The sequence below is a fragment of the Neomonachus schauinslandi genome, chromosome 5 (genome assembly GCF_002201575.2).
Source record: "Neomonachus schauinslandi chromosome 5, ASM220157v2, whole genome shotgun sequence".
NCBI lineage: Eukaryota > Metazoa > Chordata > Mammalia > Carnivora > Phocidae > Neomonachus > Neomonachus schauinslandi.
In genome coordinates, this window is record NC_058407.1 from 29118329 (window position 1) to 29190417 (window position 72089).

General features: G+C 37.6%; 2 protein-coding genes across 2 annotated transcripts; both read left to right on the forward strand.

Annotated features, from left to right (window-relative positions):
* The first annotated feature begins 16135 nt into the window (after window positions 1-16135).
* On the forward strand, window positions 16136-47646 carry EPYC (epiphycan). Its single transcript, XM_021687523.1, has 6 exons — window positions 16136-16300; window positions 35236-35407; window positions 40344-40502; window positions 41346-41548; window positions 42807-42902; window positions 47476-47646. Exons 1-6 carry the CDS (start codon window positions 16136-16138, stop codon window positions 47644-47646), a joined length of 966 nt encoding a protein of 321 aa, XP_021543198.1.
* An 8249-nt stretch (window positions 47647-55895) lies between these two features.
* Window positions 55896-57125, forward strand: CCER1 (coiled-coil glutamate rich protein 1). Its single transcript, XM_021687854.1, has one exon. It carries the CDS (start codon window positions 55896-55898, stop codon window positions 57123-57125), a length of 1230 nt encoding a protein of 409 aa, XP_021543529.1.
* The last annotated feature ends 14964 nt before the right edge of the window (window positions 57126-72089 follow it).

Here is a 72089-nt window from a genome sequence, read left to right on the forward strand (position 1 = left end):
TTTGAGACTATATTTTCTTTACTTATATATTGACTGGAGCCCTCCTTTGTTCTGGAAAAAGAGCTAGACAGTGGACATCCAAAGATAGGAAAATAAAGTGTGATTTTTGCCCTTCTGGAATTTAGCTTTGTGGAAATTAAATCTGATAATAAATAAACACAAAATATTCAATGAGAAAAAATGTGGAAAAATAAAGCAAGAGGCTTTGGGAAAAAAACAACAACAACAATAAGAATTCTAGCTTGGAGGAATCAGGAAGGCCTCTCTGAGCCATAAGTGACTGGTGGTGGTGTTTTGAGAGGGCGAGGAAAGTACATATGAGACGAAAGGAAACAACAGGGGTGAAGGACTTGAAATGGAAAGAACTTGGTACAGTGGAAGAACTGAAAGACTAATGTGACTGAATCTTTGGTGAGCAAGGACCATGGCGGGACAAGGTAAGGTTGGAAAAGCACTAAGCCACAACAGAAAACATATTTCAGCTACGTTAATGATTTTTTATTTAATTCCAAGCATAAGAAAGGATCATTGCTTTCTTGTAGCTATCAGTGATGTTATCAGAAGATTTTTAAAAATAACAACAGTATAAAATGACACATTTAGACAATTTTGAAGAAACTCAGACCATTTCCTTAAGTAGAAAGATAAATTCTATAGTCCTTTAAGTTGAAAAGTTCCCTAGTTGTATTTAACAGGTTGTCTATATTTTCTCTTGCAAAAGAGAAGCATTTCTGATTTCTTGAGGCATTTACTTAGTATTAAATAATTTTAAATAATAATATTTTAAAATAATAATAAATATTTTAGTATTTTTAAATAATAATATTTAGTATTTTAAATAATAATAAAAAGACTAGGAAATGCAAATCAAAACTACAATGTGATATCACATGTTCAATGGCTAAAATCAATAACACAAGAAACAGCAGGTGTTGGGAGGATGTGGAGAAAAAGAAACCCTCTTGCACTGTTTGTGGGAATGCAACTGGTGCAGTCACTGTGCAAAACCGTGTGGAGGTTGCTCAAAAAGCTAAAAATAGAACTACCCTATGATCAGCAATCTCACTACTGGGTATTTATCCCCAAAATACAAAAACACTAATTCAAAGGGAAACGTGCACCCCCATGTTTGTAGAAGCATTATCTACAAGAACCAAATTATGGAAACAGCTCAAGTGTCCATCGACTGATGAATGGATAAAGAAGATGTGGTATATATATACAACGGAAGATTATTCAGCCATCAAAAAGAAGGAAATCTTGCCATTTGCAATGACACGGATGGAGCTAGAGAGTATAATGCTAAGTGAAAAAGTCAGTCAGAGAAAGACAAACACCATATGATCTCACTCTTATGTAGAATTTAAGAAACAAAACAAATGAGCAAAGGGGGGGAAAAAAGAGAGAGAGGCAAAGCAAGAAACAGACTCTTAACTCTAGAGAACAAACTGTTGGTTACCAGAGGGGAGGGGGGTGGGGGGATGGGTGAAATAGGTGTCGGGGATTTGGAGTACAGGTGTGATGAGCACAGAGTGCCGTATGGAAGTGTTGAATCACTATATTGTGCTTCTGAAACTAATATTACCCTGTATGTTAACTACCTGGAATTTAAATAAAAACTTTAAAAAATAATTTAAAAAAGGCTAAATAGAATTAAATCTTTATGTTTGGGATCCGTATTACCCAATATACCACATAGTTGCTTTTATAAACATTTCACCAATTATTAATAAACTTATTAAAATTCCATTTTAACTCTTTCTTAGGTGTATATTTTTCCTTTTATCATCTATCATTTTATTAATGGCTTCGGCAAAGATATATGAAAAAAACTGAAGTCTAAAATTAAACAACAATAAGAAACCGATGAGGGGAACCGATGAGAGAAAAACAGTGGCAACTTATAAAAGCTGCATTGAGTGCTATCTCAAGCTGCAAACATCAGAGTCAAATGAATGTTTGAGGCATAGAAAGAGTCAAAGTTGGATGATGTTTTGGGATGAGAATCAAGGTTGGAGCAAAAAGCCAATTCACCTACACCAGCTGTAAAGTCCAAGGCGAAAAACGCATCATCTTGTAAACAAGCACATGAATTAACTTATTCAGCTCGGGACGAGTGATTTAACCAAGTTAGACAACATAAAGTAAATTCAGCCAAGAGAACACTGGATGTTAACTGTAACAGAGCCAACAAACATCAGAGTCAGAAAACGAGGGAGCAAAGTGTTAAGACTGCTGGCATTTATATATTTATGCAGACATAAAGTTAGAAGTGAGGCAATATTCTGTAGTAGGAACACCATAAACATACTGTGTGCCTCGGTTCTCAGCTCTGATAAAAGCCTCTTTTGATTTCAAATGTTTTTCTTTAGAAGAAAACATTTGCTGAAGGAGACAAAATTTCTCAAATATATATATATATATAATTATATATTTTATATGTGTATATAAAATATATAAACACACACTGTTTTATACACACACACATATATAAATAATATAATGTGCCCAGTGTGTGGGTTTTCCCTGCAGATGAATGCAGGGACCCATCCGTAACCAGAGGCAGTAGTAGTAGAGGGGGTTGTAGCCATAGTAATATTTACCTCATTTTAAAACGTGGTCTATCCTTAATCCAGTATGATACTATATTTTTCATTTAGGTTCTCACTACACCAGGAGAATTCCATAAAAGTGTATACCCCAAGTACAGTGCCTGGGATCCACAGGCACACCTCATTTTACTGCCCTTTGCTTTATTGAGTTTCACAAATACTGTTTGGTTTTTTTCCCCTCAAATTAAAGGTCTGTGGCCACCCTGCATTGAGTAACTCTATTGGCACCATTTTTTTCCAGCAGCATATTTTCTCACTTACTGTCTCTGTGTCACATTTTGCTAATTCTCACAATATTTCAAACTTGTTCATTATTGTATTTGTTACGGTGATCTGTGATCAGCAATGACTAGTCACTGAAAGCTCAGATGATGGTTAGCAGTGTTTAGCAGTGAAGTGTTTTTTTGATTAAGGTATGCACATTGTTTTTTAAACCTAATGCTATTGCACACTTGGTAGACTACAGTACAGCGGAAACATAACTTTCACATGCGTTGGGAAACAAAAAAAATTTGTTTGCCGTGCTTTATTGCAGTGGTCTGGAACCAACCCTGCAATATGTATGAGGTATGTCTGTAGTAGGTACTCCAGAAATAAGGGAAATTAGTGAGGAAATTAATATATTAATCTTTTTTTGTGTGTATGTGAAATGAAAAGGCTGGATTTTTTTTAAAAGACTGAATTTTTGAAGAACAGTTTTAGACTTAGAGGAAAATTGAACAGATGGAGCAGAGATTCCCAGATTATCAACCTTGTATTCCTTTATTATAATATCTTACATTAGTATGGGACATTCATTATAATTAATGAACCAATATCAATACACTTGTTATTAACTAAAGTCCAAAATTGACATTAAGGTTCGTTCACTCTTGGTGCTGTACAGTTCTATGGGTTTTGACAAATGCATAATGTCATGTATCAATCACTATAGTATACAGAATAGTTTCCCCGCCCCAAAAAACCCCTGTGCTTCACCTACTCACCCCTATACATGCCCTCTAAACACCTGGCAACCACTGATCTTTTTACTGTTTTTGTAGTTTTGCCTTTCCCAGAATGTCATATGGTTGGAGTCATACAATATGTCGACTTTAAAGATTGGCTTCTTTCATTTAGCGTATTCAATTTTAATCCAAGTCTTGTTATGACTTGATAACTCATTTAAAAAAAAAAAATATTTCAATAATATTCCATTGCATGGGTGTACCACAGTTCATCCACTCACCTTTGAAGGATATTTTGAATGCCTCCAGTTTTTGGAGAGTATGAATGAAACTGCTATAAACATAGTGCTCCCAGCTCCTTCCTCCCATCCTTTTCAGCATTGTTATCTTTCATTTTTCTTGTCCCTACACTACATTATCCATTGTCCATGCACATTGTCTACTTCTTCCAATAGAGTCCTTAACATATTAACTATATTTATTTGAGATTCTCCATCTGATCATTTCAAATTCTATGTCATATCTGAGTCATGTTCTGATACTTGCTTTGTCTCTTCGGACTGTGTTTTTCTTGTCTTTTAGCATACCTTGTAATTTTTGGTTGAAAGTTGGGCATGATGTATGGGGTAATAGGCACTGATTAGTAATTAGGCTTTTATTGTGAGGTTTTCTGTTAATCTGGCCAAGAGTTGGGTTGTGTTCAGTGTTTTCCATGGCTGTAGGTGCCAGAAGCTTTAGTTTTCTCTAGTTTCCTCATTGGATGTTTTCCCCAGCCCCTGTTGCCTTTGGGTTTCCCCTAAGAATTCTTTCTTAAGTACAGTCTGTGTTTTGAAGTTTCTCAGTTCTAACCTGTTGTTTTTATGTCGAAGCCCTGTTAATATGCCGATAAGGTATTGGGGGGGTATGCATTTTGTATTTCTATAGTTAAATCTCAGAGATTTTTAGTAGACTTTAGTCCCTGGGAATTATACCTTAGTGCTTTTTTTCTCTTTCTCTTTATGTGGGACAAAGAGGCTAGCAGGAGCTAGAGTTGACTGATTGTCCTTCTGTTAAGCCAGAGGGGCCTCTGGTAGAGTAGCCTCCCATGGAGAACAGGCCTTTGTTAATATTCCTTTGGGCATACTTCAAAATATTTACTAAAAACAATAGAAGAGTGGCCAGTTTAAGGACATATACAGGAAAGAGAAAAATAATAACATTGACTAGAGTGAAAAGAAATGGTGATAGAAAAAAAAACAAAATGAGTTTCAATATGATGTAATTGTTATTTTAGAAAAAATGATTACAATGAATTAAATGGAAATCAAAATTAGGCAAGCTAGTAGAGATTTGTGCTGAAATTAAGAATAGTAACTAATCTGCAAGTGAAAACGCATTCTTCTCTTGGAAAGACTGATACAGAAGCATAATTGTCAAGCCATCATTTGATGATGTTACCAAGGCTCAAGGTGTAGAAAACATCTTATAAGTCTCCAGAGGAAAAAAGAAAATGACCTAAACAGTGGAAAATAATTGGTGTGGCTTCAGACTTCTCCACTGCAAACTTTTAGAGCCAGAATACAATGAAGCAATGTCTCAGTGTCCTAAGAAAAATGTGACCTAAGAATATCCTACCAAACAATTTGTCCTCAGAGTAAAAAGTTCACAGACATTTTTCAAACATGCAAGGTCTCAGGGAATTTGGCACATATGAAATGTTTTTGGGGAAAAAAAAATCTGGAAACAGATATAGCTAAAAGCATTGTTATCTGTAGATACACAGAGATAACATTTTGGGTGGTGAGCATTTGGATAGTTATTTTCCCTTTTTCTCAACATGTATTTAGTACTTGAATTTTTATAATGACAAAAATGTATAATTAATGCCAAAATGATAAGCTTTTTAAAAAGATGCAACATAAAAAAGGCAAATACAATGTAATAATTCAGAGTCCAAATTATGATTAAAAAGCATTAACAGTGTCTATAAATATTATTATAATTATTATTGATTAAGCATGAGTAATGTGAAAATTATACAAAAACATAGTATTCCATAAGCTATACATGAATCAGAGATTTAATGGTACTACTATAACATCTTGTTTGTCAATGACTTGTTGACACGTTATGTCAATTCTTTGAGAAAACAGATAAAAATAATAAATTTAGGAAAACCCCTCAGCTCATACAAAATAGGTTTCAGGAAGTCCCGCACTAAAGTTCAAAGACTTTCACCACTCATGATTCATTTGCTCTTCTTTTACTAGTCCTTGCTGGAAACCACTCCTTACCCAGTTCACTGCAGGCTCAGGGGTAAAGCATTCGGCCTGAGATCTAAGTTAGTTCTTTAATTTATTCAACAAATATTTAGTGACTGCTTTCTATGTGCTTATGGACTAGAAATGCAGCCATAAACAAAACAGATGTATCATGTTTTTGTGAAGATCACATTCTGGCGAAGAAAATAAAGAAGGTAACAATCTCTGCCGGACTGTCAAATAGATATAAGGGTTATAAAGAAGTTGGTTCTCTTTTAGATGGAGTGGTCAGAAAAGCCAGGACTGAAGAGGTGACATTTGAGCAGAGCCTCGAATGAGGTGAGGACTCAGCTGAACAGACACTAAATTCCCTCAACTCCATTTTTTAAAGTGATTAATTAATTGGGGCTCTTGGGTCGCTCAGTTGGTTGGGCGTCTCCCTTTGGCTCAGGTCATGATCCCCAGGTCCTGGGATCCAGCCCCGCATCGGGCTCCCAGCTCAGCAGAGAGTCTGCTTCTCCCTCTCCCTGTGCTTGTGCTCTCTCTGTCTCTCTGTCTCTCTCTCAAATGAATTAATAAAATCATTTTTAAAAAGTCATTAATTAATAATTATAACTAATTATGTGCAGGCAATTTGATCAGAATCAATAGCACAAAAGGTAACATTTTCTTAGGTTACTACAACAAAGAACTCCCCTCTTTCCCCCTGGATTTTAACCCAGAAAGATGTAAGATATGGACCAGACATAGTCACCTCCTTTGTTTGGACACACTGAGAAGGATGGCAACAAACAGAACTTCTCCGAAAAGAGAGAAACTTGTACTTTTCAGTTACTTGGGTCAATAAATCCCCTGTTTCCTAAGTCAGTTTGATTTGGGGTTTTCTATACTTCTATTTGGAAGGAGTCCTAACTGGTATGAAACTCTCAAATTCTCATCAAAATTCTGTACCATATATCTTTGTATGTGACACAAGAAAGTCTTAGCAGAAAGTAAATGCAAAACTTGCTCCACGAAGCCCATGGGCAGTGGCTTAGAAAGTGTTAAGAGACAGCTTGGCTAGTTAGCCAAACAGAAAGATGCAACTCAAAAAAAAAAAAAAAATAGAATAGCCAAAACCATTTATCATAAACGCAACTAATCCTATATATTTTAGAATAGCCCAAGCAAATCATAGTAGTTTATTTTTTTATTTATTTTTTAAAAGATTTTATTTATTTATCTGAGAGAGAGAGAGAGCACAGGCATGAGTGGAATGAGGGGCAGAGGGAGAAGCAGACTCCCTGCTCAGCAGGGAGCCCAATGTGGAGCTCTAGCCTGGAACTCTGGGATCATGACCTAAGCCGAAGGCAGACCCTTAACAGACTGAGCCACCCAGGCACCCTCATAATAGTTTATTAAGTAATTATTTATTACTTTGAATTGCTATGCATTTGATTTATGCAGTCAATCATTAATTGATTCATTCAAACAACACTGAGCATGAATTGTGAGCCAATGACTGTTTTAGACACTAAGGATACAATTGTGAATATGACCAGTAAATTTTATGCATCATGGCGCTTATATTCACCTGGGGGAGATCTATCTATCTATTATCTATCTATCTATCTATCTATCTATCTATCTATCTATCTAAAACAGAAAAATATAATAACGGGTTGTGGCAAGAGCTATGAAAAAAACCCACAATTGTAGCATAGGCATTAGAATGTGATGGAAAGGAAGACGGTCCATTCTGATGGGGAGGGGGCTAAGCAGGAAAGCTCCTTTGAGGTGGTATTTATGCAAAAATATGAACAGTTTAAAAAGCTAGCCAACCATTCTAACATAAAGGGTGACAACACTAAGTGCAACGCTTTGAGGAAGGCACAATCAGGCGTGATTCAAGAACAGAAAGGCGATTAGTACGCCTGTAGCAAGTGATGGAGGGAGTGGTGCTTGATCTAAGCTTGGAGAAGTAGGTAGGTTGTAGTTGATGGGGAGCTTTTGGGGACATGGTGTAAGAGTTTTAATTTTATTAAAAGAGAAATATGAAGCCACTGAATGTTTCAATGAAAAAATATGGAGTTTTACATATTTACATTTTAGATGACCCCTGGCCGGGGTTTGGAGACCAAATGGTAGAAGCACAAAAGGGGAAGCAAGGAGACCTGGTAACGGGCTTTTTTGATCTTCCAGATGAGAGAGGATGGTGGAATGAGATACACAGGAAGTAGAACCAACTTCTGATAGATTAGATGGAGGGAAAGTAGGGAAATGGAAGAAATCTACAATAATTTTAAGGCTCTGGACTAGAGCCAACTGAGAGGGACGTGATATCATTTAATTAAACACCAAAAGCAAAAGAACAAAGTGGGTCCAGAGCACAATGTGATGGCCTAATAACGGATCCAAATGAAGATGTCAAGTCCAAGGTAATCCATAGCATATAAGAATCTGCAGCTCAGAGTGAACAGTGAGGACAGGAGATATAAAGCTGGAGGATATAAACAGAAGGTGGTGGTTCAGTCTTGTGGCTAAGAACTTGGACTTGGCTGCCAGACTGCTTCAGCTTTGATTTTGGCTCTGCCTCTTACTGGTTGAAGTCACTTAACCTCCCCAGACCTCAATAAGTGAGGATAATAAACAATGCCAGGTGCATTGTGAGCATTCAAAATGTTAGTTAGTATTGACATTATTCTTGTCTTGTTGTAATTGTAGCATGGTAATAGTGGAGGGCACTCAAGGGAAAAGGATAAATAGAGAAAAGATGAATCATTGGACTAAAACCAGAGGCACTCCAAAATTTAAAGGCCAGGTAGAGAAAGAGGTGGCTGACAAAGGAACAGACAAGGCATAGCCAGTGGGGTAAGAGGAAAACCACAGTGAAACCAAAGTTGGCTGCTAGGACAGCAGTTAAGACAAAGCCAGAAAATTACCTATACGGAGCCCAAACTGCAGGGGAATGGAGAGTGAATAGGAACAGAGCAAGGGGAAACAGGCAATGAACACCATTTGTTTGGGAGGTTTTTTTTCTATAAAAAGGGTCATAAAAATAGGACAGTAGTAAGATGAAAATGTATTTTATAAAGTTGAGGCATAATTTCAGATGTAGAGTGAATCAAGTCTGCAGACACAGTTTTGGGAATCCGCAGTGTTTTAAAATAATTTGACTCTGAATGTCTTTAGACTTACACATGTATTCTCAAAGACACTGCTGTAGCCACCATATTTTTTTTGCATTTATTTACTTTTTTATTATGTTCAGTTAGCCAGCATACAGTACATCACCAGTTTTTGATGTAGTGTTCAACGATGTATTAGTTGTATATAACACCCAATGCTCATCACAAAACGTGTCCTCCTTAATACCCATCTCCTGGTCACCCTGTCCCCCCACCCCCCTCCCTTCTATAGCCACCATTTTTTACCTTCATTCAGTTCACTCGTGTTAGAGGGAATCCTCGCCTGAGTTTTGCCCAGAGTATACGTGTCTGTATGTAGAACTGACCTAGCAGAAAGGGAGATGCTGGGAGGGAGGAGATAATTAGAGAAGCACAGATCTTAAAAAGAGGAAAGAGAATAAGATCCTGGGCAACATTTGGGGAATTTACTTTTAACGTCTTGCTCTGTCACAGAAGGAGAAAACACAGAGGATGCATAAACGTGCAGGTAGATTGGATGGCAAAAGTTATAGAGTATTTTTCTGATGACTTCTACCATCACTCTAATGACTTTCTGTGAATAGAAAAGGAATACGGGAAGTTTGAGAGAAGAAATGTTATAAAATAGACATGTTAGAATAGTAGATCTGTTGGCCAGGGTTGAAGATCAATTTAAAGAATTTAAAGTGACACCAATCATTGTTGTGTGTGATTTTCACTAGTAATATACAGCTCCTCAGATGCAGGAGAGAAGAAAGTTGGGAGCAGTATTCAACTAAAGTTGAGGTTTTTCCAGGTAAGTATGATAGAAAAAGAAAGAAAAAAAGAAGAAAGCAGAAAGTGCTTGAGAAGGTATAAATATGATAATGGTGCTTCAAATCTAAAGGAAAGGAGAGATGTAAAGATAAGAGATGTAATGAACTGTGGAAAAGTGGTGGAGGCTATGGCAAGAAAGCAAAAAGAGAAATGATAATAGTGCCCCATTAGTAGGGTTAAGTACTATTTGGTGATGATGAGCTAGAAGGCATGACAGTGATGGTGAGTAGCTGGGTAGGAACGTGGTAACTTGACTGCACATGTGAAGCTAAAGGAGCCATCACGCCACCACGATAGATGAATCATGCACACGGAGGTTGGCATCCCTGGAAATAATGACAGGATCTGAGTAGAGGGTAAGAGTGAGCCACGAGCTAAAGTTGACAAGAGGTTTGGCTAGATCAAGCAGTTGATGACAGGGAGAGGTGACTGGTAGTGAAGCCAAATGCCATGAGTTTCAGAATGGGCAAAATTTTTGAAAGAGTAAAGAGGACAAATCATTTGGAAGAAATAGTGTAAAACCAGAAAAATTGCTCCACCTTTGAGTTATGTGAGTGAAGGATAAAACAAAAAAAATCAAACCCGCCACAGCAGCAGAAAACTTTTTCGGGAGACAGCCAGATTCTTTTTTTTAAGATTTTATTTATTCATTCGAGACACAGAGATACAGAGAGAGAGAGAGCAGAGGGAGAGGCAGAGGGAGAAGCAGGCACCCCACTGAGCCAGGAGCCGGACGTGGGGCTCGATCCCAGGACCCTGACTCATGACCCGAGCCGAAGGCAGATGCTTAACCATCTGAGCCACCCAGGCGCCCCCAGCCAGATTCTTTTAAGATAAAAGAAGCAAAGGGACATTTTCCAAAATGAAACTGAGGGCAAAGGAGAGCTTGCAGATGGCAGGTTAGCCTTGAAAGATTCTGGAGGAGGTGATCAGATCAGATGAGGGTTTATGGTCCAAAACTCCAGGACTCCTACTGATGAGTACAAAGTCTCTAAGGCAACATGGGGATTCTTCATAGGAAGGTAGCTAATCATTTCAGGGAATGGTTTTATGCCTTATAATCAGTGGGGTGGGATATCTACACCCTCTTGTCGCTCTTACTGATGTGGCCTTTTGGGGCTGAGGACAAGGACAGCTGTGTGCGGTCCTCAGAGGGCTCCTCTCTGTTCACCACTCTACAGAACAAAGAGCATCATTGAAAGAAGACCATTCTATTTAAAATTAATTCCATTTATGCAAGCAGGATGACGTTTAATTAATTTTGTTAAGAATTGTAGTCAAAAGGGGGCGCCTGGGTGGCTCAGTTGGTTAAGCGACTGCCTTCGGCTCAGGTCATGATCCTGGAGTCCCGGGATCGAGTCCCGCGTCAGGCTCCCTGCTCGGCGGGGAGTCTGCTTCTCCCTCTGACCCTCCTCCCTCTCATGCTCTCTGTCTTTCATTCTCTCTCTCTCAAATAAATAATAAATAAAATCTTTAAAAAAAAAGAATTGTAGTCAAAAGGATTTGTAAACTGTTTTGGGGCTTAAAGAGATAAAGCTAGAAAGCCTCAGTTACTATATAATGCACCTCGTCTTAATAACTGATCCCCTGAGGGTTTCTGATAACCAAGCTCAGGCTCTATTAAGAAAATTATCATGAAGCTAAAAGATATTTACCAAGGATAAGAAAGGCTGGACCTGGTAATTAATCCTTCTCACTATTAATAGAAATTAGGTCCTCATGAGATTGTTACAAATTTGAGCTCCCACAGTTCAACATAGATTTTGAAATATTGGAGAGAGTCCAAAGAAGACCAAGAGAAAGGACTTAAAAATTATCTATATTTTATAAGGAAAAGTGAAAGGCTTATCTATTTGGAAAAAAAGAAAAGCTTCAGGAGTGATCATTTCTGCCTCCAATCCTATATTAGGATAAGAAATTTAGTTATTAAATTGTTGTGAAACAATTGCATTAGTAGACAATGTTCTGAAGCCTAAGAACAATGTCACTTAAACCAATCGGTCACTAAAGGATAGTGTGAAAATGTTATTTCTGGAAATAGAATCTTACAGGTTCAGCCAGAGCCTTTCAGAAAAGAAGGGACTACTTAGATGTCAGATGTGTGCAGAGTATTAGATTAAATAATGGAGGCAGATGAAATATTAGGTATTTTCATGGATATCCTATTCATCTATTTTTATCCTAAAGCACCTAAAAGAGCCCAACACCTAGTGACAGGTAAACAGCCTTAGGATCTAAGAAACTGAGAGACACCACCGCCTTTTTACCTTCACCTGCATCCCTCAGATGAGCTCAGTAATCTGGGAACTTGACCCAGTGTGGTTTTCTCTTTATTTGGGTCCCATGTGACACTGGATAGCTTAATGTTTAAGTGTCACCCATCTGTGAATGGAGAACTCCTCTGATGGAGAAAGTGTTGAGAGAGTTAACCACATATAAACTCCTCGAACACACAGTGGGGGGGGGCATTGCTGTGACAGAGCCAGTGTGGGATGGGAACTCGGATTCAGTCCTCTTTCCAGAAGTGCTTCTGAAAGTAGCCTCCATATCATATGATACCGCAAGGAGGCAGGGAAGGCGTCACTACACCAAGGATGGTCTCTCTGCTGTTGGAGAGGTCTTGGTAGCTTCTGTACTTCACCCAGAATCACTGCTTCCATTACAAATTAAACTGGTCCCAAGAAAAATAATGCACACTGAGCACAAATCATGTAGACATGTGGAAGCAGGTGTGGGTGATGAGGATAATGACTGACAGCGCCCTGAATCCATAAGCAAAGAAGGTCGGGGTGGAGAGGGAGGACGGCAGGGAAGGAGGTGTGGGAGTCCTCAAGACAGACTCTCTCCTCCATCATTGTGCCCTAATACAGTTTCAAACTTCAATACGGCTATTCGCTTCCGGTCAAGGAAAAAGGATTCCTGATGCACAGGTTAGAACCAGACTCCTGGATTTATGGAAAGCATGCCAGAAGCCAGAATGCATGACACAAGTTTCGTCTTCCTCTAGAACTTTTGCAGTGTGAATGGAGGCGAAGAATAGAAGTTTAATATAAACGTATTTTCTCTCCAAATCTGAAATAAAGCTGAGTCTCACAAACCATGCCAGGTACCAGGAGCCTACAACAAATCTTGTATTCTGGGGGAAAATGTTTTTATGTAATTTGATTTGTTTGGCTCGCAGAGATAAAAGGGAGAAAAAAGCAGCCTTTCTTTTTTTTTTTTTCAAAACACTCAGATCATATTTGTGCCGTTTCAGGACTTTTTTTTTTTTAAATGGCATGCAGAGGGTTTATTGTTTCATTGCTCTCAGAGCATTCCAAGCAATCGAAATAATATGGATTTTTTTTTTTACTTACCCAACATTAAAACAGGTACGACTTTTGCAACCTTTATTGAATTTCTGTTAACATTAATGAAAAGTGACGAGAGCAATTCAAGACATGCAAGGAAAATTATTTCTTATTAGCACAATTCTAAAATATTCATCTATAGTATCACTGTACACATTAACTTTTTCTTAACCTGAGCTTGGTTATCAGTGAAGTAACCTAAGAAGTATATCCATCTTCTTAACTAAAATTAGACATTTCTTAACTGGTTTTCTTAACATCTGACATCTATAACTCGTAGATGAAATATAGTAAAACCAACTTTTTCCATTTAAAATGTTTAAGAGGACACATTGGCAATGAGAACTCCTTTAACATAATTTCAAGAGCTCTATACACTATGTCATTTGGATTCTACTGCTTATTTTGAGTGACTATAAAGTAATTTGGGGTCTCTAAAGACTGAGAGGCATTTCTCAAGGTTGGCTTTTCCAAACAGAAAATTGAGTGTTATAAACTCCACCTCCCACAGACCAGAATTCACAACCATTGGTCAGGGGCAAATATTACCGGCTCTGCGTCCTCAGTCACTCCGTGCCATTTCACCAAGTAGGAGCCAAAGGTAAGTTTTTACACTTGCTTTCTTCTTCGGTCAGAGACTTTTTTTCCTCCTATAATAACCTTTTAAAAAATAATTCAATTTGTTTTAATATCTCATGGTGAACTTGGATGCAATGGATTGGGTTAAAGTTTGCTATTTTATATTTATGTTATTCTTGGAAAATCCAAAATTTTGAATTAGCCCAAGAATTAATAGCATCCAGTAAAATAGTTGCTCTTAATAGTCAGGATAGATGCCAATAAAATTATAGTAGTTTCCAATATATTCTTAAAGCAAGTGCCCTGACATAGACCATGTTCCTTGCCAGGATAGCTAGGCACTATTGATTAGTATTGATTGAAATATTACACAACAGAAGAAAAAGGAGAGATTTCAGGTGTTTAAAAACATACTGATGATCCTATGGGAATTAGGCATATGGAATGTCTTTTTAACGTCTGTATTTTAAAGCTTTATATAAGCATAATTCTCAAAATATCATGACATGGTGTGAAGTGCACAACAAATTCAAAGTCTCAACAAAGACACTACATTAAATACTAGTATAGTCACTTGAAGGAAGAAACATCCTTTTAAAGCTAAACATAGAGAGGTGTTCTTCATAATTCCAGGCTTTGCACAGACTTTCTTACTGCTGATAGCTCTAGAGGGATATGCACAATGCAAGTAAACTCTGAGAATGTAGACACTTAAAATCAAATACAGAGTATAAAGTGAGAAAAATAATCAGCAAGTGCATAATTACTTTGAACAATGAAAGTTGCCAGAAATGTAGAAGGAAAATATTTTTTCGAGGTTAGCGGTGGCCCCTGTGACTGCCTCCCACTTGAAAAGGGAAGAATGATTCCTGGAAGATTTGTAAATCACACCGGTTGATTAAGTAGGACTTTGTTGGTGACTGTGTACAGCGGTTCCAAATCCCCAATCCTGCAAAGAGCCCTGCAAAGGCAGGTAAAATAGAGCCTTGGCTTATCCAGTGTGAATAAAAAAAATGATTCAAAGAAAGCATAGGAGGGAATAAAAAGGAACTCCTTGTACTGCTTCTTTTTCTCAGAGGGATTTCATATCCCTCTGCCTAAACCTGCTTAATAAAGACTTTCTTTCAAGTAACTGAAGGTCATTTTGTCTGCCAGTGCATTCAAGTTTAAAAGTAATATTTATCATGAATTCCCTTTTACGTGTGTGCATAGGTACAAACACCAGAGGTTCTGTTCTTGAAGTAACCTAAGAAGTGTAACCAAAATACAAAACCTTTAAAATTAGACATGCTTGATAAAAAGTTTTACAAATGCTTTGCTTCCTCAATAAAGGACCACCAGGTAACATTTTTGATAGGCCCAACTTAAATGTTTAAAATTAAACATGAGAGTTTTTTTTTCTTAAACTAAAATGTATTCAAAGGAGCACATACAGAACTAAAATAATTAAAATTATAAATGTTATACATATATTATACATATATACATATTTATACATATATAATATATTATACATATATTATAAATATAATTAAAATTATAAGATTTTGATTGAATCCTCCCAAAAAGCAGGATATTATCATGGAAAATAAGAATTGTGCTTAACAAAGAATTACAAAACAAAAGAGTTTTTAATCTTATGTGTGTGGAAATCCTCCTCGAAGGAAATCTTGCCAAATAGTATCTTTTAGACATGGATTCTTGATTCTGAGTTTAAAGCTTAGATGGCTATTAAGAATTGAAAGAAAACACTAAGGACTAAAGGAGAAATAATTTTCTTTTCTGTTCTATTCAGTTAAGAATAAGTTTTGAAAAGTATCGCATGAAATATTAATGTGTATGTATATTAAATTATGTATGCATTAATGATACCCAGAGGCAAGAAGGAAGTAAAAGGGGAAAAAAAAAAAAACTTCATTATTTTGACTGGAAAAAGCCATAGGCTTGAAAGTGCAAGAAACAGTTATGAGTCTTAGTTAGGTCACTAGCCAACTGTTTTGGTTTCCTCATCTGAAAAATGGAGTCACAGTAAAATAGTTCTCCTCCTCCTCCTTCCTACTCCCAGTTGAAGAAAGAAACTTAATGCTTAGTAAAAGGTAAAACTCTAATGCACAAGCTTTTGTGAATAAGTGCATGACAATATTTCCACATCCTATTTTCTCTGTGTTTCTCTATGAAGTAAACTTAATTTCACCGCAATTACACTATCTACGTAAAAACATGGATGGGTTTGTGATTAATTTGAGCATCGGTATTACGAGTCTTCCGAATCCATACAATTTCCTGTGTTGTGTTTATAAATGATTCGTGTAAAGAAAGCTACCGGCTTGAGTTCCACAGCATTGACATTTATTTATCATTCCTATTTAGTGAAAAATATTCATAAGTTATCATCAATTAAATATTTATACATTTTGGCCTTTTTTGATTAGGAAAGCTTGAAAAATGAAAATGTTGGCAAGACTCGTTCTGGGACTTGTCATCTTCAATGCTGCTGGGACTGCTCCAACTCTGGAACCCATCAACTACGACTCAGAAACATACGATGCCACTTTGGAGGACCTGGATAATGTATACAACTATGAAAACATACCTATTGGTCAAGCTGAGGTAACTGATTCCTCACTCTTGAGACTTTTAAGAGCATGAGTATGGGGAATTACTGAGATGCGTTCCTTTCAAGTAGATTTTTGTTTATGTATAAATAGAGATGTTGTATCTTAGTAATTTCATATGACCCTTCCGTCAGAATGTATTCAATCTGTTGGAGGTTAACATTAGGACACGCTTTTGCTTTCTCACAGTTCACTTCATTTCCTTTATATCTTCTCACAAAATTAAAGCCACAACAACGAAAATAGTTTCTATCAAGTTAAGACAAGAGAAAATTAAAGGAAAAAGCAGTCAGTAAGGAAGAGTGGAAATAATACACATGCAATGATGAGGAAGTTGGGGAAGTTTGGGGCAAAGAAAAAAGATGTGAGATTAACATAAGCTGGAAGAAAATAAAAAGAATGCAAAGAACAGACAATGATTTGGAACTCTACTGTATTCCAAGAGTGGATGTGCTTTCTGAAATGACTGATTATCTCTCAGCAGTAATGTAGACATTGGCAAGGTTACAGCCCATTACATAAATCTGATATGACATGTTTCTAATTAAATGTTAGACTTTTTACATAACTAGAGGATACAGACTAATTTTTCTGAATCAGAAAACAAACAGACCTTGAAATGTTGGCGTGTAATTAAAGTACAACATTGACAAAAACTAATTAAGAAGAAATCAACCAAAAGAGAAATTACATCACCTATACGGGATCATAACATATTTTGGGCAGTCATTCAAGTGCAAATCTTCTTAGAATAATTACTTTTGATAACTAGGGAAATAAAATATTCAGACAAAAGCATATATTTAAATGGAACTTAGCTATATCTTTATTAAGAGGATAAACCTTCTCATCATTGTTTATGTTGCCTGATGAAATTCAAGAATCAAATTTGCACAATACTTTTCACATCTTCTCCCCAACTCCATTTTCCTTTCCATCTCCCTCTCTTTTGGCTTCAGTCTCCCCTCACCCCAGGCCCCACTCCTTTTCTTTCTCCCTCTTTCTCTTTCCTTCTTTTTAGTAAAGTTTTAGGGTTATCAGAAGACCACTGCTCTTCTGCAAAGTTGTAACTCTATTTTCCAAGGCCTTACTCACTGTTTGATTCATTTTGCTGTTTGTCTTCTATTATGTTAAGGGTATTTTCTGTGGAGTTTATGGTCATTAACACCAGTCTTGTTGTATGTGATCTCTGCATCTCCAATCTAATGCATCAGTGAAGAGTATAAGGAGAAAATTTTTCAGTGATTAACTCATCTGCCCTGCTCCTTTTCCCATCTTGCATAAATATTTTAAGAAAAAAAAAGACTGCATATGTCTGTGCAGTTATCTACCAAACTAAATATTGTAGTTTAAATTTACTTGTCATGCCTCCAAAAAATATTTTATAGGATCAAGGATCAAACTCACAGGTTTGGTGGGTACCAAAAGTAAGTCCTCTGTTTTTAGTAGGCCTGGGGAGTGGACTTTAGGGAGGGCTCAAGGCTGCCCTAGATAATATTGTGAAGGAGAGGAGCTTTATCTGCAGACTTCTTTAAAGCCATTCCTTGCTGTCAGAACCCCTTTTTACTGCACATTCTCATGAGATTCTGAAGTTCTTTCTGACATCAAGAAAATTAAGCTAATAAATTGAATCTATAGAAAGATGATTTAGTATACAACCCTTCCTCAGTATTTGCTTATTCTGAAAGAGCAACTTCTTACAAGGTACCAAATATGTGGCATTGTATCCTCTTACCTCGTTCAAGCATCCCTAATTTTCACACTGGCTTAGCCAAACTTAGCATCCTTAACAACTGCGGGATCCAGAGAGCTACTAAATAATCTCTTGTTGCTGATTGAAATAGGTAAGTCCTCCTTGATTTAATAATCTTTTGTGATGAAGTCATCATCAGAAAACCAGTTTATAGATACATGATATACATATATACATATACATATACCTGTGCTATAATGAAAACATAATACATTTGAAAACAAACTATGCATATTTTTTAAACTTTACCAAGTTGGTCCAGTAGCAAAAATCAATCAGCCAACCCACTCACCCACCACCTATGAAACAAAAAAAATACAAAAACAATGTGACAAAGTACATAAAATGACATGAGGAACAAAATTCAGAACTTCAGCTTAGATCATAACAAAACATTAATGTTAATATTATTCTTTGTTTACAGACAAAGAATATACAATTCCTTATAGAAGGATGTGAAATAAAGCCAATAGATCTAGTCATGTGAGTGGATTCTAGAATATAGTTACTCATGATATGAGTTTCTTGAATTTAGTCTTGGAAATTCAGATTCTGGCAACTCCTGATAACCTTATTTGTCTCATCTTTATAAATTAAGAGCAATTGTTCTATATGTTCTTGATCCTCTGTGATACTTTTTGTATGAACGCTGGTAACATATCCATCTAGGGGACAGTTGATGAAAAAATTCATGGTAAACAAAGCACATGGAGAATGGTGGGATCAGGTTCTTTAGATTTTGTCCTCAATGCCAAGAGTATGGTTCTGTCTATCTTAGCTTAGAATTTATTTATCATCTATAGAAAAGGCAACCTTATATTTTAAAATTGCAAGTTTATAGAATAACTGAACAATGCTTCTGAAATATATGCCAGTTTCTTTCTTCTAAACTGTAAGACTTGGCATCCTAGCCGATATAATAGACCCTCTAGACTTTGAATGATTAATCCTTAAGGTCTCTGACTATGAGGTAAGCAGAATTCTAAGATGTCCCCTAAATGACCCATCCACTGGTCTGTCCATGCCCTCTATAATTCTTAATATCACGGATATATTGGGATATCACTCCTATAATTAGGTTATTTTATATGGCACAACTGAATTTTAAAAAGGGAAGTTATCTTGGTTGGCTTGACTTACACTTGTGCTCACTTTAAAACAGTGTCTTGAGGTCGGGGACAAATTTTGAAGCATGAGAGAAATTCAAGGCAAGGGAAACTCTCTGTTGCTGGCTTTAAAAATGGATGGGTCCACGTAGCAAGGAATGCAGGAAGTCTCTAAATTTTGAGAGAAGCTGACAGCCAGTGAGCATATAGAAACCACAGCACTGTAGATACCAGGAACTCAGAGCCCCACATGAGATCACAGCCCTGGCCATTAACCTTGATTTTGGCCTTGTGAGACCCTGAGCAGAGAACCCAGTCAGGTCATCCCTGGACCCACAGAAACTGTCAGTTAAAAAATGAGTATAGTTTTAAGCTGATAAATGTATGGTAATTTGTCATGCAGCCATAGAAAACTAATAACAATATGTAATAATGTAAATTTTTTCCTGAAACCCAAATTTGAATTATACTGCTGCAAAACTTGCATTTATGAATCCAGTGATTTATTTAGCAATGAGCCCAATCATCCCCTGAATCCCAGAGTTAGAATCTCAATAGAGCTTTGTTGATTTCTACTGGTGGTAGTATATTCATTACCTCCCTAGTGATTAGAAAGGGTCATGAAAGAATTTCTGGTTTTGAAAATCTTATGCAGTAACAGTACTCCTGACTGCTGACTTACGTGATTTCTGATGGTTTAGAATATCCAGGATCTGCTGGATTCTGTTAGGAGGCCCAACAATTCCATCATGATGCTCTATGTTACGTAGCGGATAATGGATAAATTTGCTGGTATAATATAAAATTGTTGCAGGTTTTTACGTAGCTTTTATTTTACTTTAATGGTATTAGAAGGAATTGGATATAAGGCTTAAGACCAAAATATGAACTTTTTGCTTTCTGATGAATATTAGCTAAGCTTGATTGAGCGATTATGTGCTGCGTATTATTCTAGGCCTATCACAGGTATTATCTCATTTCTGACAACAAAACTAGGAAGTGCTATTGTTATTTTCATTGAATAGATGAGAATATTGAGATAAAGAGCAGGTAAGTAACTTAACTAAGATTATAGTTATTAATGACATATAATTATAGTGATATCTTCTCATATCAGAAAATAACTTCCAGAAGGTTAATAAAAAATTATATTATCCTCCCTCTGTTTCCTACCATTTTCCAAATTGTCCTTTTAACTTGATATTTGTTTTAGTTGAACTGAACACTGGTGCTCCCACTTTGCTAAAAGAGAAAGAAAGCATTGTTCTATGGGTGAATAATGTAAACTAGAAGTAACCGTTATAGACTGTTGACTTACCTAATTACTGTAAGAAAGAATGGCTTAAGTCTAACTACTTCAAAGAATAATTGTAGATAGGCATTCTCCAACATATTATATCTATGGTATGGGCTAGCCAGCTATCTATCTAATCTTTATATAGCTATAGATATATAAAAATCATACATATTTGGTGGCTTGGAATGCAGGGAAACATTTTGCTATTTGCCTTAAAGATTTCATCAGAACAAGTTCAAAATTTGGTATTCTCTGATTGATTTAAATTCAGTCTGTGTTTTTGACTAAGGTAGGTATTTGGTGTTTCTGTTTTCATAATATAGTTTTGGGGTTATTGATTTTTCATTTCTCTTAGGTCTAAGATAAACACTGGCCCTGACCATGAGTTATTTCTTTTACCCAGAAAAGTACTCAGTGGCTGTATTAATATTTATAGAGGATATGAACTACCATTCCTGCAGGAAGTTCTCCTTGGCTCCATCCAATCAGACTGATCCTGCCCTATACTACCTTACATTAGCCTTATATAATTACTTTTACTTAATCTTCAATAGACACTATGAATGTTGTAGTACAGAGCCCTGTGGAGACTTGGTTGTATTTAATGTGGGACAGTATGAAGGGCATTTACAATGATAGCATACAATGCTCTTCAGGAGGATATGGAGTAGAAATTTCTCTCAGGCCTCAGTGTCCAAATGGATTGCAAATTTTAAAGAAATTGCTTATTTTGGGGGGACTCTACATCTTGTAACTAATTGTGCTTGTCATTTTGCTCAAAATCTGGGGCTTACGTTTTTGCTTTATTCTTTTCTCATTTTACTTATTTATTTATTTAGATGTATTTATTTGAGAGAGAGAGAGAGAATGAGTAGGGGAAGGGATAGAGGGGGAGAATCTTCAAGAAGACACCCCACTGAGCGAGGAGCCCGAGGTGGGGTTCTATCTCAGGACTCATGAGATCATGACCTGAGCTGAAACCAAGAGTAGGATGCTTAAGTTACTGAGCCACCCATGCACCCCTCTTCATTTTATATTACTTTCCTCACCTTTACTTTCTTATCATCCTAATGTCCTCATATAGATTGAATACTGCCACACATGCTTTTAGAACTGCCTCATATACTTTCATAAATAAATAACAGTAACGACTAATAAAGGGATATCAGTAATAATTGACCAATAGGAAATTTTTTGAATGAGAGATGCTTTCCTTGTTAATACTCTCCATTGATCTTAAAATTTGCCCATTTTTTTCCTCTTTCATTAAGAGAACAAGTAGCTAAATTGTTTAAAATCATCTTTATAAGGAAAACTGCCATTTAAACAAATTCATTAAGCTTAAAAAAATAGCTTTTAGAGATGCAGAATCTGTAAGATTCATCAAAGGAATGAAAATTAAATTTAGTGGAGTTGTAGAAATGGACCAAAAACTCAGTGAAGGCAGTTGTATCCAGTAACAGTTGAACAATGGTTTCTTTTCAGTTGCCATCATGGTAATATGGTGCCATGAAAATAATTTTAGAATAAATGTTGATGTCCTGTAACACTAGAAATTGCTTAAGTAGAATCAAATGAATTTTGGGCTACCTACAGAATGAATGTCCACTATACATAATGATATATAAAAAGTATTTTTAATTAGGTTATCTAAATATGATAAATTGGTATAGAACTTTGGTAATGCTAACAATTAGCTTATTTCAAAAACCATCTCTGTATTTTCTGAACAAAAAGTAATTAAATTAGTAATATTTTTACTATTTACTTCCTCTGGTGAGAAGGCATGGAATACTTTTATCCTTATATTTGAAACGATGTCTCACTTTGGCCAGTTTATATAATACATTTTAAAGTTTCAAACTTGGGGCACCTGGGTGGCTCAGTCGTTAAGCATCTGCCTTCGGGGTCATGATCCCAGGGTCCTGGGATCAAGCCCCGCATCAGGCTCCCTGCTCAGCTGGAAGCCTGCCTCTCCCTCTCCCACCCCACCACCCCCAGCTTGTGTTGCCTCCTCACTGTGTCTCTCTATCAAATAAATAAATAAAATCTTTAAAGAAAATTAAAAAAAAAATTTCAAACTTACAGTTGGCATATAAAACACTTTTTATTGTTAGAAGTAACTTAAACTCAACCTGAATTAAATGTTCTTTTCAGAATTTGGCAACAAATAAAAGCTAATCTTCCTCTTCACTCTTTCTCTTCACCAAAGACACTCTGGAAGAAGGGAGGGAAGAATTTTGCTGATGAGCTTTTAATATGGTTGTCTGATTGACTTACCATATGTTTCTTTTAAAAACAGTGTTAAACTATTTGAATGTTATTTTAAAACTATTGGAAAGTTTTAAAAAATGTAGCAACAAACATATACAATTATATAAGCCCCTCAGGAAACAAAAGAACACTGATTATCTTTGTCAGTTACTTGTTTGTATTTGTGTTAGACCTTATTTATGAGACCACAAACGTAAGTTAAATCTCATAACTGTCCCTTGAAATGATAAATTATTCTATTATTATTATTATTATTAAAAGCAACTGAGGATCAGAATTTTGCCCAAGGTTATTCAGCTAGTTAAGTTTCAGAGTAATATTTAAACCAGATTGTTTTAATGCCAAACCAGAGAGACTTTGGCATTAAAAGCTTCCATTATTTTCCTTCTTCTTCTCTTTAATCTTTCCTTCTTTTAGCTGTGTCCAATATTAAGCTTTCTTTCCTCTGAAATTAAGTAATTTGATTGTTAGGAATCAGAAAAACAAGAATTTTCAAGTGATTATAATTAACACAATATCTAAGCCATCTGTCTTAGCTGTCAAAGTATTTAAGGGAGAGAGAGGTAAGACAATCCTTCTGAACTGAAAGCTACTTTGAAAAATGTGGGGCTTGAGCAATCTGCACCAAACACATTTCTTCCTCATCCATTTTCAAGATAAAATAGAAAATAAGATACAGCTTTCACTGCCAGTCTTCATGGTCACTTTCTTTGAGATAATTAATATGGATCACTTAAATCAATTGGAGCACTAGGCTCATGTTTAGAGAAGAATTCCATTGCACTTAAGATATCCACATGCCAGTCTATGAAACCCTTAAGAATACATCTTTAGTAACCAGGTTGATATCTCAGAGCCTTTTAACATCTTTCGAAGCCAACTGTTGACATAATGGTAACGACAAAGAAGAGCTTCAAGATTTATTATCAACTGTGTGGGACAATTTTGCAAAAAGATAAATTTAAAATTCCATTCTGTTTAACAAACACCTTAGTCTGTGTTAGAGTGAAAATCCAAATAACATTCTGGACTTCCTTTTTTTTTTAATGAGAAGCAGACCTATAATTTAAATATTATCTGCTGAAGGCCTGGGCTTACTCGTTAGGAACTGACCGACAGAGTGAGCATCCTAATCCAAGTGAATATATCGGTGAGGACATTTGTTTCCCATCCTGACTTTGCCTGGGCATTTAAACTATTAAACCACACACTACAAAGAATAATCAAAGAAACCACTGGCAGTGGGTGTTTCTCACGTATACACCTGTTTCATCCTTAAGAAGTCGTTTGTCACAGTGTTGAGTGACTGGGTCCTGGATTCCTACTCCCTATGTTTGAGTTTTTAAAATCTTTAAAAAATAAAAATAAAAATAATAAAAAATAAATAAAAAGAATGGAGCATTAAGTGCACACACAGTATTATCACAAAACTGACCCTATTTTTTTTTAAGATTTTATTTATTTATTTGACAGAGAGAGACACAGCGAGAGAGGGAACACAAGCAGGGGGAGTGGGAGAGGGAGAAACAGGCCTCCCGCCGAGCAGGGAGCCCGATGCGGGGCTCGATCCCAGGACCCTGGGACAATGACCTGAGCCGAAGGCAGACGCTTAACAACTGAGCCACCCAGGCACCCTGCAACTGATCCTAAAGAACAAGTTAATCCTGAGTCTCCAAAATAATTATTCTGAGCAAAAGTATATTCCTTAAAACCAGCACATATTGTGGGCAGACACTCAGGAAGAGACTTTGTGGTACCTAAGAAAAATTAGGAGATGGAAAAAAAAAATCCTGGTTTAGCCTCATCCAGATGTTGGTCAGCTTATGTCTATTGTCCCTAGTTTGCAGATTTTGAGCTCAAACACTTGGAGGAATCTTCCATCAGGAGTTAAATTATGGCACTGTTGTACTGTTCTTAGAGTAGCTATTCTCAAAATGTAGTTCCTGAACAGACAATATCAGCACCATCTGGGAGCTGGTCAGGAATGCAAATTCTCAGGTCCCACCCCAGACCTAATGAATCAGAAACTCTAGAGGATCAGTGATCAGGGATTTAACTCCTCCCATTCTGATGGAGCCATTGTTTGAGTAGCACTGAACTAGGAAACATCCTCTAATATAATGGCTCTTTTCTCAGTGTAGCATTTGAGATAGTCCTGATTTCCAGAATGTTTTCAAAAACATATGATGGCAGCCAGCCCAGTCACCAGGTCAATCAGAAGTTTCCTCCTCAACTCAAAGCCTTTGAATGTCTATTTTCCGGCTAAACCCTGGGTTTCTGGCACCTGATGCTGCCTTGTGTATTCACTCAGGTGACAGATGATCTTGTAAGCAAGAATTTTCAGCCGGTGGGATTCTTCAGCCTGAAAGCTATGTCATGGCTTCTCCTTGGCTTCCTGCTCTGGAATCCAAGAAATTTACCTCCCAGAGAGCTTTCCCCTTTTCCCCATTTTTTTTTTTTTCAACTGGAGCATCAACCTCAGCAGATTCTTGAACTGAAGCTGTCATGAATGTTTGTAAAGACTCTGGCCCCTGGGAGCCTAGTGTAAAACAATCTTTCTACCACATTCTCATCAAGACTTTACTAACCTTTTAAAGTTCCAGGACTTAATTAGCATTTTTGTCTTCTACATCCTATTCAGTGGAGTACATTTCCTCTCTAGCATGGTGGTTCTCAACTTTGGCCACATATTTGAATCACCTCTAGAGTTTTTAGAAATCCTAATGTCTCAGCCACACCTCAGACTATTGAAATCAGAATCTCTCGGGATGGGCCCAGATTAGGTGTTTGACTTCCCTCAGCTCTTCTTTTAGTGTCAGTTGCTATTTTTTTTCTGAATTATTTGAATCTGCATTTAATTTGGTCACCATACTGCCCTAGGACTGTGTGCTAGATGTATGCCTTCTCATTTCTTTCTGGTCCAGACTTTTGCTTTTCTAACATAGTCCTGTAGATTTTGTCTTGTGGCATCTAACATAAGGACAGATTTTAAAAAAAAAGGGGGGGGGGCAACTGGGTAGCTCAGTTGGCTAAGTGGCTGACTCATGATTTCGGCTCAGGTCACGATCTCGTGGGTCATGAGATCAAGCCCGAGTTGGCTCCTCGCTCAGCAGCGAGTCTGCTTGAGATTCTCCCTCTCTGCCCCTCTCCCCACTCACACTCACTCTCTCTCAGATAAATAAATAAATCTTTAAAAAAAATTAGTAAATTAAGTGCACCTGGGTGGCTCAGTCTGTTAAGCATCCAACTCTTAATTTCAGCTCAGGTCATGATCTCAGGGTCCTGGGACTGAACCTCTGCACTCAGCATGGAGTCTGCTTGGGATTCTCTCTCTCCCTCTCTTTCTGCCCCTCCCACTCTCTAAAGTAAATAAATAAACAAAATCTTAATTTAAAAAAAAAAAGATTAGTAAATTATAAATCTTCCAGAAGTAACATTGTTCAAAAAATTTTTGGAACTCTTCATATTTTCGAGTTGAGTAATCTTGTCCTGGACATGTTCTCCTAAACTAAGATTGAAATTGACCTGTTATTTTCCTGCCTAACTCTCTTTTAATATGCCTTACACTGGATCTTCCCCAATTCCACAAATATATCATTTTAATACTCCTAAGACAAGTTCTGGTTAACCTTGTCTTGAGTCTGCCAGGAATAAACAGACTTGCCCTGTGTTTGTCAACATCCATACCCACAGGCATGGAAATAGTGCAAGGATTATTGCTTGGTAATGTTGTCACCCAACAGGTTGTACAATCACTGGCTTTGGATGTCAATGCGGCCAATATAAGATACAGATAGAGGAGCTCTAAAGGATAATCACAGTGACATCATGCCAGACTCTGCTCACATTCAATGTGGGCTTTAAAGTAGAGGGCATGGTTGCAAATATATATTATAACTTGATTTCTTAACATATATGAGAAGAAGAGCAAAGCTATTAAAGAGCTGACCTACCTAGAGTCCTTTGTCCTGGTTCTATGGTTATCAACAATCTTTTGATCATGATTAGCTTCCCAAGTGATACTGCAGAGACTACAGATAATATATTGGTGGCAGTAGGAGGATTCAGGTTAGCTTTCTGGTTTAGTACAGTTTTGGGATTTCTTTAAAGTAATTCTGCCCCTAAAAGATAAAGGTTTCTAAATTTGTAAAATTTTGTAAGGCTTTACCATTGAAATTGGACAGTAGAAACAAATTAACATACTAATTATCTCTTTCAAAGGCAGTTGGCTATTAGCTGGTCCTCCCTGGGACATCCTCTATAAATGCACATATTTTCCTATTCAAAATGTCTATTATTACCCTCTGATAATATATACATCATCATCATCATCACCATGAGTGAATAGCAATTTTATGCAAAGAAGTTCTACATATTAAAAGGCATGGTTTATTATGCTTTGTGAATCAATAAAGTCTGTATTAGAAGGAACAATTTGCTTTGTGTTAGGATAGGAAAGATTTCAACTTTTTAAGTTTCAACTTAAAAAAAAAACTAAATTACTCCATCATAAAAAAAAAAAACTATTATAAGATAGTTCCAAATCTCTTGATTTTCAGTCCAACTTCTTGTTTTCAATTATTGTGATTGACTCTCCCCCTAACCCTATCCTCATGAGATTACTGATTTCAGCCTTCACTAAATTGTCTTTCTGGTATCCTTACTTGGGGAGCAAAGGCAGTAAGGGGAAAGGGAATGTGAACTGGCTTTGTTATTAGATAATATTTCTAAAGCCTTTGCCAAATTCTCTACCAATATTATTTGGAGACATTCAATTAGAACTAGATGATACATTTTGTGAGAACCAGGATATTGAAAATCTATTAAGTTTCTGGAGCCTAACAGAATGATGGTGAATGGAGACCTCGATAAACTGGGATAAAACTGAAGTAGAATTTTTTTCTGGCAACTAAAAGTGGAATATTGCCAAATTTTCTGACAAAAAGGAAAGGAAATGAGAAAACAAACATGTGAACAACAAAATACTGTGGTCCCAGAAGAGACACACACTTAAACATTACACTGAATACAAAGAAGCATTACCATTTAGAGTTATGAATTTATGATGAATCACCATCTATTAGGATAGATTTTTAAAAACATGAAAGAATTCACATGTTTTCATAAATACATCCTAGTAAGTCAATATCAAATATTATGATTGTATGACTTTGGAAGCAAATAGAAAGCCATTAACTAATTTTGATATTGGACTTATAGACATTTACTCATTATATAGATTTATTAACTCTGATTTATATAGATTTGTTAACTCTGATTTAATCCAGTTTATAAAATACTCAGCTTTAAAAATAAATAAATTGAAATAATGGTGAATTCACTCAAATGTGAATTATTTCAGTAAGTACTCCACCAAATAAGCAAGACCAAAGAACAGTTGTTTGTAAAAAAGAAATCAGAGAGGATAGAGTGACAAAAAAACAGGCATTTATTATTTTTGTTCTAATGTCAGTGATATGTGCTAGGTAAATCAACCCATAAAAGCATTAAAAATTGTTCCCTCAGTATGAATAAGAAATGGATAAGAAAACAAAAATTGAAAAGATGTATATTAGGGCAAGTTACATTAGCAGCTGTAACAAACAATTCCAAAATCCCAATGGCTTTGCACAATAAAAATTTATAACTTGCTGACGTGACTGTCCAATGCAGGTCAATAGGTTTACAGTCCTTCAAGTAGTTATTCAGGGATTCAAACTTCTTTCATGCTAGACCTTCACCATCTTCACCTTCAAGGTCACACTGTGGTATCTTCTGTTGACAGATTGAGAAAGGATCCTTGCTCCTCACTAATTTGACCAGATGTGCTGCATTACTTCCTTTCCCGTTCAGTTGGCTAAAACTAGCCACATGACCTAAGCCAGAGCCAAAGAAAGTGGAAAATGTACCGGAGCTGAATGCCCAGGAGGAAAATGAAACTGTGGTGAATACATGGAATTGTCTTAGCCATCATGTTTAACCAGACTAAAGTTTCATTCTGACATAATACTTATTTCTCATGAAAGTGAGAATTATAATAAATGCTACTTGAATTTTACAACCCATCTACATCAATGTTATGTGATATTTTTCATACTTGTCAATATCAGGGGAAGATTGAAAGACTGTCAAGTGCTCCCACAGGGTAACATGGCCTTGGTATGGTCTTCAGCCTTCAGGATCAGCAACTGACTAACATAATCAGTGATGATCAAATCAGATTGTAGGTTGATGAAGGATGCCAAGCAAAAATTACATGAGGCTTAAAATTTGTACAAGAAAGTCCATTTATGAATTTATAATGTGAAGGCCGTGATGATGAGGCTCTCTTCCATGAACTGGAACCCCTCTTTCTCAGAACGCAGTACCTAAGAAGCTAGATTATTCAGCAGAAATTTATTTGGCTGAGTACAGAATAAAAATTAGGTAAATTAAGCAGTCTTATGGCAGCACTAATTAGATTCAAATCCTGGCCTTACTACTTAGAAATCATGTAACCTCTGACAATTTATTTGATCCTCCTATCCCGGGTCTCAGTTTACAAATCTATTAAATGTGCACAATTACTGCACCTTCTACAAAGAGTTATTCTGATAATAACATGTGAATCAATGGAAAGATCATAACAGTTTCTCACATAGTGAATATTCAATTCATGCTAGTTATTTTCATCTAGTCCCTGATGAGATCCAATAAAACTTCTTTTGATACCAGAGATGATCTCTTTAGTGACTTTTGTGTATATTCAACAAATTTAATATTTCTCTTTTTTTTTTTTAAAGATTTTATTTATTTATTTGACAGAGAGAGACACAGCGAGAGAGGGAACACAAGCAGCGGGAGTGGGAGAGGGAGAAGCAGGCTTCCCGCCGAGCAGGGAGCCCGATGCGGGGCTCGATCCCAGGACCCTGGGATCATGACCTGAGCCGAAGGCAGACGCTTAACGACTGAGCCACCCAGGTGCCCCATTAATATTTCTCTCCTTCAAACAATGCTGGCCACAATAATAAACCATTCTTTCCTGAACTTGATTTTTTCTAGGCTGCCACCCTCTTCATTTTATTTTTTCTTTCTTCAGCTGTACTATTACCACTAGTAAGTCAAGAGTCAGGAAGCTGTTCCCAAACACTTGGGAGGAATGGGTTTTTTCCTGTGCATTTTCAAGGTCAGTTTTATATCATGAGAACAATCCGAAGTCACTTCAATTTCTTGGGATGGAGGCCTCACTGTGACTCTATCCCAGACCCTATTAATATTTACACTAAAATCTGCATTATTTTTTGTATGCTAATAGGGACAATTATATCCTCATCTTTAAGTGAATATCAATGAGTCAACAAGAATTTCAGTGTATACATGCTTTTACTTTCTTTTTCTTCATGGATTTACTGTATTGTCAATAAAGCTGTTAAAAAATAAAATAAAATAAGATTGGGGAAAAAAAGATGAGGAATGGAGGGAATTCCAAGCAGAACAACTCGTACATGTAAATGTCTTATAGAACAAGGATAATAAGAAATTAAAGATGGCGGGGCGCCTGGGTGGCTCAGTTGGTTAAGCGTCTGCCTTCCGCTCAGGTCATGATCCCGGGGTCCTGGGATCGAGCCCCACGTCGGGCTCCCTGCTCCGCGGGAAGCCTGCTTCTCCCTCTCCCACTCCCGCTGCTTGTGTTCCCTCTCTCGCTGTATCTCTCTCTGTCAAATAAATAAAATCTTTAAAAAAAAAAAAAGAAATTAAAGATGGCCAGTGCAGTAGAAGAGCCCATTGATATGATATGGAGGAAGGAGACACTAGAAGGGCCAAGCCATGCAGGACCTTGTAAGTCAAAGGGTTTTGGATTTATTTTAATAATGATAGCAAACATAAAATAAAAATAGCAAAAATATAAATAGCAAATAATAATAGTAAATTTCCATGGCACTTACTATATGTTTTGACATTTTCATCCTAACACAGCTGTACCATCTACTAGATATACCAGGATTTTACAGATCGAGAAACTGAGGCTCAGGAGATAAAGTAACTCACCCAAGGTCTCAGAGGTAGGCTAGAGTCAAGCTCACCTCCTCAGAATCCTTCCTCTTAACTAATATGTTTCTGTGTTTTTGCAAGAACACTGTTCTGGTGGCTATTAAGAATAAAAATCCAGGGGTGCTTGGGTGGCTCAGTCAGTTAAGCATCTGCCTTCAGCTCAGGTTATGATCCCAGGGTCCTGGGATCGAACCCCGCATCGGGCTCCCTATTCTGTGGGGAGCCGGCTTCTCCCTCTCCCTCTGCCGCTCCCCCTGCTTGTGCTTGCGCTCTCTCTCTGTCAAATAACAAAAATATTTTAAAAAAAGAATAAAAATCCATTTAAGGATTTTAAGCAGAGGTTGACATGATTAGCTTTGCCTTTTTAAGAGCTTATTCTCATTACAGAGTGAATATATAATGGAGGAGGTGCCAACTTCCTGTAAGTAAACTATTGTTGTATTCCCAGCAAGACAGGGTAGGACTTAGATTATGGTGATGGTGGTGGACACAGGAAAAAAAAAAATGTATTGATAGATGTTTGAAAATAATACTGACAAGTAAAGTGGACATAATGATCATAATTTAAGTGTGAGGCTTGGCACATTCATTCTGGCTGATTAGATAATTATAAAGACTGGTAAACCTTCCATCATTTACAATTTCACTCTTTCATTCAGTGATCTTTGCATTCATTCATGAAGGTAGGTATCAAATCTGAGTATCCTGAACTCTTTCATAGCTTTCTTTCTGTTATTGCATATGTGACATTTTTGTTAAGTTCCTTATTGGAAATTTAGCTGCAGATTAAGTGCTGAGATCAAAAGATATCAAAATATTAGAAAAAAAACACACATTACGTTTTATTAGTCAAAACACATGCTTAGGAGCAGAAAATGCCTTGTGACCATCCTGAACAGGTATAAGGAGCATGTTCAAGAAGAAGTCAGTACTGACAGGGTTCCCTGGCAAAGGGAAGCAGTCAAGAAGAAGTATGACCGTTGTTTCCAAATGCACTATTTTTTCATATTTTTACTCTGAAATTAAGACAAACATATTAAGTAGACCCAATGGTAGCAATATGGTCTACGGGTCATTTAGATATGTTTTTTGCTAAAAGACAAATGGATTTGATTAAAATTATTTATAACCAAATGTTACCACTTAAAATGGTGCTGTGTACTTTCATAGAAAGACTTTTCTGTGGATAACTCTTCTGATTATTGGAGAATGGAAGTCTCAAATCTTTTGCAGTATTCTTAAATGATATAAATATTGCTGGTAAAAGTCTCAGTCACATCATCTGGTGCAAGAAAGGTAACTGAATCATTTTCTACTGAGTGTCCTGATGTCTCCAGGGAGCAAAAACTTTATCTAAGACACCTGAGGGTCATGTCAACCCCTTTTTCCCTGAGATTGTACTGGGGTGCTAGGTTACTTACAAGGACTGAAGGCTGTGTGGGGTGCAGAGGCTGAGGCAGGCCTGATGACTCTTCTTGGCACTATTATCGCTCCAACCTGACATCTGCTGACACGTCCCTCTACCCAGGTCACTGTCTTTGGGCTATGCATTTGTCATCTCTGGTGCAGACATACTCTTTCACAGGCATGGAATGTACTCCTAAATACAGTCCACCATGACATAAACTATCTATAGCTCTAAAGCCCGGTAGGAAGGGGATAGAAATTGACAACTTACTACAAACCAGGCAACTCAGAGATGTGCCCTGCTGGTCCCATGTCGAGAAGATAGGCAAGCGCAGGGATGGATAAGTCCAAAGCCATGGGCAGGAGTGATCCTTTGTATTTACTGTTTGCAAAATTCAGGTAAATATAATAAAATGGTTTAAACATTTTAGTGGGGAACAGGTCAGAGTAAAACAAGGAAGTAAAAGGAAAAATAACGGAGGAAAATTCAGGAAGAATGAATATTTATATCAGAGCCTCGGTTATATTTGCATTTGAGGGTTGCAGTTGTAGTTTGAGAAAAAGGGGCAGGGATGTTTTCTGGCCATTTGTGTTTATCCCCAAATTTAGGTTTCTGTAGCATAAGCATAAAAGTCAGCCACATGGAGAGCCAGGTGCTCATGCTTCCCTGCCTTCCTCTCTTTGTATGCATTGCCTCACAACTTCATATCACAGTATGGAAATTGTTAGAAGAAGGAAAAAAAAAAGACAGAAGCCTAAACCATTTCTATCCAATAGTGAGAATAAATGTGTTTGCAACGCAAACAGCTTACCAGGAACAGCACTTTGAGTTTATAGTTCTGGGATTTTGCTGAGCTGAAAAAGCATTCATTTCCCTTCGTCTTCAAAACTATTCAACATTCACATTTTATTAGCAAGTAAGCATGAACAAAACAGGTTCTGATAAACACAAAAGCTGTTTTTGTCTCGTTATATTGGATGACAAGTGAGATCTTACAGCTTCATGTCAGATCAGTGGAAAAACAATTATCTATAGAAAGTATGTGCAAACATTTTTCCTGCAAAGCTAAAGATTCAAGGCGACGTGTCTGGAATGTGTTTCTCCCTTTAGGCTGCCTCCATTCCATGAAACATCTGTCTCCATTTCCGCTCTTCCTGGAGCCTCCTTTTGGTCTCTGCAGGTCTATTCCTTCTAAATCTGCTTAATTCTGATCCTGCAGATGGAAACCGTATGTCTCCCTGTTTAAGGAAGTGTGCCCAGTCTTCTCAAGTGGAGATTTCTGACCAAGTTTTACAAAATCTTCATGTATGGCTTCCTAATTCACCAAATACAGTATGAGTTGCTTTTGGTTTGATTTCATGCTTTAAGTGATTCTTATGAGTAATTCTTATCAGTAAAATCTCTGAAATTAAATATAAAGCTGTGAATTAGATATATTTTGGACAAGCAGTTTTAAAATTGATTTAATAAGTACTTGTTGATCACCTATTATGCCAAAACCTTGAGGTACAAATATAAAACATGTAACATAGAGTGTACCATCTAATGGGCTTGGATAGGCAGAAAACTGATGGTCATTAAAATACAGTGTAGGAAGGGCGGAAATGGGGAGACCCTACAGAAACATAGAAAGAGACACAATTCAAAAGTGTGAACTGACAAAAGAGTTTATCCTTTAAAAGGATAATTTTCATTTGTGAAGCAATGTATTCAAATTTATTTAAAAATGATATTAAATAATAAACATATCTTAAAATATTGTGATTATCTAAAACATCTCTTTAAAATACTCAGAAAATATCTGGCCTAGTTATGTATTTATTTTACACATAAAATTAATACTGCGCATGTCATTTTGACATTAAATAAATTAGAAGGTAATTTGTGTGGGGTTTTTTGCCTGTTTAATAAATGCAAATGAAGTGTGGGAAGGATCAAGCAGCCCTATCAGGGTGGTAAAAGGAGAATCTGGGATTTCTGGGGATGTCATGAAGAAAGTATGCCCCTAAAAGTTGGCGCTGCATGTTGCCAACAAACTGTCTTGAGCAGATTTCCTGTCTAAGGTGACAGGGTTGTCAGGGAGGTAGACATTTATTAAATAATACAGAGGAATAGACATTGAGGCATGGGAAGGGATTTGAGAGGAAGGAGTTATTCTAAATGCAAACAGTGTTCTTAAGAGTAGTTACTCATTACCTAAAATATGCAAGAAGAGAAAACCAAATATAATCTAAGATACAATCCCTGAAAAAATATTTGAGCATTTTTTTCAATTTTAATAAGTTCCCTCTATTGTCAAAGCTTTCAACAAGGTCAATTTAACAAGCCCAAATATTGTTGGTAATACTTGTTACTCAAAATAATATTGAAAGTATATGAGAAATGGCACATCATAATCAAATCATATAGTTTTCGTATCTCCATATATATTTTTCTTTTGGTAGAAAGGATGCTTTACAGTAAAACAATGGAAGAAGTGTAAATTGTAAAAAACAAAAACAAAAACAAAACACACAAAAACAAAAAACACACACAAACAAACAAACCCAGAATATTTGAATCTAGGAAACCAAGGATTAAAAGGACTCAAAGGAACATACACCTTAATTTCTTAATGGTTGTTATCTTCAAAGGGAATGGAATCAGAGCTTCAGGGTAAAGGGCCTTTGGGACTTTATTCTGCACACTGCTGGGTTAATTTGAGTCTTCCACAACAATAATGCATTCTTGCAAAGCTATGTATTTACAAAACAATAACTGAGGTTTTTAAAAAAAATGAATAAACATGTAAGAATGTTTGAAAAAGCAAGATGACCAAAAAAACCCCAAAAAACCATGGGCATTGGAAATTATCACTAAGATTTGAGAAGCAAAATTAATTAAAACCAACAATAACAGTAACGAACCACATGTGCTCAGCCAGGCAAGCGGGCCCCGCAGTGTTGCACTTCAGAACACCAGCGACCTCTTGTGGCCAAAATTGATACTTTTAAAATTTGTGTCCCTGCCTCATAGGATGGGTGATTAAGAAGGTTGCCTGATGAAATTGTTTCTTTTTCAGATTGAAATAGCTACAGTGATGCCTTCTGGCAACAGAGAGCTCCTTACCCCACCCCCACCGCCAGAGGAAGCTGAAGAAGAGGAGGAGGAGGAGTCCACCCCCAGACTGATCGATGGCTCTTCTCCACAGGGGCCTGAATTCACAGGGGTTCTGGGCCCACACACCAACGAAGGTCAGGTCCATCAAGGCTGATTTGAATTAAGTCCACTTGGTCCTACCTCAATGCCACAGGCAATCCACATGACCCACAGAGAGTTTTGTCATAGGATCTTTGAAGCAGGAGATATACATGTATTTTGTATTCAAATATAAAGCAGTTTTAATATTCAGCTTTGGCATGATGGCAATGATCAAATAACCAAAGATTTGGGACAAAAATATTTATCTAGCATCATTACTCCGAACCTCTGTGGTGGAATGCATTTCTAGAACAAAGAATCCACTATGCTGTTAGCAAGATGAGAATCTATGTCTGTCAGAGCCGGCCACAGCAGTTCAGGGTGGTAAGGTAATGATGGCTGATTTTGATGACGGGAAGAGTGGTAATATTTTACACTGACTGGGCACAGACTATCTGTGGGTCACAATGCCCACCTCACATTCTCTCATTCGACTACTACAACCTCCGTGTAAAGGTCTTAGGTCTTTCTTACTGAGCAAACTAGCTCAAAAATGGTAGGAACTTGTCAGAGATCACATAGCTGTTAAGTTTTTCACACGGGGTTTAAAGTGAGCCTGTTCTGATTCTTGTCTGTGTACTTATTGGAACATAGACTTCTTCTCATTCAGTCCTCGGGAGCAGCCAAGTGGAAGGCATTCCATAACGCTGGACTCCATCTTGTACAGCCGGATGGTGATCTAAACCAGAGCCTTTTAGTTAATGAGAAAGAGTTCCTGATGCTAAATATGATTCTATGATCTGTCTATATTTCTTCTTAAAATTTGTCAGTGTCATCCTTGGGGGTACTCAGATGGACTCACACCAGAAGGTTTTCCCACACAGAGAATGGCATAGCGAGGGGGTGTAGAAAAATGAGTAGAATTCCCATTGCAAAAGTTTATGAGTACAGAGTTGAAATGTCTCTGTACTCTAAGCTCTGGAGATACAAAACTTATCCTTAAAATGACTACTGTTCTCATGGACTTTTTTATCTAGTACAGGGAAACAGACATGCAAACAAATGTAGAGGCAATAATATGTTCCAGATAATATGACAAAACTCTGTACAGAACATACTGAGAGAACAAAAGGGAGGGCATTCAAATGCCAGCTTTGGGACTTGCTGGATACACAATCTGGAGCAAGGCATTCAATGTTTTTTGCGTTAGTTTCCTCGTCTAAAATATGGGATAATAAATAATAGATCTTACTTCACAGAATTGTTGTAAGGATTAAATGAATGAATTTAGTGCCTGACCCACAGTAAACATAAGTGTTAGTTATTCTCATGACTCTATTATTGATAAAAGAGTTTATTTTTTACTCTCAACAAATATTTCAGTGTACAATACAGTTTTGTTAACTCTAGGCATTATGTTGTACAGCAGATCTCCAGAACTTAATCGTTTTGCATAACTGAAACTTTACAGCTGTTGACCAGCAACTCCCCATCACTCCCCACCCAGCCCCTGCTAACCATCAGTCTACTCTCTGCATCTACCAGTTTTTAACTGTTCACCAATAAGTTATGTAAAGAGTTGTCTTCTGTAAAACGCTGTGTATATGCCAACCACTAAAGTGTTTTACGTATATGAACTCTTTGAAGAATCAAAATGATACTACGTACTAGGTATTGTTATTTCCACTTTACAAATAGGAAAACTAAAACCCCAACGTAGTGTAAAGGTTGTCCAAGATCGTGGAGGTGGTACATAGCAGTGCTGAAATGCAAATAGAGACCACTAAACCCTAAGCCAGTGTCTCTAATGGATACATCAGAGATTCTTTCCACATAGTTAACATTCTATGGAGTAGAACATTCTCCAAATAAAACCAAGGAGATGCACATACAATAGAAGCAAATGTAAGTGCCCAGAAGAAAGTTTCCAGTAGGGAAAGTAAATATATCTAGAACATTATTAACTTTTAAATAATTTCAGATCCGTCAAAAGTTGACTCATCTGGCATCATTACCCATACTCAGGTCTATTAGCCAAGCCAAGGCACAACAGAAAAACATAATGCCCAATCTTTTCAAAAGCTTTAGTCAAAATTATAGCTCAAGAATGTCAGCTTTGAAACCATATAAAAAATCTATGACTTAGGAAAAAAAAGCTATCTCCAAAGTAGTCTGAGGGGGAGTAATGAAGTTAAAACTTTAACATTTTCATTTCCGCAAAGCATCGCCAGAAATTCTAAACTTTTAAATTTAAATCTTTTTTTTAAAGATTTTCTTTATTCACTTGAGAGAGAGAGTGAGCAAGCAAGAGAGAGAGAGAGCATGAGCAGGGGGAGAGGGAGAAGCAGACTCCCCACTGAGCAGGGAGCCAGATGTGGGGCTCAATCCCAGGAACCTGAGCCAAAAGCAGATGCTTAACTGACTGAGCCACCCAGATGCCCCTAAATTTAAATCTTATATATTCATCAAAGTTAAATAGCTTGGAAAGAAATATTTAGAGCATTAGTTATCAAAATATCATTTTTTTTTACTATTAATACAAATTTCTAAAAACAACATCCTGAAGCCATATAAAGTAGACTTGGGTTATGAGTGGAAAAAAGAGAATTAAATTATAACTCTTGTGAATATATATATATAAATGACCCTAAGCATTATTGCTAAATTAGCAAAGCCATGAATATATAGAAGACTCAAATGCCTTACTTTTTAAAAATTTTATAAGTGGCAAATATTAATTTATAATGATTTGAAAAATTGGCAAGTGTTAAGTATTTTATAGCTTCCCCTTAAATTGTCTTTCCTAGATTTCCAGTCATAATATAGTTTTCATTTCTGAAGCTATTATTGTAAATAACTTTCCTACTTAATGATAGCAAGAAGACCTTAGTAGGTGCACTACTGTTTCTTGATCACAAACTACAAATGGATCCTTCAACTCAGGCAACCAAGTGTCCTGGTTTGCCTGGGAGTGAGGGGTCCCACCATGGGGGATTTTCAAGGCTAAACCCAGGAAAGTCCCAGCGAAACTGGGATGAACTGAACACTGAGCAATCGCAAGAAAGTCCTTCCATCACTTCCATCTAGTTTCCTTCACGGCTCTTTCACATCCTCTGCTCATCTCACACCTTACCAACCTTCTTCTCCTCCTCCCTTGACTCCTCAAGCTCATCAGAGAGCTGAGCCTCCTACTCCACAGAGAAAATGCAATCTTCTGGTCAGCAGCTTTTCAGTCTTTCTGTTTTCAGATGTAATCTTTACCTACATTGACATGCGTGTGCCTTATCCCCCTCCCCCCATTACAACAAACTGTCCTCTCACATGGAGGATGTGATCCTTCCCGCTATGCTTCCGGTCCCATTTCCTACTGCCCTCTCAGGATCCTTTTGATATTCCACTTCTCCTACTTTGGATCTTTTTCTTCAAATTTCTCCTGCCTCAGTCCATTTACACACCGCATATATATCTGCTTATACCTATCACCATCTCTCTCTCCTCCCTCACAAACATCTCAATAGCATTGTCTATATTTGCTGTAACTATCTCTGTACCCCAACTCCCTCCTCAATTGGCTGTTAATCTGGCTTCCAGACCCATCACTCCACAGCTCTTACTGAAGTAGCCTATAACCACCACAAGGACTAATCCAAGAGATATTTTCAGTCCTTAACTTACCTGGCATCTCAGCAGCCTTAGAATGTTTTCTATTCCCTTTTCCGTCAAACTCTCTCTCTCTCCATCTGGCCTCCATAACATCTCCCCATTCTCTTTTCTTCCTTTCCTTCTGGTCATTGCTTTTCTGTCTTCCTTAGAAGCTTACTGTCCTACAGGACCACTAAACAGAGCGTGAAGGAGGTGTACATATATGTGCGCGTGCATGCGATAGAGAGAGACAGACCAGTATGTTGAGATATAAGCCATCCTCACAAATATCTTTTGGATCTGTTGCCTTTTCTTTGACATGTCACCATGACCCCAGCCAAGCAACCATCATCTTTTATCTAGATAACAACTTATCTCCACTCTGTCCACTTGCCCTCCCTCAGTCTTCTACCACACCTTCAAGCGGAATGATTTCTTTATACGCAAATCTGATCATGCAATACCCTGCCCATCCTTAGGATAAGGAACAAAACCTGCAATAATACAGCCGATAAGGCTTCTGTATGGTATGTCCCATACATTTCAGTGCTCTCTGTGCTATAGTCGCGTGGATCATCTTTCAGTCCCTCCAAAGTGAAGGGCCTTGGCACATGCCACTTCCTCTGCCTGTGTACTCTTCACTCCCCCCTGCATGGTCAACTCCTTCTGTTCCTGCAGATCTCAACTCAGTTATCACCCTCTCAGAGAACCATGACTGTCAGACTGAGTCAAATTCCCCTATTTTACGCTCATACATATCATGACATTTTGCACAGTCATCATTTTATTTGTGCGATTCACTTTTATCTTACATAGAAGATCATAAAATAGAATTGTGTCTCTTTGCGCTCCTCGTTGTTTCACCAGCTGGCACAGTGCCATTTACCTAGAAAGGATTCAGTAATTACATATTGAGTGAATTCATATTAATGATTATTACCCTATCTTTTTCTTGAAGCAGATTGTTTCAGTGGTGTGTTTAAATACTGAACCAAAGACCTAATAAAAATATTATGTGTGATGCTGTAGCTTTACAAAAACCACAGTCTTAATATTTACATTTGAAAAGAGAATTTCTAATAAGTATAAAAGCAACAACCACACTGTATCCACTCGGTAATTTAAAATAAATTTTAAGACAGTACAAAGAATGTACTAATTATTGTGGCTGCTTTAATTGGTACATTTGACTTTAATTTTGATTTACAGAAAACTATATGAGAAAATATGAAATATACCAGGAAGGCCTGTATGAGACCGTAAACTTATTTAACAAACATCTAATCACATTATTTCTTAGAAATTGCTTTTGTTACTTACATATAATTATTTGCCTCTACCTTTTAGACTTTCCAACCTGCCTTCTGTGTACGTGTATAAGTACCACCGTATACTGTGATGACCATGAACTTGATGCTATTCCTGCGCTACCCAAGAACACTGCTTATTTCTATTCCCGCTTCAACAGAATTAAAAAGATCAACAAAAATGACTTTGCAAGCCTAAGTATGGATGACAGCACTAATATCTTTGTCTTCTTTACAGACTTTCCTAAAATTGTTGCACTATAAAATGAAACTTGAATATGAAAATATGGCTCATAAATCAACTATTTTTTCTTATTTAAATATTTGAAGGTTTACTTTAATTATGTGAAAAATGAGTGTTAAAGCTCATTATGAAACTGTATAGTTGATATTTTCAAATACTATATTTTCAAGAAATAGAATCATAAATATGTATATTTTATAGACTAGAACTCATTATCATGTCATGACATTGAGTAAAAGTCATGGTCATATATTTACGAGCATTTGGGTTGTTTGAATAGGCTTCCATTAAAGCACAATTGCTTTATGATTGATGCATACAAGCCTATATTCTGACTTTATAAAGGTTGCCAACTTAGAAGAATTTTGGTACTTGTCTTTATAAAGTGTTTTAATCATTTGAAAATTTCTTTTTAATGTCTTTGTGTTTTAATGCTAATGTATCTATAACTATTAGAAAATATAGCAACCTGTCATCACTGAGGAAAACCTTTTAAATAGTAAAATCTAGACAAAGTTTATGAAGAATGTAGGGAAAAGACCAGTTATTTTAAATATAATGTGTCAATCAATACCTTTGTTAAAGTTATGCTTTCTTACAAGTACATAAATATGTATAGTATTAGGTGGAAACAAATTTTTATATAGAGTAGTTAGAAATAATTATTTCATTAATTGCCTATTGCTAATTGACTTCATATTTATATTTGCTTTTACGTGGGAAAATTTATCTTCATATTTTTATGTGAGCAAAACATATTCAAGAGTATTTAACTATTTCCTTCATTTCTCCTTCTAGATGATTTAAGAAGGATCGATCTGACATCAAATCTAATATCTGAAATTGATGAGGATGCATTCAGAAAGCTACCTCACCTCCGGGAGCTTGTCCTGCGTGACAATAAAATAAGGCAGCTCCCCGAACTGCCAAATACTTTGACATTTATCGATATCAGCAACAATAGGCTGGGAAGGAAAGGAATAAAACAAGAAGCATTTAAAGTGAGTTTTAAGTTTGGATATGGAAGACTCTCATCCTTCCGCCCCATTTACCGTCAATGACGAGCGTTTTTATTTCCATAAGGAGATTCAATTTGATGAGATTTTTACCTTCTAAAATAAACTATACAATACTAATGTATCAAGCTTTTGGGAAATAAGTTCCGAGGCTGGTCGAACATCAAGAACAGAGAGCAGAACTTGCATAAGGAGTGAGGCGCTCCCTGGAGTGCAAGTCTCTAAGGAGCACCTGGAAATGGTGTCAGCCAGACAAACTGCATTTTCCAAGAACTCCACTCGAGGCGAATATTCTATGTGGCTTAAAGGATGACAACTTGTGTAGGGTGTGGGTGGTGCCTTGAGGTAGAAGTCTTTTAAATTACCTTGTAAAAAGAATGGATTTGGTTAATCTTAGAAATTTTGTTTTCTAAGTGAAGAAAGCAAGTTTGGGGCTAGACGGTCTTGCTTAGAGTAACAGCATAGAGTATGAGAACACTCACCAACCAGCTTTCTTACCCACTCTTAACTGTATTCAAGCTGCTTTTCTAAATCTCTGTTAAACACATTTAAAATCCTGTTTGAAGGGACACAGGGAGAGTGCAGGGGGCTGTGTGGACCAATTAGCACTGAGCAATGGCAGAAGTCCTATTTCTGCACCCTGGTAGGCAACGGAGCTAGGACACCTCATTGTAGCCTGCCAAGGGTCAAAGTTCAGTCTCCCCATTCAGCTTTTGTTGGCATGGGTGGTGGTGAGTCACGGTTTGTTCTATGGTGGTTGGCTAGAGTAGACCTGTTATTGTCTAAATGTTTTTTTGGGTCTTGCTAGGCTGCCCTTTTCCTGGTACTTGTACTAGAGAGAACAGGATTTTGTTGGAGAGAAATTCTTTTTTCTCCATCCCTGTAACACGAAGGCCATTCTTCCTCTGCCTTACCCAAATCCTCCAAATCCTATGCAGAATGTCTTCTATGTGAAGACACTGCCTTGCTTATACAGAAAAAGTTAAGAGTGGGCAAAGCAAGGTTCTTTGTAGAGATTGAGAAGCACTTTACATTTTCATCAAGAAATATTCGCTTACAGTTAATTTTTCCAAAACTCATTTGACTTGTCTAGTGACCTGGAGAACCAATCTGCTTCATCTTTGCAAAACGATACCTTGACAGGCGTGTGTTATTTTACAAATAGTTGCATGAACAGGGAATGGAAAATACAATTGTGGTGCCGCTAATTTCCACTAAGTCTCTACATTTGGAATGTTTACAGGATATGTATGATCTCCATCACCTCTACCTCACCGATAACAATTTGGACCACATCCCTCTGCCACTCCCAGAAAATCTACAGGCCCTTCACCTTCAGGTAGGCTTCCACCAGTAAAGTATGCCCAACAGCTCCATGGAAAACAAAAGCAAAGAGGAGGAAGTCAGGAGACTAAAACTGTTTATAAATGACCTGTTGACACACTGTCACCATTTTTCTTCTTTTTCTCCTCTCATTCACTCGATCAGAGGGCAAGTTTTTTGTACATTCATGCCTGTCTATACTGATTTACTGATTGACCTTAGTCTTTAAAGATTTTCAGTCTTTGTCAAATCATAATGCATCTTTCTGGCACCCAAAATTACTTTTGAAAAAAAAAAAAACTGAAAACTTCATCTGCTGAAGAAATGTGTAAGACTTGGAAATGGAAAACAAAAATGGGAGAAAGGAAAATCTAATTAATTTCTAGTTTTCAAGAGAGGAAAAAAAATGTCAATTTTAGCTTTTAATTTTAGGTTTTATGTATTGAATTAAATTCAATCCTAGGGCATTCTTATCTGCTGAGAGATGACAGACTTCCATCACTCTGGATTAAGAAAATGTGTTTCCAATGTGTTTTCTAATTCTGAATTAAATTTTATTACTATTGTCTGTGATAATATTGACCCCACAAAGTAACTGCGTCTCTGATATTGTATTCAAACACAGTGGGCTTGTGTATACAATACGACATTTTAAAAAAAGTAATTGGCTTCATATTCCTTATTCTAAGGTTTAAAAGGCATTAAGTGCACCCTTTAAAAATCTCCCTTCTCATGACTACCTCACCAATATCCAGTATATAGCTGTTTTTAATTTACATTGTCTTCAATTTATATTTTTAATACTTATATAAAAATCCCCAATATTGATTCATTTCAAAATGTTTGCCAAAATACAGTATAGTAATTAAGAATGAAGGCTCTAGCAAAAGCAGATTCTCTGGACTGAAATTCTATTTCTAATACTATCTAAAGATTGGAAAAAATATCTGAGCCTCCCCGCACCACAGTTTTAGATTATGAAGTGAATAGTAGTTACTGGAACATGATAAGTACTTACATGTAAGGCACAGTTATTATTAACAGCAGGTACCTATTACCTATCAAAGGGAGTAGTACAGCACCTAGGCACTAAACCTTTTATTCCTCGTGGACCCTTTGTAATGAGAAGAGGGTCAAGCCATCAGAAAGATATAATGATTATAAACAATATGTCTCAAAAATGTGTGAAGCATAAACTATCAGAATTGAAAGGAAAAATAGACAATTCGACAATAAGTTGGATCTTCAATACTCCATTTTCAATAATAGAACAACCAGTCATAAGATCAAATAGGAAATAGTTCAAGAACACCTTAACAACATCTTAAAAATTAACTAGACTTAACAGTCGTCTACACAGCATTCCACCCAACAACAGCAAAATATACATGGTTCTCAAGGGTTCAATGAACATTTTCCAGGATAGGTCATATACTAGGTCACAAAACTAGCCACAAAAAATTGAAAAGAACTGAAATCATGCAAAGTACTTTTCTGATTACAATGTAACTAAAATAGAAATCAACAACAAAGAAAATTTGGAAAATTCACAAATATGAGGATATTAAACAACACTTGCCCTAATAAGCAATGAGTCAAAGAAGAAATCTAATAAATCATTTAAGCAATGCCATAGGTAACAAAATTGATATACAAATATTAATTGTATATGTATACACTAGAAATGAACAATCTGAAAATGAAATTAAGAAAACAATTCTATTTATACTAATCACAAAATAATAAATCACCTAAGAATAATTTTAATCAAAAAAGTACAAGATTTGTAGACTGAATGCTACAACATTTTTGAAAGCTTTCTGCACAGCAAAAGAAACAGTCAACAGAGAGAAGAGATAACCTATAAATGGGAGAAGATATCTACAAACCATACATTTGATAAGGGGTTAATATCAGAAATATGTACAGAACTCAAATAACTCAATAAATAAATCAATTAAAATATTGGCAAAGGACCTAAGTAGACATTTCTTAAAAGAAAGCAAACAAATAGCCAACAGGTATATGAAAGGATGCTCAACATCATTCATCATAAGGGAAATGCAAATCAAAACCACAATGAGATGTCACCTCACTGAATGGCTATTATCAAAAAGATCAAAGATAACAAGGTTGACAAGGTTGTGGAGAAAAAGGGAACCCTTGCGTGCTATTGGTGGGAATGTAAGGGGTACAGTCATTATAGGAACTGGTATGGCGGTTCTTCAAAACGTTCAACAGAACCACCATATGATCGAGCAATCCCACTTCTGAGTATATATCCAAGGGAAATGAAATCGGTATCTCAAAGAGACATCTGCACTGTCATGTTCACTGCAGCATTATTCACAATTGCCAAGATATGGAAGCAATCTATGTGTCTCTCAAGGGTGAATTTACCTTACCATTTCCTATAATGACTGTACCCCTTACATTCCCACCAATAGTATGCAAGGGTTCCCTTTTTTTCCACAACCTTGTCAACCTTGTTATCTTTGGTCTTTTCGATAATAGCTATTCAGTGAAGTGGCATCTCATGTATACAATGGGATATTATTCATTCTTTTAAAAAGAAAAAAAATTTTAAAAAAAGAGAAAATTCTGCTATTTGCAACAACATGGGTGAGAATATTATGCTAAGTGAAATAAGCCAGACACAGATGGACACATATTGTAAGATCTCACTTATATGTGGAATCTAAAAAGTCAAACTCAAAGAAGCAGAGAGTAGAATGATGCCAGGACTTGGGGACTGGGGGATATGGGAACATGTTAGTCAAAGAATATAAAGTTTTAGTTATTCAGAATGAATAAGTTCTGGAGATAAAATGTAATACAGCATGGAGACCATAGTTAAGAATATCCTATTGTGTACTTGAAATTTGTTGAGAGTAGATCTTAAGTGTTCTTACCAGAAACACAAAAAAGGTAACCGTGGGAGGTGATGGAAATGTTAATTAGCTTGATTGTGGTAATCATTTCACAATGTAAACATATATCATAACATTATTCTGTACTCCTTAAACATATATAATTTTATCTGGGGAGAAACAGATCTAAATAAAGGAAAGATAGTCCATATTCATGGTTTGGGAGATTTAATAATGAGATGGAAATACTCCCCAGATTGATCTACAGATCTTTTATATAGAAAGTCACAGGTAATCCACTAAATTATTTGAACGAATAAATGAGTTCAGCAATGTGGCAGGTTATAAAATCAATATAAAATATCAATTGTATTCAATACACTAGCCATGAATTAAACCACAATGAGATACCACTTCACATCCACTTGGCTGGCTAAAATAAAATAGACAGATAATTACAAGTGTTGGTTAGGATGCAGAGAAAATTGGAACACATATATTGCTGGTAGGAATCGAAAATAGTGCAGCTACTTTGGAAAAGTTTAACACTTCCTTGAAATATTAAACATAGAGTTACTATAAACCCACAGTTCAACTCGCAGGTATATACCCAGGAGATCTGAAAACATATGTCAACACAAAACTTGTTTGCAAATGTTCATAGAAGCATTATTCATAAGAGTCAAAAGTAGAAAAAAAATCCAAATTTCTAATAACTGATGAAAGGATAAAAATGTGGTATATCCACACAATGGAATATTATCAGACAATAAAACACAAAGAAGTACTGATACATGGTACAAAATACATAAACCTTGAAAATGCAATTCTAAGTAAAAGAACCCAGCCACAAAAGATGATCTATGATTCCATTTACATAAAATATCTAATATAGGAAAATCCATAAAAACAGAAGTAAATTAGAAGTCACCATGGGCTAAAGATACGGGAAAATGGAGGTAGGGGGGAGTAATTGCTAATATCTACAGGGTTTAACATGTTCTAAAATTAAATTATGGTGAAAAATATTAATTAAAAAATTTAAAAATTAAATTAAACTATGGTGATGGTTGCACAACTCTGTAACTATCTTAAAAACCACTGAACCATATACTTAAAGAGAAGGAATTTTATGGTATGTGAAATATACTCAATAAAGTTGTTTTTAAATATGTATTTCTGGGCCCTGCTTATCTTCCTGATAGTTGCTCACTTTCTCCCTCGCTCTACTTCAGCCATGTTGACTCTTTTCCCATTTTTGAACATTCCAAGGTAATTACTCAGACTGAACGTGGTCTTCTCTCTCCCTGCAATGTTCCTACCTTGGCTCTTTCCATGCCCATGTATTGTTATTCCATTCTCAGCTCCACTGCTCTCTCTTTAAGATAACTTTCCACAGTTACCGCTCTTCCTTTGCAGTACCCATCAGTTTTAGAAATAGCTTTTTCTTTACATTTGTTTTCTCACCTCCATATTTTGCATTTCTACTACTGAAGTGCGAGCTGCTTTAGGGCAAGCCTGTATCTACTTTGTGCTTCAGTGATTTAATCCCCACAGCCTAGAAAGTGCCCAAGGCATAATGATCCCATAACATGCATCTTTGGATAAGAGAAGCAACAAAAGAATTAAAATGGGGATGAAGCAAAATGGACTGTGTTATTAATCAATATTAAGCATATGTTATATTTTGCCTTATCATTTATTGTTCATCTCTTTTAGAATAACAACATTTTGGAGATGCATGAAGATACTTTCTGCAATGTTAAAAATTTGACTTATATTCGTAAGGCGCTAGAGGACATTCGATTGGATGGAAACCCTATCAATCTCAGCAAAACTCCTCAAGCGTACATGTGCCTACCTCGTTTGCCTATTGGAAGTCTTGTCTAATTTGAGATAATGGTTAGCATTATGATGCCCACTATAACGGAACAATTCTTACTCCTCTCTTCAAAAACAGAAACTCAGCATGATACTTTCAAATTGTGTTCTAAAAAATGATATACAACTAGAAGTTTTAAGATATGATGACAATTTAGCAAGTTAAGCAAACACCAGGTGAGTCAGGAATAAAACCAAATGGTGTACAGTAAGAGCAAAAATAAATGATAACAAATATTTCATAGGTACTCTTGTAAATCACATGTAACTTGCAAGTTTTAAGGATTTATATCCCATATAATTTCAAGTTAAGTCTAATAAAGAAAAATACAGAATGAACACGTTAGGTGTATTGCCAAGATTTAGATGTTTTTAATTAAACTTTTCTATTCCTTTTTTTTTTTTTACTAAGGCATGTTTCTGTTTCCCAATTTATTAATGAGAATGAAGGAGAGAATAAAAGAATTTGAAATTTACAATGGCCTTGTGGGAAAATATTCATTATAATCACAACATGCAAATAATCATATCCAACAATATAACACATAGCTTCAGTTTTTGAATAATATTTTATCACCTTAAAGATCTGACAACTCATTTTAGACCCTTGCCTAAATGGCAATTTATTGGTATATCTCATAAGATGGAGGTGCTGTAGGAGGACCCTACACTTGTCTCATCCCTCGAACACAACTAGATAACTATCAAATCATTCTGTTGGTATATTTCTGTGCCTGTGAACAGAACAAAATTTAGAAAATGGAAAAGAGACGATGATATGATCACCACACTAGGGAAGAAGCTAAGGAATGCCTGCTAAGGAAAGTTGATCTTTCTAAAATGTACGGTCATCATACAGGGACATGGTTACAAACTGAAAAAAGACAAAGGAACATACAATGAAAGGTGATATTCCTTCCAGCTGCAAACCTCAAGTTCTACTCCCAAGAAATAACTAGGCAATGGTTTCTTGCATGCTTTTGTGAAAGTTTCCATGGGAAACAAAAACTTGTACGTAAGCCATTTCCCTTTTTTTAAAGTTTTATTTATTTTAGAGAGAGAGCGAGAAAATGGGAAGTTTTCTGTTGAAAGGAAGAGTGTGAGCAGGCAGAGAAGCAGGGGGAGGAGGGGGAAGGAGGGGAAAGAATCTGGAGCAGACTCTGTGCTGAGCATGCAACCCAACCTACAGGGCTCAGCGGGGCTCAACGTGGGGCTCAGTGTAGGGCTCCATCCCACGACCCTGAGATCATGACCCTGAGATTATGATCTGAGCCAGAAACCAAGAGTCGGACGCTTAACTGACTGAGCCACCCGGATGCCCCAAACAATTTCCCTTTTTTATACAAATATACATGTGCAGGTGTTACACACATACACATCACCAACATGGATTTTTAAATACAAGAGATAATCACTCTTCTAAATCTTGCTTCTTTCACTTAAAAATATTTCTTGATGATTTTTCCATATCAGCACATAGAGTGCTACTGATTCTGAAAAGCACATATCAGCCCATTACATGAATGAGCATTTTATTTTTTTTTATTTACACTAAAACTGCAAAGACTATCCTTGTGTAAACATAAATAGCTTTGTGTACATGAGAGAGTACATCTATGGATAAATTCATAGAAGTGGAATTCTGGGTCAAAGAGCATATTATTTTAAATTTTAATAAATATTACTAGATTGGCCTTCAAAGATGTTAGACCCATTCACACTTTCACCAACAGTGTGGGAGAGTGCATGATTCTGTACAACATCACTAAAATGGTTTAATATCACACTTTTTCATCATTGCATAATCTATTTCTGAATTAATCTATTAAAGTAAAAAAAGGGACAATTGGTAATTACACACCTCTAATTTTTAAAAACATACAATATATATTTTTATTTTCAACTATCTCTTTCAGGCAAATATATTTCTTCATCTATATTATCTGAATTTTTCTCATTACTCCATATCATCTGTCAGATGCCATTATTTGTAGATACTAGAGCTAAATCCCGAATTTCTGCAGTGCAGTGATTGAAGAGAATTGTTCTCATGTTTCTCCACAGTAGATGCATACTCATTTCCTTGTTTCAGTTTAAAATACAAATACTGATATGTTTGTCATAATGAAAAATATCTATTAATTTTCTTGAGACCTATGGGGAAAACTAACCATGCACTCATTTAATCATTTAATCATAATTAATCATAATATCCTATACCTCCAAAGGTGTAGGATATTCTATGACCAACAGATGGCGCCTATCTTTTTGGTTTCTCAAAGTTATAAAACTTAAAAAAGAATAACCATCAACCCATCATTATAAACCAGTGATATTAAATATGGAATTTTCATTTTGACTTTTTAGATATACTCCCTCATAAATACAGTATCCTGAATCAGACTAAAAGTAGAATTCTAACATTGCAACTGCTGAGTTTTCTATTGTTGCCTTTAAAAAATTGGCACAAAATCAGCAGCTTATTATCTCTCAGTTTACAACGGTCAAAAGTCCCATGTGATTCAACTGGGTTCTCAGCTTAGCATTCCACAGGTGCCAAGGGCCAATAATGATTTTAGAGACCTATGAAAATGTTTTCATTTCTTTTAACATAAAAGAAAGCAAGATAATAATAATGATGATAATGAAAATAAATATGGAGTAATGAACCTAGCCTGGTTTATATTTACCCTTATTGCAACAAGTCATAAAATAGAATTTTTATTTTTATTTTTTTATGGAGGAAGGGGCTCATGAAAAAGTCATAATGAGGCCTTACCCACAGGAACCTCACTGATGATCTTAGATCTCCCCGCCAATAGTCTGGAAACCACTCTGTCCTCACAGCCTTCCCTGAACACTGTTATTACAAAATTGAGGGGTTGTAGCAAAAAGTGAAGTGAATTAAAATAACGGGAGGAAAAAGGGCATTATTATGTGAACATATAGGGCCAACTGACATGTTCCCAGGAGTTATGGCTTCCTACTCACAAGGCTTCTCTGCAGATTTAATTCACCATGATTTCTAGAAGGACAAAGTGCTACCATAGTCCTGAAAATGTGATGACAACATTTTAGTATTCCTTCTAAATGCATCCTATTTCCGGGGCCATTTCCAACACCTCACATTCTTAACTGAAAGCTCTAATTCTAAAACTGATCCCTGATTAAGTGCTGTACTTTTTAATAAACTTTTTTTTCTTTATTCAATTGTTACACATGTTTATTTTTCTCAAATATTACAGGTCATTTTTCACGGGGGGGGGAAGCACTTCATTCTGTTGCCCATAACATAGTGTACTTTAAAATTACTTATGTTTATTACATTTCCATGCTAACAATTCCTAATTAATCATTACTAACGACACGTTTTTCAAACGTCATGACTACAATATGTTAGGTTAATTCTCTGAAAATCCTGAGTAATTAAAAGGTTAATAATATTTTCAAAGGGTGATAGTGAATAATACCTACACATAGTACTATTATGGGTGCAAATTCCCATCCTCCTTAAATCTGCAGAAACTGTCTTTGTGGTTACCTCTTTACAGAGTTAAATTTCTCTTCATAATTTACTTAAGTGACATGAGAATTCATTAATGGAGAAGTGTCACAATGTTACTCCCTGATGCACAACACGCCTCACCAATTTTCCAACTAACCCCACAACTTCCCAAATTATCAAGAGAAAGAAATGAGTTAATTTCATCTCACTTTTTAAAAAGCTGGGAAGGTTTAATACCTTGTATTTAGCTTCTATGACCAACAGATGGCGCCTACCTTTTTGGTTTCAAGTGACTGTACATGGTTATCTTCAGAGTTGCAAAAGGCAAGTTTTTGAGAGTGTATAAAATGCATTCCGTTTATTTATTTTTTCATATCCCATAGAACTTAGCTGGTTACAAAGATGGATCTAAAAAAATATTTGTTGAATTTTATTTATCTGACCAATTTCTCAGGTATATCCAACTTCTCTCTAAAAAATTTTATTTATAAGTTTAATTAGCTGAGCCTTGCTTTCCAAAAGCCAATTGAAAAACGCTAAATCTAATACATATACCCAATTACACTGCACCAGAATAAAGGGTAATTAACATTGGCAATCTGGAATAGTTTAAATATGCCATTCTTGATAAATATAAAAATGAAGTACCTATCTTCTCATAGTTTGTTTTGTATAGCGTGCTCTTGCTGACTGAATCTTGAATGAGTTACTACTGCCACCAAGTGTTAGAATTCATCCTTTTCAATTCACACAAATGCACAAAAAAAATAACACCAAGATAGTAGTGTGTTTTCAACTTAACAGTTTAATGTCCTATGTAACATAAAGCATAGCCTAACCTATGCTGTCATACAGCATTTAATGGAATTTCAAAATGCTGCATGCCATTAAAATCTCCCAAATAAAGTCATAACTAGTTACTATGAAGGACATATTGAACTCAAGTTGGTCTGTGTGGTGAACAGACTCTAAGGTAATCCCCCAGTGAACTTCCTACTTCTTGGTATTCATGTCTTTGTGTAACCTTCTCCCCTTGAATGCTGCTAAGACCCGGGTCTTGCTTCTAACCAATAGAATAGGACAAAGATGGTGGATGTCACAAATGTCCATGTCAAGCCCATACTATGATACATACGCACGTGTGTGTGTGTGTGTGTGTGTGTGTATTTTCATTGTGCTACGAAGCACTAAGGAGATCTGCTTTGCTGACTTGATGGAATGAGCAGCCCTACTGAGAAAGCCCATGGCAAGGAAGTGAGAAGAGTCTCTAAGAATGGCTGTTGACCCCCAGGACCTATGGGTGGCCTCCAAATCTAAAGGCATTCCCCCAGCCAACAGACAGCTAAAAGGCAGGGCCCTCACTTATATAGCCACAAGGAAATAAATTCAGCCCATAACATTTTCCCAAATGGACCACCCCAGATGAGAACCCAAGCCAGCCAGGTGCCTTGACCTTAGCCTGGTGAGACCCTGAGCAGAAGACTTGACTAAACTATTCCTGGACCCCCTAACACCTGAAAACTCTAAGATAATAAATGCATGTTATTTTAAGTAAGTTTGTGAGAATTTGTTACACAGCAGTAGAAAACTAATACTACATACTAAAACATTTCATTTGGCAGTATTTAAAGAATATGGGCCAATTAAAAGAGGTCTTTAAAAATTCCTTAATTGCATTTCTGAAAGTTATGTTTAACACGCTATGGTGGTAATTTTCTTGGGTGATTTGCCAGTACATGACCAATTTGAATTACAATGTCAATCTACCGGAAAAAAAAAAAAACTAAAAATCATAAATCATAATTTTCTGCTTCTCTTAAGAAGAGTAAGGATGGAGCAAGAACAATACCTTGTTAACGTTCTTTAATAAGGAGAATTAATACGAAATGTATGTCACCATGGAAAAAAATTGTACAAAAACAATGTCTTTAATTATCTGTGAGTTAATCCCTTTAAAACAAAGAAGAAATTGATGAGAATTCCATTACAGCAACATGGTCAATTTCTAACGTTCCCAATTAAAACCCAGTATGTATAACACATATGTCCTCAGAAAAATAAATCTGCAGTATCAGCATTCCAATTTGAATTAAGTAGAGTAAGGGGAGAGTAACCACCAAATGTGTGATTCTACATCCAGAAAGGGACACTGGGGGCTAAAAGTGTCAGTATTCTGCACTTTGAGTTAAGCAGGCTTGTCTCCAGCAAACCACAGAGCAAACAAAATTGAATGAAGCCTGTGGAGTCTACAGGTCCCGTGGCAATGGTTGGAGTCCTGATCCAAGATCCCCCACCCTGTTCTCAATTTTCAACCAGGAAGGCATAAATGACCTTTGCAGGCTTCGGGGCTTTCCCACATTTACTTCTCTGTCATGTACAGGAGGCCTGCATAGACTCGGGTTCCCAGTGGGCAATGTTCCATTTTCCACAATTCCACTCACCACAGGAAAGCAATAAAAGGATATACTCTGGGATGGTTTTCTCTAGGATTGAGCCTGGTAGCTCGTCCTTGATGTTTCTAATAAGTGGGACAAGAAAAGGGGACAAGGGCAGGGATGCTGATTTTGGCATCACCCACAGGGTTGGTTATCTTTATATACACTGTACCAACTTCTCTTAAAGTCCTGAAGTATTTAAGTATGACAATGATGATAGCTAACAGCTACTGTGTGCTCGTGGGGTACCCACACTAGCTGCTTTAATGAAGTACCTTACTTAACCTTTAACGTAACTCTATGGAATAGGCATTGTAACTGTATTCTTTTTTTTTTTTTTTAAGATTTTATCCATTTATCTGACAGAGACACAGCGAGAGAGGGAACACAAGCAGGGGGACTGGGAGAGGGAGAAGCAGGCTTCCCGCTGAGCAGGGAGCCCGATGTGGGGCTCGATCCCAGGACCCTGGGATCATGACCGGAGCTGAAGGCAGACGCTTAACGACTGAGCCACCCAGGCGCCCCGTAACTGTATTCTTGATGTGGGTTAGGAACCTGAGATTTACAGAGGTTCATCATTGCTGAATTGAAGTTGAAGCACATTTTCATTAACAGATTTCAATTTTTTTTGAGCAGTTTTAGGTTCACACTAAAATGGAGTAGGTTTCCCATATAGAGAGATTTTCCATGTAGTCCTTCTCCCCACTCATGCAGAGCTTCCCCCATTACCAACATCCGTGCCCCCCCAGAATGGTACTTTCCTTTCAACAGATGAACCTACACTGACATATCATCATCACCCAAAGTCTACAGCTCACATTAGGATTCAGGCTTGATATTGTACATTTTATGGATTTGGATGAATGCATAATGACATATATCCACCATTATAGTATCACTCAGAGGAGGTTCATGCTAATTTAAATCAAAGTCCATATTCTTAACCTTAATGTTATAAAGACTCCCAGTGTATGTGTTGTCTGATAGACAAAGCGACCCACCAAAAGACATAATTGGCATATTTGTATTCTCAAGAATAAACCCACTGTATACATCCTGGTACTATTTATTTAATCAGTGGATATTTGCATGCTATGTTACAGTTAGCAAAGTGTTTTCCCAAAGGATTTCGTGTACTCATCACAAGAGTCTTACTTAAGGCAGATGGGCAGTATAGTGCAGCCACGTGGTTAAGAATTTGGTTCGGGGGCCAAAGAGGCTTAGGTTTAAATACTAGGCCCAAAGTTCCTTGTCCCCACGACCTTGGGTATATTAACCTCTCAATTTCCTGATCTGTGAGGCGTGGTAACAATGCCTACCTCACAGAGCCTATAGGTGTTAGGATTACGTGCCATGAGCCCATGATTGCTGCAAGGACATGCAATAAATGTTCGTGGTCGTGTTTCACGTATGATGTACTACAACCCCCAAGAGTTTGAAGAGTGTGCACAGGCCATAAGGTAAGGAGTGGGGCCCAGTTTTCTGACTCTAGGGCCTTTTCCTCTATCCCCTCGACCTCCAAAGGTGTAGGATATACGTTTTCCAAAATACAAGTTCTCCCCCCCCCTTCCAAGGGGTTCAGCTAAAGGTCCATCATCTTTATCCCCGCACCTCCAGGTGGCACAAAGGTTTCAAATTAACTGCCCCAAACGTTGTCTGAGTTGGGAAGCACAATCCCAGCCTAGGGCCCTCTTTCCCTCTTTCAAAAACTGCGTCACAAGCCCCCTGCGAACATTCACGGGGCACCTCGTTCCACCCGGAACCCCCCTCCTCGCACAGGGAGAACGACCTCGGCCCCAATTGGCTATCGCCCTGGGCAACCAAGGACGCGGTGGGTACGCGGGGGCTCCGGCCGGTATTTAAAGGCTGCCGCTGCCCGCGCCACCTCAGTCCCGCCAGGACGGCGACGGTGAAGCACCTGGGTTGGGAGGGAGCAGCAAGGTAACGCGCAACCCCTGCCTCCCCGGTTCCCAGCCCGCGCCTCCGCCGAGGCGGGTGTGTGTGGGACCCGGGAGCGGGTCGCACCGTGCGTCGCCCACCAACACCTTCCTCCCCCACCATCCTTACCCAGCCCCAGTCCCGCCCAACCCACCTGGGCAAGACAACTTGGGTGCGAAGGACAAGAGATTACGAAGGAAGAGCGATCGAGCAAGCGGAGAAGAGGGAGAAGAGGGCTCCTCCGGGAGAGAAAGGCGCCATCCCGGTAGCAGGCACGTGGGGCTGCGCAGACTGACGAGGCTCTGCAGAGCTTCGGATCTGGCCAACCGACGACATCTTCTAGGACGCTTCCACTTAGACCTCCGGGAGCTCCCTGAACGATGACCCAGACCCTCGACAAAAGGGAGGACCCTCTCAACCTGGGCGGCGGCTGGGCGTCCTCCGCCCCGTTACGTACCTGGTCTACCTGCCACCGACGGCGCAGGGGCGCTCCGATATACAAGCGGCGCCACCGCTATGGTCCCAAGTCTGAGTACGAGCCCCCCAGGAAACAGCCGAAGCAACAGCACGGTCCGGGCCCTTGGTTCCAACCACCCCGACGGCCCTATTGGGCCGTGTGCTCTAACTGGGGGCGCTGGGGAGGGCCCTGGCGCCCACCTCCAGCGGGATGCTGGAAGCCTCCTGGCCGAGTGCAAGTGATCCGGGTGTTTGGTCTGCACCCGCTCTGCCTCTGCTGCTGCTCCTGCTGGCGCGGGCCCTGGAACCCCGGCTGGGCGAGGCCCCCCGGCAGGAAGAAGCGCTGGGGCCGCAGGGGCCGCGGCCTGCGCCGCCACCCTCGCCGCTCCTTCCCGAGGAGCCCGCCCGTGGATCTGAGCACGCTGCTACGGCCAGTCAACCTGTACGGGTGGCGGGCCCCCGGCATGCGGGCGCCGCGCAACACCACCCAGTTCATCATGAACCAGATCTACGAGGACATGCGGCAGCAAGAGAAGCTGGAGCGCCAGCAGGAGGCGCTGCGGGCGCAGCAGGCCCAGGCGCGCGGCGCGGCCTCCGCCGAGGGCTCCCCCGGGGACGACGCGCCCCCCAGCGGCGGCGCGGAAGACGCGGAGCCGCCGGAAACTTTGTACAGCTTCGTGCAGAATCCCTCTTGGGTCTTCGGTCCCGACCCCGACGAGGAAGACCAGTCTCCAGCCGCACAGCTCGGGGAGGAGGAGGACGACGACGAGGAGAAAAAGGAGGAGGAGGAGTGTGGCGAGGAGGAGTGTGACGAGGAGTGTGACGGGAAGGAGGAGGACGAGAGCGAGGAGGAGGATGAGGAGGCAGAGGCCGAAGATGAAGAGGAGGTTGAAGAGGCTGACTGTGTGGAGGAGGGGGAGGAGGACGAAGAGGAAGAGGAAGAGGAGGATACAGAAGAGGAAGAGGAGGGGGCGGAGGAAGAGGAGCAGAGAGAGGAAGAGAATCATTTACCTCTGGAAATGCCTTTATCATTCTTAGTGGGGGCTGAGGAAGAGAGAGATAACTTTATCAACTGTACTTATTTAAGCCCCAAACAGATAATTCCCAAAGTGCCACAGGAAGCTCTCCTCATGGTAGAGGACATTAACTGTTAGACCTCAGGAAAGGGATTGAGAATGGAATGGAACTGATTTGAGGCTAAAATAGATTAGCAACTTACTAAAAAAAAAAAAACGAATTAAAAAGTGAGTTCCATTAATAAACATACCTATGTAAACCCCTTCTTTGGCCATTATAAAATGTTTAAAAATTGGCGTGTTTCTTCATGACTACGGGTGGGGGAGGGGGAGCTTTCAAATATAATTTAATTGGAAATGATTAAAGGCCAAATATTTTATTACTGCAGTTTGAAGAGTTTCATTTGGTGTTTTCCCTTCTAGACACTTGAGATTTTTTTTTCTTTTTTTAATTCTGGCAATGCTGAATTTATTTATTTATTTATTTGGTAACAAATTTATTCATCTGTCTACTTAATGAGCTTGGAATCCACAGATATTTTGACTGTTACATGCTTAAGAAGCACATGCCATGGCTATTGAATGCGTATCAGTGCTCTTAACATAATAGTGAAACCATTGAAAAATATTTTTCCTTGTAGATTCTCCACCTTCAGAGTTCATTTTTGAGGGTTGTATTTTGATAACCCCATTCACAGTCTCTTGTGGCATTGCTCATTTATATTCCTTGTTCCACAGTGCTATGGATCTTCCTCAGAAGAACATGAAGTTGCTTCTGTGGAACTGGTTATCTGCCATGGCCTCAACAACCCATAAATCCATGCATGAGAGGATTCCCCATGGTCAGAAGTCAACTTGTACATCTAGTTAAAATCCAAGGTAACTGCAAACAGTGGAACATAGCTTAGATTTTGAAGCCATGTTTTGAAGCCATGTTCCTGGATATATTCCTTGTCATAAGTTCACAGGAACCATAACAATAGTTTTTGCAGAATGGATTTTTTTTTTAAGGATTATTGGCCTTTGGGGGGTGGAATATCTTATTTCTTTCCCAGTTTGTCTTCCTTAGAAAGGAGAGTAAAACAAAGATGTGTAAGTACAAGTATGTGGGAGCTAGTTTCTAATGTCTAAACAATTACCTATGGAGAATGCATTACTCAAAGCAATAGCTTTCATTTAGACATTTTTAGGAAGTAATAATACATTTCCTCCTGGGCACTTAATTCTCATAACTTGATAAAAGGTTCCATCCATAGCATATTTCCAGGCTATCCCTAGATGAAGAATTTGAACCTACTTTCTCAAAAATTACATTTTTTGACCAACTGTACTTCTAAGTATAGTTTGAGCCGCAATTTAGTATTTACTTGGTGAAGAGAAGACTGTATGGTGATATCTTACCTGGATGTTGCTTTTTACTCCTATATCCCAGTGTACTGCAGCTTTTGGGGTGATAAGCTTAAGCTCTTGGAAAATAAAATTAAAAAAAAAAATTAAAGTGTTAAATGAAAGTACTCTGTTTTTCACTTCTTATTATTGAAATATCAGAAATCTATTCAGCAATACTTCTGTGGTCAACAGGATGAACAGAGGTAACAGCTAACACACTGTAGGAATGTTAAAATGATGCTGAACACTCCAAACTACAGCAGTGGATAACCAAACATTTAATAGTACTCTAAAAGATCATGACTTTCTACAAGATGCAATTTCTGAGTGACCTATAAAAGTGGTTTAAAACTAGCTACCCATAGTACTATTACTATTCTAAAGTATATATGTAGGGGGAAGCCAAGAGTCCTGCTCCTGAGACTGGTCCATGAATCCTTGCAAAGCGTAGCTCATAAATACTTTATCCAAGACAAATATTCACTAAGTCATAAGTATGTTCTCATTAAGGATTTAGGGTTTCATTTAGGATTTCATTTCTTCATAATCACACCTGGACAATTCTCAGTTTATTATTACAAAAGATTCTACTTTTGCCTTAAAAAAAATTTAACACATTAATTGCCTCCACAGGCATAAGGCTTTCTTCACTAGCCCTTGTAAAGGACATGAGCATGAGCAGTTCCTCAGGAGTTCCCTCTACTTCCCAACAAATAGTTACTGCACGACTAGGGGCCAAACAATGTGAATCGTGATAAGGATACAATGGTGCAAAAACAAAATCCCTACTCTCAGGTTGCTTCTAGTTTAGTAGAAAAGACACGTTAAATGAGGAGGTAGACAAATCAGTCACTGCAAGCAATGCTAAGGAAAAGCATTGCTATGATCATAAGTATAAATCACAAGGAAACCCAAGAGAAAAACTGGGGATATTAACTGTGGGCGGAGGGAACCATGCGTGAGTCTAAAGGCTGGGAGCTGGGAGGAGCTTGGTGCCTTTAAGGAACTCAGGACAGAAATACAAGTGTCCCAAAAGAGCAGCCAATGAAAGTGACAGAGGTAGGCAAAAGCTCTCTGTTCATTTCTGTGCAACTCACATCGTCTAAAAGACACCAGCAAAAATTAATGAAGGAAGAAAATGATTAGTCATAGATGATTCTCTATCTGAACTCTTTGTTTTATTAACCAGATATTGTGATGGTCCCTTTAATATGAAACAAATTATGCTGGGGGTGGGGGAGGATGGTCATCCCAGTAGATCCATCATTAACACTTTCCAGACACCTCCCCAGCCACTATCGTCTAATGACAGGGTCCTAGGGATTGCTGCTTAGCATGCTTGGAGCTACCAAGGAGCTACCATGGAGAACCTCTGCACAGCGTGTTCAGGACAACTTGATGATTCAGTAGTATCAGTATGAACTCAGAATAAACCCAGTCTTTAGTTTTAGAGTTAAGTGTACACTTGAAGAAAACACAATTTTCCGAAGTATGCTCATTATTCTTAAAGTCAATTCAAGCTTGACAAGTGAACACGGTGATAAAGAGGTGCCACGTAGCCATTTCTGTCAAGAATGGAGGTATTCTTTTCTTTGTCAATGAGGAGAAAAACAACATTATAAATCACAAATATGTTTAAAAGGCCCAGGCTTGATAAAAATCTTTACTGTCTATTCTCGAGTGTTTTTAAATATAGAGACTTTGGTAATTTTCCTTTCCTAGTGACTGACAGCATTTCTTGATTTATCATCATTACTTTGTCTCCACAGTAACTCAAAGGGACTTTTTTTTTTTTTCTGTGAAGATATTAGTCTTCTAAGGATAGTAAATCCATTTGACATTTAGAGATCAACTCTGAATTCTGAGTATGGTTTCATAAAACTTTTAGCATCTGCATATGAAAAAAGTAATTCCGACATATTTAGTTCCATTAATATAAACACAAGAGGTGACATAACCAGTTTCTTGCCGGCCACACAAAACCTAGACAGTCTGGGAAGAAAATAGTACCAATATCTTCTCATACGTGGTCTCGGGACCTGGAAGTAAATAGGACTAAGAAAACATCTTCTTTAATTTTGATTTTAGCAGCATAATAAAATTATATATGCAGCTTTATTGTTTGTATTTAGATAGGTTTATATTAGTGTAATAACCATAGAAAATTACTCTTAATGCTTCCAAATTCCTTCGGCCTTGGTTATCTGTGTTTTTAAAGCAAAATCAGAATGTGGCTGCATATTGCCTGTTTCAGTACTATCGTTTTGCATCTATTTACTTTTAATCAGTTAATGGAACATAGCCAGACATCAAGGTCAGCTGACGGAAAAGAAGAATTTGGGCATCTGTGTGTGGTCACAGCTGCAAAAGAGACTCATGGCAGTCATCACTCGCCTTGGGTCTGTTTCCTCAAATATACTTGTCATACTCCATTACTGCTCAGACCTACCATGAAGATCAAATAACCCAATATTTAAAAAGTGCAGTATAAGGACGCCTGGGTGACTCAGTTGGTTAAGCGTCTACCTTCGGCTCAGGTCATGATCCCAGTGTCCTGGGATCGAGTCCCGCATCAGGCTCCTTGCTCAGCAGGGAGCCTGCTTCTCCCTCTCCCTCTGCCTGCCGCTCTCCCTGCTTGTGCCCTCTCTCTCTCACACACAAATAAATAAATAAAATCTTTAAAAAAATAAGTGCAGTATAGACTGTACATCATTGTTAATCATTATATGCTAAACTACACCTTATAATCAAAATCATATCTGTTTCTGAACATTAGATCACTTTAGATTCATTAACGAGGCTCAGGAAGTGTCATCTCATGGCAATTCTGTTGGACTAAGATATCTAGATATTTTAGTTGTCGGCACTAACATGAACCACCTTGCCTTAGACATTCAGTTTTGGCTCCTGGTAAAATAGTGTGCAAATGCAGTGGTCTGGTGCCTTGATATTGAAAGTGTAGTCCACGGGCCACTCAGTATTGATACCACCTGAGATCTTGTTAGAACTATCGATGCCCAGCCTCTAACCCACACCTAGTGACTTGGAATCTGCTTCATAGCAAGACCTTTAAGTGATATGCATGCACACGAGAGACCTAGAAGTTCTGTGGTTGAGGGGTTTGGGCCATCACAGGGCCCTCGTGGGAAGTTAATGATCAAGATCACAGTCTGTGGCTCCAAAACTTCTATTATTTACTACCTTTGTGACCTTGGGCATGTTACTGAAATTCTGGCTTCTCATTTTCTTCCTCTGTAGTATCTACGTCATGAGATTAAATGAGATTTTGAAGACTAAATGGGTCAATACTTACCAAACACTCAAAATAGTGATATTTAATACCTACTAGTTATCAGAATAAGCATTCAGTAAATGCACAGATGAGACCATTGACATATTATGTGGTGTCTAAAAGTCACTTGTTAAGTAATCAGAGCAACTATAAATGTAAAACCTCACAAGATAATTAATAAAATGATTCATTGATCTGTCTCATTTCCCCATGGATAACTGATCAGATACATTACTTTGAGCTGCACTTACCATTGTGCAGGGCTATGAAAATCAGTTAAATCTCTACAGCTAGAACTTTCTGTTCTTTATCATCTCCCCCTAATGCCAGGTCAGTGATGTTTCTTTCTTTCTTATGGCTGATATTAATTCCTTAATAGCTAGTGCTAAGAATTATCCACTCAAGTCAGGCTCATTCTTTTTCATACAGGCAATGCATCTTTTCAACATGTGTTTTGATGTAATGCTTAAAGAAGTTTCTATCTTATACTAAGCCTAAAGACAGTGAAAATTCCAATAAATATTAAATACCTGCTATAAGCGACCTACGTGGAACACATCAGCTATTCAGAACAGAGATCTTAACATTTCAAAAACCGTGTAAGCATATGCAAGATTCTTAACATGCATTATCACATTTAGACATATAGCCACACTGGGAACTAATGTTTTATTTTCCTAATACAGATGTAGGACCTGAAATTCAAAGAAGTAATTGTTTCAGGACCCAAGTCCTCTGTTCTGAGTTTAAAGTTATGGGCCCACTGTATTATTGGAACATCTCTCCCTGTTGTCTTATTTAAGACGGCCTGTGTAGGAACAAAATTTCCTTTAATAAGCTTGACCTAAGTTCCAAGGAGAGGAGAAAAGATTATAGTCTCTTCAATGAGGGGTTGGTAATAATGGCACCTAAGGAAGAGATACTAATATTCCTGTCTCAATTATCATTCTTAGTAGTAGTTTAATAGTTTATGTAAGTCATGTGATGACAATCTTAGGAACTGTTCATTAGTAATTTTATATATATATGTGTCAACATACACATATTTAGTGGGAAACAAAACACCTGATTGGGATAATTTATAGTTTTAGATGTTGTGTTGATTCTCATCTATAATTAAACTATAATCAAAATTTTATGTTAGAAAAATATTCACAAGATGGGCGCCTGGGTGGCTCAGTCGGTTAAGCGACTGCCTTCGGCTCAGGTCATGATACTGGAGTCCCAGGATCGAGTCCCGCATCGGGCTCCCTGCTCGGCAGGGAGTCTGCTTCTCCCTCTGACCCTCCCCTCTCTCATGTGCTCTCTCATGTGCTCTCTCATTCTCTCTCTCTCAAATAAATAAATAAAATCTTAAAAAAAAAAGAAAAAGAAAAATATTCACAAGAATGGTAGGTAATTTTGTAGGGGTGTAAAATCCCTGGGTATCATTCATAATACTATAACATTATTGAAGGTTCTGTCTTATACTATTAATATTAGCACCTTCTGTTGTTTTCATGTGGCTTTGAACTTTTTATAATGGTTGATACTTCTGGTATCATGAAATATGTGGGTATTCTCTCCTATGAATGGATTTAGATTTTTTAGCATGTCACTTTTAGTTCTAGTAATTCAAGGCTTTTTACTGGTGTTAATTTAATTTACCAGTTCTCACAAAAATCACTATTAGACTTCATATGATATTTACCATTAATAGCACAACCAAAAGCGAAATTATAATGCTGCTCTATATAATCGTATTTTTTTGTTGTAACTTTCTTTCGATTGTAACATTCCCTGAGAGGTAATATAAAATGACAAACTGAAGTCAGGACTAAGTGGATCTACATTCTCCCACCCCCAGTGGATTTCCCAAAGTCAATGTTCATCTTTTATTTATTCTTTAAAAATAAAAAATATCAGGGGCACCTGGGTGGCTCAGTTGGTTGGGTGACCAACTCTTGATTTTGGCTCAGGTCATGATCTCAGGGTCATGAGATCAAGCCCCGCATAGGGCTCCACTCTCACTGGGGAGTCTGCTTGAGGTTCTCTCTCCCTCTGCCCCTCCCACTGCTCATGCTCTCTCTCTAAAATAAGTAAAAATAAATTTTTAAAAAAATAAAAATAAAGCATGTTTTCCTTTTCTTAAAAATAATTGGTGAATTCCACACTATTTCCTGCAATAAACCCATCACCATATAGCAGGACAAATACCAAACAAAGTTAAACTAACTTTCCTTTCTTTCATTTACTCTTAGTTTTGCCTTCTTTCAGACCATGTGCTCTTCAACTATTAATATATAGGTGCCACCTAGTGGCAAAGGAAAAACTTTTAGATGTGAACTAAGGATCACAGTGTTTCTGTTGTGTTTACAGATGCATTTTGGGGGGACACACGTATATTAATACATAGAAAAGGAATATTTTAAAGATGTTGGCACAAAGCACCATATTAAGATATTTGTATCATTTATTTGAATGTGTTACCAAATATCTCGGTGTTTAATAATAGTAAAATAGGTCTTTTTGACCCATGAAACTAAGCCATAAATATAAACTACCAAAGTCTGTAAAAGAAAGAAGGAAAACAGACCCACAAGACTCTTGGATTTCCATGGATTATTATTTTTATACTTATAATTTCATACTGATAAGAAAATTTTATCTAAATTATTACTGCGATAAATCTATGTTGAATTCCTTTTGGCATTTATACCACTAATTAATATCAGCAATCTGTACTGACAGTATTTGTTTTGATTTTAATATCAACAGCAGAAAAGACAACAAATTTGGAATTGATCTTTATGCTTAAATTTTAAATCCAAATTGCTGAAGTAAACAATGCCTTAAAAAATACCTTAATCCTGAGAAATAAAAATAAGAGTATGTGTCCATTGGCCTAATTTTATTTATTTTATTTTATATATTTTTTTAATTTTAAGTTTTTATTTTAATTTCAGTTAGTTGACATACAGTGTTATATTATTTTGCCTAGTTTTAAATGAAAGACTTGTGATAGTCAATTACCTCCTGGGACTTGAGCATCATTTAATTTATTAATGATCACAGACACTAATTAGAGTACAACTTATTAGGGAAAGAGACAAACCTGCTTATTTGTTTGTCTGGCATCCAGAGGATAATTAATATTTTTATTACTGTCCCATTTCCAGCTCTTTCCAGCTGCTTAACCACTTCTACTGGGAGCATAAATCAGTGCTAAGGATTGGCTTTGCCTTAGCCTGAGAAGCCGTTTCCACATTTACAACTTTCTTAGTAATGTGTTCATCAATTGCTCCGAGCACCTCCAGAAAGAGCAGGTACTCCTGCTTTGTACTTCCTTCACACTCCCCTCATTGATAATTCCATTATCCCTTTTTTTTTTTTCTTTTTTTAAAATTTTTTATTGTTATGTTAATCACCATACATTACATCATTAGTTTTTGATGGAGTGTTCCATGATTCATTGTGCATAACACCCAGTGCTCCATGGAGAACGTGCCCTCTTTAATAACCATCACCAGGCTAACCCATGCCCCCATCCCCCTCCCCTCTAGAACCCTCAGTCTGTTTTTCAGAGTCCATCATCTCTCATGGTTCGTCTCCCCCTCCAATTTCCCCCCCTTCATTCTTTCCCTCCTGCTATCTTCTTTTTTTTTTCTTCTTAACATATATTGCATTATTTGTTTCAGAGGTACAGATCTGTGATTCAACAGTCTTGAACAATTCACAGCACTCACCATAACACATACCCTCCCCAGTGTCTATCACCCAGCCACCCCATCCCTCCCACCCCACCCCCCACTCCAGCAACCCTCAGTTTGTTTCCTGAGATTAAGAATTCCTCATATCAGTGAGGTCATAAGATACATGTCTTTCTCTGATTGACTTATTTCGCTCAGCATAACACCGTCCAGTTCCAACCACGTCATTGCAAATGGCAAGATCTCATTCCTTTTGATGGCTGCATAATATTCCATTGTATATATATACCACATCTTCTTTATCCATTCATCTGTCAATGGACATCTTGGCTCTTTCCACAGTTTGGCTATTGTGGACATTGCTGTTATAAACATCGGGGTGCACGTACCCCTTCAGATCCCTACATTTGTATCTTTGGGGTAAATACCCAGTAGTGCAATTGCTGGATCATATGGTAGCTCTATCTTCAACTTTTTGAGGAACCTCCATACTGTTTTCCAGAGTGGTTGCACCAGCTTGCATTCCCACCAACAGTGTAGGAGGGTTCCCCTTTCTCTGCATCCCCGCCAACATCTGTCATTTCCTGACTTGTTAATTGTAGCCATTCTGACTGGTGTGAGGTGGTATCTCATTGAGGTTTTGATTTGGATTTCCCTGATGCCGAGCAATGTTGAGCACTTTTTCATGTGTCTCCATTATCCTTTTAAAATTATAGTTAGTTTTCTGTAGTTCTCTTCTGCCTAGAAAATCCCCCCAGAGCAAAGAACCGATTTTCTATTTTCAGTGCAGGCTCTTGAATATAAGAAGCCCTCAACACATATTTTTAATATTATGAAAAAATAAAACAAAATCTATGAAATGATCTCTGATGATTAGGTAGTTTTCATAGGGAAGTATGACTTATTCATGATGTGTGTACTAAAACCATTTTTAGCAAGAAGCCTGGAGAACATCTCTTGCACCCTAAACTCTGTATCATACAATGGGCAGGTCCTTGTGGACAGACAGATCCTTATGGGAACTAAACACAAAGTCCTTTAATGTAACAAGGAAGCTCGTGGCTCTAGCTTGTTAGGCCACAGAATCATGAATAGGAACGACCTTGGTAATGCTCACAGCAACAATTCTCCTCTTAAAGGGCACCTGAAAATACATCTGAAGTTTATCATAATTCTGCAGTTTAAAGTACCTGGTTTGAAAATTTAAACACTTATTTTAGGGACACTTGGGTGGCTCAGTCCATTAAGCGTCTGCCTTCAGCTCAGGTCATGATCCCAGGGTCCTGGGATCGAGCCCCACATCGGGCTCCCTGGGTGGCTCAGTCGGTTAAGCATCTGCCTTTGGCTCAGGTCATGATCCCAGGGTCCTGGGACGGAGCCCTGCATCAGGCTCCCTGCTCTGCGGGGCGCCTGCTTCTCCCTCTCCTCCCTGCCATGCCCTTTCTCGCTATCTCGGTCTCTCTCTCTCAAATAAATAAATAAAATATTTTTAAAAAACACTTATTTTTGCCATGTTTAAAGTAGCATTGGCCAGGTCCTTATCCTGTGCCAGGACTGCTCAGTTAGTTTAGCAGTGAGGAAGCTGAAGCTGACGGCTGCTGAATGGCTCCTGTAGTCAAGGGTGCAAAGCTAACAGATGACTGAAGTTGGAAGCCCCGCACTCCTTGTATCATTGTTCTACTCCGTGAAATGGGGGGGGGAGGGGAGTATGATGAAATTTCAAATTCAGTTCAGATTATTCAAGGACATCCCTCAGAGTGAACATCCAAAGTCAAACTTCCGCAGTCACACTGCATATTGCAATCCTGTCCTGAAAAAATGCTGAGTCTCAGTAATTGATGTCCAAAGGTTCTGTGATAAATTATTTATGGGATGAGACGTTTTTAAAGAGAGCCAAGCAGCAGAGTGCCAAACTGTGCTAGAATATTCACATCATTAGAGCAGTTTCCTGGCCCCTTTCCCTTTTCTTCTAAGGTGAAAGTAGAAAGCACATTCTGATTGCAGAATTCTTAATTCTCTAAATGAGGAATCGGCTTCACTAATGGAAGTGGGTGGGAATGGAAAATTGTCAGCGGCTGACGGGGTAAGAACCCGAGGGCTGTCACTGGTAGGGGAAAATATAAAATACGGTGTAAAAAATAAAAGCTGTAGCCAATATCAGGAGGTCAGTTGAAAGCTTTGGGTATAGTCAAGAGTTCAAGTGTAAAAGCTGAGAAAGTTTCACCATAAGGAAAGCATCAGGAACTAGAGGAGGCAAGAATTGAAATAGGAAATGTGGATGAAATTTCATAGAAAATAAGGATTTAGCTAGGAATAAAACTATGTAAAGTGTCACAACTCCTCTGCCACTCATTACCATCAGACCCAGCCGTAAGTAGGGCAAAAGACGGGGAATTTAAATTTTGGTGTGCTTTAAAATTCTTTTTTCAAAATAGTTTCCATTGGCCGATGTCATATTTATGTTTTGTCTAGCTTAAACACCCTACCTTAAACCTCACTACTCCTTAAGTTTAAGACAACTTTTTTCTTTATAAATCAACTATTACCTTCTGCACTTACCAGGAGAGAGTTGACAATGAGTAATACCCAATGAATACATTAGCATGGATTAGTTTGTCCAGTGTAGCAAAGCCGTTGACTTAGAGAAAAAGAGGGCCTGTGGAAACAGAACAGGATAAGACTTGAGGGGGACTATACGTGGTGGTAGAGGCTAGAGAGAGAATGCTGATTGCTCTAGATTACATACACCAGACAGATTCACAAGGATTTTACTAAAGTCCTCGAGGTCAAGTGTGTTTTAGAACACAGAATTTTTCAGCATTTAGGTTGTTCATTGTTATTGGCCATTTTTATACAAAAACTGTAGGACACTAAAGTTTAGACTCATAACACAGCTACTTTGCAAACAGAAGATAATCAGTACTCACTAAATTGAACATATATTAGATATGTTACATATGGGCTGTCAGGTCATTTAAATCATTTCACTAGGTAATGATCAAATGTCGAGTTTACTTATCCAGGTAGATTGATTTATAATTCATGTTAACGCACCTAAGATTTTTTTTTTAAGTAGGCTCCACACCCAGTGTGGAGTCCAATGAGGGACTCGAACACATAACTGTGAGATCGAGACCTGAGCTGAGATCGAGTCAGATGCTTAACTGACTGAGCCACCCAGGCGCCACAAGAATTTTTTCTATTCCATTACCAACTATGCTACTTATTCGTAAGATTATATTTCTATGCACATGTATAAAAATATATATTTATATAAATAAATACATATATACACATTTATAATTTCATATGACAAAATAGTTCCCTTTGGTGTGCCATTACTGATTGATTACCTATAAAGATGCTTAGGCTAGTGATCATCTAAAAAAGGATAAGAATAATTTATGTTTGCCTTTGCCTTACAAATGTTAATCATACCTTCTACAGTAGATTAATTTAATTAAGGGATATTCACATGTGGGGGAGAGTGATACATTCAATTAACATACATTTAAAACAGAGGGTAGGTCCGGTTTGGGAGGCCATTCATTCATTCACTCACCCATTGTGTTTTGTGTACTTCCTAAAATGTCAGGGACTAAGTGCTATAGATATATCTAAGGATTATATTCAAAATATTTAATCACTGGTAGGTACTATGGGTATCAATTAATCAGAACAGACACTGACCAAATGACACTCTAGACATGACTGCATATAAAAAATAGTCTCTGCCTCCAAGAGGCTTACCATTTCTTGAGGAAGATTGATGATTTAAATCTAATGAGGGTAAACACAGGACAATAAAACTTCTTCAAATAATCCACAAGTTGTCTTTTCCCTATTTATACTCTCACCTACTCCGTAGGTCTAGACACATTGAAAATTAGTAACCCAGGGGAATCCAATCAACCAAAAATTGTTATCTTCAGAACATGATTTAATGTAAAATCATTTTAAGGGACTTTTTAAGAGTTAACTTTTGAGGTTGGCAGCTTTTCCTTTAAAAAAAAAAAAACAGCATATACATTTCTCATATCTGCTAAATCATCCATTTAAACCTACCTTAAAGATCTGTTGCTTTCTTTCAAGTTCTCCTATTTGTTACATAGCACAGCAAGATTACTGCTTGGATCATATTTCATGTTAAATATGCTTTCAGAAATTGCTATGATTGAAAACCATCAGAAATTGAAGCAAAGAAAATTAGCCCATTTCTATCTGAATCAACCAACTACACTCTCTCCTGCTCTACTTGCTATGATTTGAAACCTAGTCAGACATGCTCAGAAACAAAGGAGTTTAAGGAAAATTGGTTTTTTGTTAATTTCTAAGACTTAATTGAGATAGAATTCCTTAGTATGTTGGGCTCTTAAACATTTCCAGGGTACTAATTAAATTACTGATTATTTTTAAATTTAATAATTTTCCCCCAATGAAAATTTACCCCTGCAGCCAAATATCAGCATATCTATTTTCTAAAAATATCCCCAGATACGGAGGAAAAAAATTAGAAGTCAAGCCCTAATGCATAAACAAAAGCTACATGCAGTGTTAATGGTACTTAAAAGTAAAATTAAATAAATTAGGCAAAAACACACATACTAGGCACATGACTTAATATGTGTTTCCTAGGTGGCCCACCTCATTCACTGAAATAGATGGTTTTCTTCTTCTACATGTCATTAGGTATTATGCAGCATGCGTGGTGCATTGCAGATGTTGCTTTGACTCATAATTTCCCCTAGGTGGCGATCTTTTCAAAGAAGCGATGGCAACACCACCACTGGAGAGAATGGAACACCTTACTCTATTTACTATGTTTGTTAATCTCCACAGGAGGAAAAAAAAAAAAAAAACAATTTGGGACACCTTATGAGTTTATTTTATTTTTTTTAAGGTTTTATTTACTTATTTGACAGAGAGAGACACAGTGAGAGGGGGAACACAAGCAGGGGGAGCGGGGAGGGGAAGCAGGCTTCCCGCGGAGCAGGGAGCCCAATGCGGGGCTCGATCACAGGACCCTGGGTTCATGACCTGAGCCGAAGGCAGACGCTAAATGACTGAGCCACCCAGGAGCTCCACCTTATGATTTTAAATTCTGTCTCCAAAATCTAACAAAATTTAAGAGATGGACATTATCTACTTTAAAATTTTAAATACATGTTTGAGAAAAGATGTTTCCAAAACATTTGTTTGAATCGCGCTAAGGTTTTGATTTATTAAGAGGTGACTGAAACATTTTACAGAAATTTTAATTTCTGGACCGTCTTTAACTCCTTTTCTAAAACCCTGACATTATTATTGAATGTGATGCTTCATTGGTCTCTTTAGATTGGTAATTTGTTTTTTCCTCACTGCCCACAATTGCTCCTCTGTAGATACTCCACTGATAAATAAGGAAAAGTGGGTAAGCAGGGCTAAGCCCACTTACATTTTAGACCCTTCCATAATATATAGAAAAGAAAAAGAGAAAATAACACAGAAAAAGAGACTCCCTCGACGTAGATAAAATGGTATAGAGTAAAAAGGATTCTAAAATTCAGAAAGATAAGACCTTTGCTTTTTCTTCCCATCTTCTTAATCTAATATATATCTTCTAGGACATTCATCCATTCACACTTGACGTTTGTATATATGGACTTTGCTTTCCTCTGCTTTGGAACCTCACTTTCTGCTTTAGCTTTGTTTGCATTTAAAATTTTCAGAGCTCCACCCTAAGACTTCAACCTTCCAGAGATGTGGGGCGGGCAACAATGAAGCAGGACTCCAGTGTCTCTCCCCTAAATGCTGTCACAGAGTAATTTGGAGGAACCAATAATCCATCTAAAAAAAAAAAAAAAGAATATAGACTTAAAGTATCAATTAATATTTATGTAGCCATTTGCAAGGCAATTTCACATTTTTTATACACTTTGACACTTTTTTTTTTAAGATTTTATTTATTTATTTGACAGAGAGAGACACAGCGAGAGAGGGAACACAAGCAGGGAGAGTGGGAGAGGGAGAAGCAGGCTTCCCGCCAAGCAGGGAGCCTGATGCGGGGCTCCATCCCAGGACCCTGGGATCATGACCTGAGCTGAAGGCAGATGCTTAACGACTGAGCCACCCAGGCGCCCCCTACACTTTGACACTTTTAACATGCTCAGGTAGTCAGAAAGCAAGAATGATCACCATCCCCATTTTATAGATAAACCTCAGAGAAGTTAAGGTCTGTGATCAGGGTTAAAGTTGGCAACTGTGGGGCACCTGGGTGGCTCAGTCATTAAGCATCTGCCTTCGGCTCAGGTCATGATCCTGGGGTCTTGGGATTGAGCCCCACATCGGGCTCCCTGCTCAGCAGGGGGCCTGCTTCTCCCACTCCCCCTGCTTGTGTTCCCTCTCTCGCTGTCTCTCTGTCAAAAAATAAATAAAATCTTTAAAAATAAGTAAATAAATAAAAAATTGGCAACTGAAAAAGCCAGGATTCCAAGCTTTTTGTTTTTCCTTTATAAGCTCAATTAGTTTTGGCTACATCCAGCTCTTTCCAATGAGACTCAAATCCTGCCCCTACTGCCTTCCCTTGGTCTCCACCTGCCCCCACAGGGTACTGCTGTATTCAGCAAGAGGAGCCGTTTCAGATTTGAAGTGGTTTGTGTCAGTAGCCACTGGGAAAGGATTTATTGAACCAACTTATGAGAACCTCCCAACTTTCTAATTAGTGCCCTGAGCAGAGGCCACGAGCAATAAAGG

Coding starts and splice junctions, on each gene's coding strand:
- EPYC (XM_021687523.1), top strand. CDS start 16,136: ATGAAAATGTTGGCAAGACTCGTTCTGGGACTTGTCATCTTCAATGCT. Junction 16,301..35,235: donor TACCTATTGGTCAAGCTGAG/GTAACTGATTCC, acceptor TTTCTTTTTCAG/ATTGAAATAGCTACAGTGAT. Junction 41,549..42,806: donor TAAAACAAGAAGCATTTAAA/GTGAGTTTTAAG, acceptor GAATGTTTACAG/GATATGTATGATCTCCATCA.
- CCER1 (XM_021687854.1), top strand. CDS start 55,896: ATGACCCAGACCCTCGACAAAAGGGAGGACCCTCTCAACCTGGGCGGC.